Source organism: Hippopotamus amphibius, chromosome 2 (genome assembly GCF_030028045.1).
Source record: "Hippopotamus amphibius kiboko isolate mHipAmp2 chromosome 2, mHipAmp2.hap2, whole genome shotgun sequence".
Classification (NCBI taxonomy): Eukaryota; Metazoa; Chordata; class Mammalia; order Artiodactyla; family Hippopotamidae; genus Hippopotamus; species Hippopotamus amphibius.
Window position 1 is genome coordinate 142,885,851 of NC_080187.1, and position 72,089 is coordinate 142,957,939.

At 45.2% G+C, this 72,089-nt stretch overlaps 3 pseudogenes; 1 reads left to right on the forward strand and 2 right to left on the reverse strand.

Annotated features, from left to right (window-relative positions):
- Positions 1-12,747: 12,747 nt before the first annotated feature.
- LOC130844524 (aggrecan core protein-like) lies at positions 12,748-23,207 on the reverse strand (annotated as a pseudogene).
- A 172-nt stretch (positions 23,208-23,379) lies between these two features.
- LOC130844525 (tubulin polyglutamylase TTLL13-like) lies at positions 23,380-43,814 on the reverse strand (annotated as a pseudogene).
- A 15,659-nt stretch (positions 43,815-59,473) lies between these two features.
- LOC130843988 (sorting nexin-3-like) lies at positions 59,474-59,960 on the forward strand (annotated as a pseudogene).
- Positions 59,961-72,089: the final 12,129 nt, after the last annotated feature.

Genomic DNA, 72,089 nt, shown 5'->3' on the forward strand with positions numbered 1-72,089 from the left:
CAATCAGTCATCAGTGGAGACAAACTGACTTCTTTCCCTGCACTGTGACGTGTGGAGGAGGTGAGGCACAGACTGTTGATGAATATTTAGAGCTCAGAGTTAGAAAGGACGCATTTGCCTGTTTGCAGCTGGCTTTAAAATTAGTGTGGTGAATAGAGATGTGTAACCACACGGCACCTAACTCAGCGGCCTGGAATGCAGTGGTGATAATGAACGTGCACGTGCTTTCTTCTTGAAGACAGGTGACAGCTGGATGTGGAGAACACCCTCTACTTTGAGCAGAGAGCTGGAAACATGTTTGTATGTCTCTCATGCACCCCAAGATAAAAGCAGAAAGATAGGGGGCTTTTTAATTCTTACCCATCAGAAAAACAAATCTCTCTTTAATTTATTCCCTAGCTCTTGCACGCAGTTAGACGTTCTCATTTGGGTACCTAAGTTAAAAGAGAAGCTTTCCATTCTGGGAGGGACATTTATAATGGGACTCAGCTTCGTTCAGTTGGTTCAATTCTCGGGAGGAGGATAGATGGTTCTGATATCTGGGTGCGCAAGGAGAGACACGATCAGTCCTGCCGGAACCTTCAGTATAAGCACCTGGCCGTGAGACACCATCAGTAGAAGCACCTGGCTGTGAGACCATCCACCAAAGGTAGCGTTGGCTGTTAGGACAGAAAGAACACTTTGGTTCCTTTTGGGGCGTCCCCCAACATCCCACCAGTTTTTGAACACCGGGAGAATTTCAGTACATTTGTTCATAATGTAGGAAGGCGATCTGCCTCATTTCTTTCCCTTTACAGACATTCACCAATTATCTTTTATGTCAAATTATTATGCAATACATTATCTTCTCTGCATACCAGTAAATATATCTCTTAGCAATTGCTGTATGCTATATTAGATTATAGCAATATATTCACCATATGCATTGTCTTAAAAATTTGTCCCTTGTATAGCATTTTACGTGCTCACTGCTTAAAAAATTGAAGGAACACTGTTCCTGATCTCGCTACTGGACTGACCTATATAGATCATAGTATACTGATAACATACACTTTACTTACCCATGAAACTGATGAGAGTGATATTTAAAGAAAAAGTATGTATTCAGTTATTACCTATTTAAAGGATAAATCATTATTTTTATTGTGGATGGCATCACTCTTACAAAAGGGTTTTATATTAGGACATATGCATTCAGTTATATCACATAACAGTATCTCATATGGTTGCTGTGAAAATTAAATGACTTATTATGTATTTGAAGTGCTTACAACAGTTTATGGGACAGAGTAAGTACTTCAAAAGTCGTCGGCCCTCCCTCTGTTTGTGCAGATGTGGAACCCATGGATGCGCAGGGCTGACACCATTTTGTACAAGGGACGTGACCATGCACGGAGTGTGGTATCCCTGGGGAGGTCCTGGACCCTGTCCCCTGCAGATACTGAGAAACCACCGTATTATTATTTTCCCCTTGTGGGTTTGCTGCTCTCAGCCCTTCCTCACTGACGGCTTCAAGTTTGACACGCGAAGCTACATCCTGATCACATCCTGTGACCCTCTTCGGATCTTCACGTATGAGGAGGGCCTGGCCCACTTTGCCACCATGCCCTACGTGGAGCCCAGGCACAACCACCTGTAGGAGGCCAGCTGGGGGACTTCCCTGGAGGTTGAGTGCTGAAGACTTTGCCTTCCAATGCAGCGGGTGCGCGTTCAATCCCTGGTCAAGGACCTGAGATCCCACATGCCTCATGGTCAAAAAATCAAAATATAAAAGAGAAGCAATTTCTTAACAAATTCAATAAAGACTTTATAAAAAACGGTCCACATCAAAACAATCTTAACAAACAACATCCTTAAAAAAAAAAAACGAGGGCAGCCAGCAGCCCTACGGTGCAGGGCAGCACCCTCTTCCACTGCCACGAGTACTGAGGTTCTGTGGAGAAACCGGGTACAGGGGCTTGTCATGCAGCTAGCTTGTCACCCATGAACAAGGAGTGAAACCTGGAGTGCCTGGGCACCTGGCTAGGAGGAGTAGGAGGAGAGCACGTGGTGGGGGCGGGGCGGGGGGTTGACTGCAGAAAAGCCACACCTGCAGGAAGGACACCGCCCCTCCCTGGGAGCCTACAGAACAGTCCTCCCTGAAGAGGGAGAGGAGAGGAGTCACCCTGGGGAGGGGTGGGTCATCAAAAGGCAACGCAGGGCTGGAGGGAAGAACTATGTGGAAGCAGCCAGAGGCCACAGGGCCACTCTCTTCCCAGGATGACGTCTGCATGCACCTGACCAACTATGCTACCAACAGACACAGTGAGCATATGGTCCGGGAGGATGCTGTGGGCAGTGAAAGGTATGCTCTACTCTGCTTTCTCCTCTTTCTCTGCCCTTTAGCCCCACGGTCTCAGCAGCCCATGAAACTGAGCTGGCCCTTGGGAGGTTGAGCTGGCTTAACCTTCGCAGACCCCTGTCCTGTGCCTGACTACCAAGTGCAGCCCCAAACCCCACCCTATAATTAAGCCCTGCTCCAAGCTGGTAGCAACCCCTTAAAGCGCAAGGAACCTAGGCATGGAATTACGGTTAGTGTTAGGGAGCCTCCTGCCTGCAGCCCGGCTCCGCTGGTCTTCCTTTGACCCCTGGGCCTCACAGGAAGCTGTCAACACTCAACGCCTGGCTGCGAGAGCACAGCTACGACCCCCGAGAGCGGAGGGGAGACATCGAGGACATCATCATCAAAACCAGCATCTCGGCACATTCTGTTCTTCGCCACAACTGCCGAACCTGTTTTCCCTAATATCTGAGTGGAGGTACATGTGCCTGATTTGAGATCCTTGGTTTTGACATCTTGCTGGACCACACACTGAAGCCCTGGCTGCTGGAGGTGAGGATCATCTCCCAGGCTTTGCAAAACCAAGGTCTGCCCCTGAACAGGACACCTGGGATAGGAGTGTACTCAGCTGGTGGAACATGGAATGGGGGGCGCACAGGCCATAGGGTGGATAGGATGTAGCAGAAGGTGTAAGACATCGGCACTTCTGACCTGCTAAGTCCAATCTTGGTGGTCTCTGGCCTCCACCATAGGAACCCAGACCTTGGATCCCAAACGTTCCTCGTGTAAGCCTTGCCTGTAAGGACACTATAGCTATAGAGTCAGGCTGTCTGATTTGCTCTCACCAGCCTGTACACTGGAGGGATCTCTGTGGCAGAGTCCTGTGGCCTTGGAAGTGAGAACATCCAGCTTCTTTGGCTAAAGCCACTGGAGGGGGATGTCTCTCCTAGACCCTCCAGCTGGGCCTGCAAGAATCATGACCTGCTCAGGTGGTCTAGGAAGGGGATGGATAATGCCTTCTCCCGGCACGTAAACCACTCTCCGAGCTTCACCACTGACTCATGCCTTGATCGAGAAGTGAAGGATGCACTTCTCCGTGATACCATGACCCTTGTCAACCTCCGGGGCTGTGACAGAAGAAAGGTGATAGAAGAGGACAAGCGGTGAGTGAAGGAACGGCTTTTCCAGTGCCACCAAGAGCCATGAGAAACCAGGTGCCCCAGGTGTTTGATGTGTGCTTAGTTGTGTAACTTATCTTCGTTTATTATTACTTGCCTGTGAGTAAGAGTCCTTCTCTAGATGGAGAAGGCAGTCTGGGGCTGAGTAGCTATTAAAAACAATTTTTTGCATCGATAATACACCACATATCATAGATAAGTGATGTATTATGTATGTAAATTCAAAAGACACAGTGAATAGTCTCTCTCCTACCCTCCTCCTCCAGCTACTCAGTTTTCTTCCCTGGAGCCGATCAGTGTTCCCTGGGTCATGTGTACACGTTCACAAAACTTTAACGCACATATATACGTGTATTTATATAAATTGTTTTTCTCCTTTTACCCAGACAATAGCATAACTTTCACACTCTCTGTACCCTACTTACCACTGTATTTTAGAACTATTTCGTATTAGCACATAAGGAACTTTATGGGGTTTGTTCTGGGTTTTTTTTTTTTCCCTTCTGTTTTTATTTTTTTTTTTCCTTTTTTTTTTGTTTATTATTTTTTGGGGGTACACCAAGTTCAATCATCTGTTTTTGTTTTTTTTTTTTTTGCACACGGGCTTAGTTGCTCCGCGGCACGTGGGATCTTCCTGGAGCTGGGATCGAGCCCGTGACCGCCGCATTGGCAGGCGGATTCTTAAGCACTGCACCACCTAGGAAGCCCTAATCATCTGTTTTTATACACATATCCCTGTATTCCCTCCCTTCCTTGACTCCCCCCCCACCGCGAGTCCCCCCCACCCTCCCCGTCCCAGTCCTCTAAGGCATCTCCCATCCTCGAGTTGAACTCCCTTTGTTATACAACAACTTCCCACTGACTATCTATTTTACAGTTGGTAATATATATATGTCTGTGCTACTCTCTCGCTTCGTCTCAGCTTCCCCTTCATCCCCCGCCCCCTCCCAAAACTCGAGTTCTCCAGTCCATTCTCTGTATCTGCGTCCTTGTTCTTGTCACTGAGTTCATCAGTACCATTTTTAGATTCCATATATGTGAGTTAGCATACAATATTTGTCTTTCTCTTTCTGACTTACTTCACTCTGTATGACAGACTGTAGTTCTATCCACCTCATGACATATAGCTCCATCTCATCCCTTTTTAGAGCTGAGTAATATTCCATTGTGTATATATGCCACATCTTCTGTATCCATTCATTTGTTGATGGGCATTTAGGTTGCTTCCATGTCCTGGCTATTGTAAATAGTGCTGCAATAAACATTATGGTACAAGTTTCTTTTGGGATTATGGTTTTCTTTGGGTATATGCCCAGGAGTGGGATGACTGGATCATATGGTAGTTCTATGTGTAGTTTTTTAAGGAACCTCCAAATTGTTTTCCATAGTGGCTGTACCAACTTACAGTCCCACCAACAGTGCAGGAGAGTTCCCTTTTCTCCACACCCTCTCCAACATTTGTGGTTTCCAGATTTTGTGATGATGGCCATTCTGATTGGTGTGAGGTGATACCTCATTGTGGCTTTGACTTGCATTTCTCTGATGATGAGTGATGTTGAGCATCTTTTCATGTGTTTGTTGGCCATCTGTATGTCTTCCTTGAAGAAATGTCTATTTAGGTCTTCTGCCCATTTGTGGATTGGGTTATTTGCTTTTTTGGTATGAAGCTGCATGAGCTGCTTGTATATTTTGGAGGTTAATCCTTTGTCCATTGTTTCATAGGCAATTATTTTTTCCCATTCTGAGGGTTGCCTTTTAGTCTTGTTTATGGTTTCTTTTGCTGTGCAAAAGCTTTTAAGTTTCATGAGGTCCCATTTGTTTATTCTTGATTTTATTTCCATGATTCTAGGAGGTGGGTCAAAAAGGATGTTGCTTTGACGTATGTCATAGAGTGTTCTGCCTATGTGTTCCTCTGGGAGTTTTATAGTGTCTGGCCTTACATGTAGGTGGCAGGTGGGAGGTGGACTAGGGCTCAGGTCTCCAACAAGGGGCCTGTGGTCCAGATGCAGTCCTGAAGATGTTCCCATGGGCCAGCATTTCTGCACAGCCAAGGTCAGCTGGGCTGAGTGGCAACTCCCCAGTGCAGCCGGGCCTGCACTCCCGGTTCTGACAGACATCAGGCCGGGGTCACTCACGTGTTCCTGGACGGGCCCCTTAGGCATTTGGGGTGTGAGCCTGGGAGCAGAGGCCCTGACCACACTCCTCACCTCCCCCTCCCTAGGCTCACCCGCAGGCCCACCTGGGGCAGGAGGGGAGGTGGCAGGACCTTCCCACGGGCTCAGGTGAGAGCACAGGGCAGGAGTACCCAGTCATGACTGCGAAGCCAGATGGACCATACCTGGCAAGAAACCCCCCACTGCCCATTCCTCCTCCCCCTCCTCACACTGCCATCTTGCCAGGGTCTATCATGGTCTCAGGAACTGGTTCTCACCACCCAGGACAGCAGAGTCACTCACGGGGCCTCCTGCCCTGGAGCAGAGACAGTCCCCAGGGTGCTGGGAGCCTAGGAAGGGCACCAGGGCAGGTGATCTGTGAGCTGAGATGAGGTACAATTGAGGACATGCACCCTGTCCCTGGCCCAGGAGGACGGCCCAGGGCAGAACGCTGGCAGCAGTGGGGCAGAGGGAGACTGGGGGGTGGATCAGGGGACAAAGGGGGCTGGACACTCCCCTGGGGAAGCACAGTGAGGCAGCTAAAGGGCTTGGGAAGAAGAGACCAAAAGGCGAGGTGGTGCTGAGAAGCCCAACTCTCCCTTGTCCCTGTTGCCTGGGGTGGACCCTGACCTGCACTTTTCAGGAATGAAGGCAGAAGCCCAGCAGGGTGTGACCTCCGTGGAGAGGAGATTCCAGCTGATGCCTGAACAGGTTGGGGCAGATTTCACTGTGGCCGCATGTGTCCCCATGACAGCTCCGGGGGTTGGGACTCCTGTAAAATATCCCCATTTTACAGAAGAAGAGACTGAGGCAGAAGTTGCCGAGGGATGAGTAGAGCCACAAGGTAAGAGCAGGGCTCCTGGCTATGTCCTAGGTCTGCTCTCTGAGGAGCTGCTCTGGGCCACCAGGAGCGGGTCTGCTTGAGCTAAGGAGTCAGGCTTCGTTCCTAACTGGTAAGATGGGACATAAACCAGCCCCCGGCAGGGTCCCCGGAGAAGAGTGTAAGATGACATGTGTGAAGCACAGAGCCCAGAACTACTCACACAGCAGCCGCTCAACAAACAGCACCTTCCCTGCCTCCGTCCTTCACAACATCGGTACCTAAACCCATCATTTGCAGGCATCAGCCCCAGGTGTGTGGGGACCCGGGTAGGTCAGGCATCTAGAGGGGCAGCAGGAGCAGCTCTTCCTTTCATCGGGGTCAGGGGTGACGGTGCTGCTTATGGGTCCCCACCACCCCCAGCCTGGTGCTGGGCCCCCTGCCTGTGGGGTCTCAGCCCCCTTCTCAGCCCCTCTGATGGACGGGGACCCTGAGCTCACAGAGGGAGACACTCCAGCCAGGTGGGCTGACGGACGCTGGGGTCTCTCGAGAGCATCAACCCCTGTGCTTCCCACCTGACTGCCTCCCCCCACTGAGAAGCTGGCTGTGCAGGAGGCAGGGAGCCCGGGAGAGGGGCGGGGCCACAGCACACGCTGCCCTCTGGGACCTGACCCTCACCTCGGGGCCCACCTGGGAGGTAGGGTGGGTGCCTCCCCAGCTTTTCTCACCCCTGGGGCATCCAAACCCCAGAACCAGAAGCAGGAAGTCAGCTTAGAGATTTCCTTTGGGAAAGCTTTTCCTCTGGGAATCCTGCTTCCTATTCTTTCAAGGAAGCTTGAAGCCCTGGAAGGAACTTCCAGGAGTCTGGGAGTCAGAGCTTGGGGTCACCTTCCAGGCCAGGCTGCACCACTGCCCCGGCTCCCTCTGAGCCTCAGCTCAGTGGCTGAGTGAGGACAGCCTAGAGGGTCCCTGGAGCAGCCCCCAACCATGTTAAAGACCCAGCCCCTCACACCTCCTGCCAGAGTGTCCCTCAGGCTGGTTCTGCCTGCAAGGCTGCCTGGGGGAGAGATGGCCCAAGGGCTCCACCGGGTGGCCTGTCACAGCCAGACATGCAGCTGCACCCAGCAGCTTCCGAGGTTCATAACAATCATAACAGCAGAGGTCAGGACCCTGACACTGAGGAGACAGGGAAGGAGAGAACCCTGAGAGGTCAGGCTGTTCCTCCCCACCCTCTCACACCAGGTTCCCAGGTGTCAGCGGCACAAACGGGAGGCACCGCCATTGTAAAGCCGTCTGAATGAAGAGCAGTGGATGTAGGGTCGGGTCGGCCTTTATTTGAATCCCTTGAGTTCTTTTTTTATATGTATATACATTTATTTATTTATTTATTTATTATTTTATTGGCTGTGTTGGGTCTTTTTTTGCTGTGCGTGGGTTTTCTTCTTAGTTGCGGTGAGTGGGGGCTACTCTTTGTTGCGGTGCGCGGGCTCCTCATTGCCGTGGCTTCTCTTGTTGCGCAGCATGGGCTCTAGGCGCGTGGGCTTCAGTAGTTGCAGCACATGAGCTCAATAATTGTGGCTCACGGGCTCTAAAGCGCAGGCTCAGTAGTTGTGGCGCATGGGCTTAGTTGCTCCGCAGCATGTGGGATCTTCATGGAACAGGGATCGAACCCATGTCCCCTGCATTGGCAGGCAGATTCTCAACCACTGTGCCACCTAGGAAGCCCTGAATCCCTTGAGTTCTTAATCTCACTTTGTGTCCCTCATCCATGCAGTGGGCTGTTTAGGACACATCCTGCAGCGCTTTGCCCTCTCTCTGCATGAACAGGCAGCCAAAGGAGATGGGGGGATGGGGGGAGGGGTGGCAAGGCTGGACAGTGACAGGAGCCCCCTGGAGGTGCTCAGCCCTTAAGTCATGGCTCATCCGTGGCTGCACATCACAGTCACCTGATGCTCGGGCAGTGCTTCTCAAAGCAGGGTCCCCGGACCAGCAGCAGAACCTCAACGGGGAACTTGCTGGGAATGCAGATTCCTGGGCTCCACCCCAGTCCTGCTGAATCAGAAACTCTGGGATGGGGCCTGGCAGCCCCCAGGTGGTGCTGACCCTGGTCCTGTGCGAGAACATGGTGCTTAGGTACCAGGCTGCTAAAAAGCTCCTGAGGTGATTCCAGTGTCTTAGGCATCAGAGTCACCTCTGGAGGTGACAATACTAACAGGCACCTGCCAATCCCCGCTCCCCACCCCCATCCCACCAGGGATTCTGGTTCAGTGGCGCTGAGATAGGATCCAGACATGGATTAAAAAAACAACTGTGCAACCGATTGAGCAGTCACTGCTCTGGTTTGGACTCTTCTCCACATGCCCTGCACACACCCTTCCTTCTCAGGGCCGGGCCCTGCAGCAGAGGACAGCTGGTCAGCTACAGCAGCAGGTGGTGGAGAGAATAATCACCAGTTATTGACATTTGGTGCCTGCTTGAGCTGCAACAGGCCTGGTGCTGGGGGCTTTGAATTAACATCTCACAAGAACCCTATGAATTGTTAGAATTCCCTGCTTTACAGATGGAGAAACTGAGGCACAGAGAGGTTGAGTAACTCGCCCTAGCTCACACACCTAATAAAGGGCAGAACCCGGATTTCAACTTCGTTCCTACAGACTCCAGAGTCCACTACTTTTACTTGCTCGTTTTACAAGTAAGAGGAAGGGATGATTTGCTGAAGGTCACCAGGGGTGGTACCCATCCCACCCCCATTACCTTTGCCTCAAAGTTCACCAGTGCCCCGGCACCAATTTTAAGATGTGATGAATGACCTCTGAGCAGGGTGCCACCCCCAGGAAATAATGCCACCCTTCTGGGCATTAACGCAGCTGGAAAAGGGAGGCAGAGACCAGGGATATTAAGTCACATGGACTTGTTCCTGGACCCACAGGAGTCAGGATGTTAAGGAAATTGACACTTGCCCCGAGCCCAGGTCACGTGTTCCTTGTCCTCTGAGTGCTGGGTGGTGTCCACCGACACCTGGCTCAGAGAGAAGAAAGAAAAAGACAGGAGGAGGATCCGAGGGAGTAGAGAAAATATACAGCCACTTTATTGCTAAAAATGCGTTTTTCAAAAGTAAGAGAGTCGTTCTGAAGAGACGGAGGGTCTCGTCTTTGGGGAGGGGGCTGAACACCAGCAGGCGGGCAGCCCTCACTGGTCTCGAATTCTCCTGGAGACTCGGTAGAGCTCCATGGTTGCCCTGGCGTCTTCCACCGAGTTGTGTCCCCACACGCTGTCCTGCAGGCACAGGTGCAGAGTGGGGACTTGGGGCCGAATCCAGGTGCCCTGTGTGACCCGGGCCTTCCCTGCTCACACCCTGACTTCCAGGGCTGAAGTGGGGCAGTGGGTGTGTCTCCCCAGGCCCCTGCCACCCTGGACTCAGCAGGTGGCTGCAGCAGGCCTGGCTCCCACATTAGCAGGAGCCCCAGGCCCCGGCCAGGCCCAGAATCCAGCATCCTGAGGGCCAGGCTGTGCCCTCCAGGGGCTTCCAACCCGCTGGGTGGGGGCGGGGCCCTGCAGACTTGGCCCCCGACCCAGAGGGGCTGAAGCAGTTCTCACAGGGAGCCCCGGGGCCCCAGGGAATGTGGACACAGATGCTTCTAAAGCGCTCCTTGCTCAGCACGGTGAGAACAGGGCTCTTCAGGGAGTTGAGGTGCTGACACGCTGTCCTCGGTCCCCGGTACCACCAGCCCTTCTGAGGGGCCCAATCTCAGGCCCACCCCCTGCCTCCCACATGTTCCTGCCCCCCCAGCCAAGCTGCCCCCACTCCTCAGGCTGGGGCTCGCGCTCTCCCCTCCCTGGGCCACCTCTCCCGCCTCCTCCACGAAGATGCCCCCTTCAACCCCCACTCAGACCCGGTGTCCTGCCTGCCCCCCATCCTCCGTCCCTGCTCCAGGACACCTGCCCTCCCCGCTGTGGACACGCCCCGCAGGTGTGCTGATGGGCAGGTCATGGGCCACCCTCCCTTCAACCAGGGTCTCTCAAGGATGGGCCGGGCCTTGCTCAGGTGGGTCCTCAGGCTCTGGTCCCGCCTGGCCCAGAGCAGGCGCTTCTTAAACATCCGTTGAGCTGGAAGGGCCCACGTGTGGCCGCAGCCCCTCCTGTGCAGCCCGCCTCCCCTGGGCCCTTCCGCCTGGGGCTCCGGGGTCCCTGCTCACCTGTGGCTGCACGTGCTGAGGAATAAGAGCCCCGGGAGCAGCGTCGGCTCCTGCCTGATGGGAGCTGTGTGTAGACAGTGCAGCTCCCGGGACCCACCTGCGCTCTGCGCTCCACACCCTTTCCCAGAGCTGGGCGGGGGCAGGAAGCTTCAGGTACCCACAGGGAACCCGGTGTGATTTTGAAAACAAACAAAGACGCCTTGACTGGGTGCCTTCCCTGCCCTGCTCTTCCTCCTCCCTCTACCAGGCTTCCTGGGTCAGCTCTCAGGTAAACCCTGCTCTCCTTCTGGGGAAACCCCACCCCTCCCTCACAGCACACAGCCTCTCAGGGCTACAGGGGAGACAAATCTTTGGGACCAAATATTTGCTCTGGAGCCACTGGTGGACTTTACAGTCCTGGAGGGAAGGCCAGGCCCCTGGGCTCACTCACAGGATTGATCCCTCGAAGGCAGGTCTGTCTGTCCTGCTGTGCAGCCCAGCCCTCAGCAGCCGCGCTCAGGGAGCAATGGGCCATGGAGCTTACTTTACGTATGTTTTGCCTCATTAAAAGCAAACAGAACTCTGCCTCTAAAAAATGTCAGAAAGAGAGGGTTCCGTAAGACAGCAAAGAAGAAGTCTGTTGAGTCAGCAGGTGTGGAAAAAGAAGTAAAGCGGTTGCTGAGCACGGATGCTGAAGCTGTCAGTACCCGTTGGGAGATAATTGCTGAAAACAAAACAAAAGAAACGGAAAATCAAGGCCTTGATATGTCTTCCCCAGGAATGTCTGGCCACAGGCAGGGCCATGACTCATTAGAACATGATGAGCTTCGGGAGGTATTCAATGACCTCAGCAGCAGCAAAGATGAAGATGAGACACAGCATCAAGACGAAGAAGATAGAAACATCATTGACACTGAGGAAGATCTGGAAAGGCAGCTACAGGACAAGCTAAATGAATCAGATGAACAGCACCAAGAAAACGAGGGAACCAATCAGCTGGTTATGGGAATTCAGAAACAGACTGATAACATGAAAGGCACGCTCCAAGAGATCCAGGACAGGGCAAAGCCACAGGAGGATCTCATCATGAAAGTGGAAAACCTGGCTCTTAAGAACAGATTTCAGGCTGTGCTGGATGAACTGAAACAAAAGGAGGACCGAGAAAAGGAGCAGCTCAGCTCCTTGCAAGAAGAGCTGGAATCACTCCTAGAGAAGTGAGGAGGGTTTTGATACTTAATTTCATTCCTGAGAGCCGTCAGCACTGAAAGAAAAATTTTGTTTCCATCACCTGGACTAGATAGTAAAACTTTGCAGTAGTTCCCAGTTTCCTCAGCTGCCTTCTATTGGATTTGTCTTACAGACAAATATAACTGAATTTCTACCTCATTTGTCTTTTGGAACCACTTTGCTAGGTGTTTGTCCTGTAGGAAGTAGGAGTGTATAGACAGACAGATGTAGGGAAGTTGTAGGATTAGTGAAGTGAACAATTCAGCTTAGTAATTCATCACAGCTTCACTGTAGGACGTTGCTGCTGTTTCTCCATTTACCAGAGGCTGCCATTGCTACTCTGATGTCATCTGAGATAAATAAGTAGAGTCTACTCTGGAGGCAGTGAAGGTTGTTTGCATATGTTTTCCCATGCTCTAGCTATTCCCAGCTATTCAAAGCAGTTTTCCACATTTTGAATTGCAAATCATTTCATACAGTTGTTTTCACAATAAATAAAAGCAACTAATTTTCACCTTAAAAAAAAAAAGCAAACAGAATGTAAAGTTATTCACAAAATACGTAACCCCCAAAGTTTAAGAAAGAAGTAAGTGAAGAAATAGTGGCAAAGAGAAAAATGAGTAGGAAGAATAATGATGTGTAATTTTCAGGGAGAAAATGTTCCTGTAGGGCAGTGTTGCTAGTGGTTACTCACTCCACGGCAGGACAGAGGACCAAGGATTTGGGACAGGTCATCGGGGCCTGACCTAGAACTGGTTAAGGTGTCCCTCCAGCCCCAGCCGAGGTTGGCCTCAGTGTCAGGCTGGCATCAGCTCAGCGCTGGTCAATGTTCCAACCCATCGTGCCCACACTCTGATGGTGGCCTGGGGCTCGCTCACCTGACAGTCTGGTCGTCCGGCCAGCTGGTGTTGCACTGGTGGAAGCTGGCCTTGCAGGCGGCCTGCAGCTGCTCGGGCGTGGTGAGGATGGCGCTGTTCTGCAGGCAGGCCCGCTGTGTCCTGTTGAAGTCCAGGGTGTAGTGCATGGAGATGGCTCTCTAATGGAACACGATGCCTGCAAGACACACACAAGGGCGAGAGAGCAGCTCAGGCACAGCCTCCCATCACCCAGGCTTTTGCAGAGTTAGGGTAAGAGTCAAGGGGACTTAGTCAAGGGGACTGGGCTGTGCCTCTAGCTGGTGGGTGGATCCTGTCTCTACATTTGCACCTGGTCCTTCTGCCTTTGCTGGAGCAGCTCCAGTAACAGGGAGCTCACTACTTCACAAGGCATCTTCTTGGAAACCTGTGATAATTCTGATAATTGGAAAGTTCTTTGACTTGAACTAAAATCTGCCTCCTTATAATTTTTTCTTGTCACTCCAGGACCCCATATTTGCTTTGCAGAAAGAGACACTCACAGCTCCATGCACCCTCAGCGCAGCGGCATCCTGGGGGGAGTCCTGTTTCAGGCACAGGCAGGAGTGGCCCATCATTGGCAGAGTCTCCCAACAGAAAAAAATCTGGTGCTGACTGAAGTCCTAAAGCCAACCAAGGACACAACCAAATTCTTTGGTCCATCGAGAGAAAAGGAACTGGGGAGTCCTCATCCCTTTCTTTGGCTTCTGGAACTGGAGGTGAGGGCAGGAAAAGACACCTGGGTGGAGAGTCAGGAGACTGCTCTGGTTCACCTCCAGAGAAACCTCAGGCAAGTCACTTAACCTCAGTTTGCTTGTCTATAAAATGGGGATGATCACAGGGCAACCAAATCACAGGATTTGTTGGAAGAACAGACTGTCATTTACACGTGACTGTAGCCCCAGAGTATTTAATTCACTTAAATTCCACAAAGAGTGGACTTATCCTCTCTGTTTTGCAGAGGAAGCAACTGAAAGTTAAGTAATTTGACTGAGGTAAACCTTCACGGGGAGGAGCTGGGATTTGAAAGCCAGCCAGCCTGGGTGCACACCCGTGAGGATGCCATTCCGGTTCTTCTTGCAGGTGAAGCAGGGTCCCTGTGGGAGGCTCTCACCTTTCACCACCACCTCCAGGGTGGCCTTGCTGTCCTTGATGCTGTGTATCACCTCGCAGCGATAGATCCCAGAGTCCTTGGAGCACAGGTTCTGGATTTCCAGGGTGGGGTCGCTGGGGATGACCGGGTAGTTGGGCAGCGTGGCCTTGTCTTTGTAGGCACTGTTGACCCGCACCCACCCTTCAGTGGCCACCAGCAGCACCACCTCCTTCTCCTTGGAAATGTGGCTCCACTTGATTCTGGGGTGGAGGGGGCGGTGGTCTCAGGGTGCATGGGGCCGATGAAGTCGCAGGGCGTGGTGAGGGGTCTCCCAGGAGGACCCGCAGCGGGGACGGTTCAGGGATGCTGACACTCAGCGAGTTGTCAGGGTCTGTGCGGGAGACATGGGGGTGGGAGTCAGACCTGTTAGTGCCCAGAGAGGACCACCCAGCCTCCCTGTCAGTCCTCCTGGAAATGACAATGTCTACGCTGGGGGAGCCTCCTGTGCCACATGGAATTCCCTTTCCAGAGCAGCTTCCTCCAGATCCTTGGTCTCTGCACCTCAAGTCAGGAACTTGGAACCAGAAAGGTTTGCAGAGGAGGGCAGGGGGAACTTCAGAGAGGAGACCACCTCTCTGCCTCTCAAACTGGGGTACCCTAGGGCATGCCAAGCCATAGGATATACAGGAATGATCTTCCCAGAGTGACAGCTTGACTCAAAGATTGGGGAAAAATTATTTTTCCATAGAATAAATTATTATTTTTTTATTATATTATTATTTTTTTAAGAACTTTTATTGAGATACAGTTAACAGACAATAAAGAGCATATATTTAGAGTGTACAATTTGGTATCCCAATCTCCCAATTCATTCCCCCCCAACCCTCCCTGCTTTCCCCACTTGGTATCCATATCTTTGTTCTCTACATCTGTATCTTTCTTTCTGCCTTGCATTTCCTCTTTCATAGTAGTTCACATTTGCCTTAGGTATTGAGGTGCTCCTATACTGGGTGTATGTATATTTATAATTATTATCTCCTCTTCTTGGATGGATCCCTTGATCTTTATGTAACGTCCTTTCTTGTCTCTTGTAACATTTTTTATTTTAAAGTCTATTTTATCTGATATGAGTATTGCTACTCCAGCTTTCTTTCTTTCTTTCTTTTTAAACATTAATTAATTTATTTATTATTTATTGGCTGCGTTGGGTCTTCATTGCTGCGTGCGGGCTTTCTCTAGTTGCAGAGAGCGGGGGCTACTCTTTGTTGGGGAGCACAGACTCTAGGCGTGCAGGCTTCAGTATTTGTGGCACGTGGGCTCAGTAGTTGTGGCTCCCCGGCTCTAAAGCACAGGCTCAGTAGTTGTGGCATGCGGGCTTCGTCGCTCCACGGTATGTGGGATCTTCCCGGACCAGGGCTCGAACCCATGTCCCCTGCATTGGCAGGTAGATTCTTACCCTCTGTGCCATCAGGGAAGTCCCTCCAGCTTTCTTTTGATTTTCATTCCCATAGAATATCTTTTTCCATCCCCTCACTTTCAGTCTGTATGTGTCCCTAGGTCTGAAGTGGGTCTCTTGTAGACAGCATATATGTGGCTCTTGTTTTTGTATCCATTCAGCCAGTCTGTGTCTTTTGGTTGGTGCATTTCGTCCATTTACATTCAAGGTGATTATCGATATGTATGTTCCTATTACCATTTTCTTAATTGTTTTGGGTTTGTTTTTGTCGATCGTTTTTTTCTCTTGTGTTTCCCACTTAGAGAAGTTTCTTTAGCATTTGTTGTAAGGCTGGTTTGGTGATGTTGAATTCTCTTAGCTGTTGCTTGTCTGTAAACCTTTTGATTTCTCCCTCGAATCTGAATGAGATCCCTGCTGGGTAGAGTATTCTTGGTGGTAGGTTCTTCCCTTTCTTCACTTTAAATATATCATGCCACTCCCTTCTGGCTTGCAGAGTTTCTGCTGAGAAATCAGCTGTTAATCTGATGGGAGTTCCCTTGTATGTTATTTGTTGTTTTTCCCTTGTTGCTTTCAATAACTTTTCTCTGTCTTTAATCAGTTTGTCAGTAGTCAGTTTGACTACTATATGTCTTGGCGTGTTTCTCCTTGGGTTTATCCTGCCTGGGACTCTCTGTGCTTCTTGCACTTGGGTAGCTATTTCCTTTCCCATGTTAGGGAAGTTTTCAACTATAATCTCTTCCAATATTTTCTCGGGTCCTTTCTCTCTCTTCTCCTTCTGGGACCCCTATAATGCGAATGTTGGTGCATTTAACATTGTCGCAGAGGTCTCTTAGTCCGTCTTCAGTTCTTTTCATTCTTTTTTCTTTATTCTTTTCCGCATCAGTGGTTATCACCTTTCTGCCTTCCAGGTCACTTATTTGCCCTTTTGCCTCAATTAATCTGCTATTGGTTCCTTCTAGTGTATTCTTCATTGCAGTTATTGTGTTGCACATCTCTGTTTGTTTGCTCGTTAATTCTGCAGAGGGTCAGACTGGGCTGAGGTGGGATATAATTAGACTCCACATTAAACCATGGAAGGTATCAACAGGGAAGATGCAGCATTGCCAAATCCTGTTAGAAGGCAAAGATCTTCCTGGAATGAGGAAGAGACACTTTCACAAAATAGCACCTTTTATGGTGAGTCATACACTGAAGGGATCCTTTTATCCAGGAGAGCCTACAGGTTGAAAAGAAAACTGTTTCAGATATTTGTTGGTGGCAGATACATAACAAAGCAAGGAAGGAGGAGCAGGAATGTTTGGGGTCCAGCTCTAGCCTTTTGATGTCTTTGGCCGTCACCACCAGGTTCTTCACAGAAATCTCCCTCTGCTGCTCAGCCCTGGCACAGGACACAGCATGGTTTTAGTGGGGACAGCTGGAAGTGACAGCAGTGCCGGCTCTGCAGTTCTGTTTTGTTTTGCTTCACTTTTTATAAATTTATTTATTTATTTATTTATTGGCTGCGTTTGGTCTTCGTTGCTGTACATGGGCTTTCTCTAGTTGCGGCGCACAGGGGCTACTCTTCATTGTGGTTCATGGGCTCCTCATTGTAGCTTCTCTCGTGGAGCACGGGCTCTAGGCACGTGGGCTTCAGTATTTGTGGCACAGGGGCTCAATAGTTGTGGCTCACAGGCTCTAGAGCACAGGCTCAATAGTTGTGGTGCACGGGCTTAGTTGCTCCATGGCATGTGGTCTCTTCCCGGAGCAGGAATTGCACCCCTGTCCCCTGCATTGGTAGGCAGATTCTTAACCACTGCACCACCTAGGAAGTCCGCGTGCAGTTTTAAAATCTCTCAACCAACCATTATGAACTGGTTGGCCTTTTGTGGGGAAACCTCCCCAGGGTACTGCCAGGGGCTGGATACTGTGGGTCCCAGAGCAAGAGCACGAATGGAGACGCACAGACCATTTGTCTAAATATTTGAAAGTCCACGTGTTGTTTCAATTAGACCTGCCGCTCTGGGTACAATTACTGTAAAATGGGTGAGCGAGGGGGAGGAAGTGATGTCATTGGAGACCCCAGGTAAAAGCCTGGTGACAGGTCGACAGTCACCGGCTGAGCCCTCACTTGTGTGGTTGGTGATGGAGGAAGGAGTGGGGCTGCTGCTTCTACAGCAGCTGGTTCTAGGTGGCAGCTACTGGTCATCAGGGGTCACTATGGGAGAGGCACCTGAGTGCCAGGGCTCAGGCAGAGGTGGGAGCTTCTGTCTCCACCAAGCTGGGTACCAGACGCAAGGGCGCTGCCTACTGGCTGAGGAGATCAAGGGGCTCTCTGTTTGCATCCACTGTGGGCAAAGAAAGTGTAGCTCAATGTGCTGGGCTGCTTCTCCAGGGGTCTGACCTGTTTGAAGAGGAGCCTTTTCTCCAGCTGCGTCCCCAGCACCCTGCCCCTCCACCAACCTCAGCTCATCCACCTGTTGCATCTTGCAGGCGAACTAGGCTCCCCCACACCCACCAGGTGTCACAGGGGAGGGGCTCCAATTCCCTGGGCCTTGGGCTCTCTATGAACTCACAGGAGACCCTGCCTGCATGGGTTCCTCTTGTGTGAGAGTGTGTGTGTGTGTGGTGTGTTTGAGGGAAGGGAGGGTGGAATGAGGGAGGTTGTGCTGTGCTGACAATGCAGGTCTGTTCTGAAGCCCAGAGGAAAAAATTATTACAAAGTAAAAGAAAGAAAATTTTGGCATTTCCAAGAATGCTTAAATAATTGTTGCTCTTCTGGCCCTCAGATTGTCAGTGTGTTTAAGAGCTCTGGGCTGAGTCCTTTTCACCACCCTGTGTCCTGAGGGCAGGCTAGTGCCGTCCTGTCTGTAAGGATTTCCCCAGGGTGTGTGGTGCCCTGGGGGACTCCACAGCGAGGCAGCAGAGAGGTACATTGGGCTTCAAGGAGAGATGGTGAGGATGCCATGTCGCTGCTCAGGGACACGTCCACAGGCTCACAACTCACAGCATTTCAGACACATGGAGGCTTCCAGGGGGCCTCCCTGAGGGCTGAATTCTCTACCACACAAATGCCTGATTATCTTATTGCCCAGTCAGATCCCAGGGCACATGAAGAGGGGACCAACGTCCTTCTTATTTGGGGGCCACTCTCATCTTAATCAAATCGCGCTGGGCTGAGCCGGATGCGGAGTGTTTGCAGGATCCCTGGGCATCTGTCTGCCCTTGTTATCTGCCCAGGGGTTGAGGGCGCTTTGTCTTTGCGTGTGTGTTGAGCTGTGATGCTGCTTTAGCCATGATTGGCTCAGGTGCCTCTTCCCGACGGATGCAGGACATCACTCCCTGGGAGCAGGTGGGTCTTTTCTGGGGCTCCCAGAGGTGCAAGAGGAGGAGGAGCAGTGGGCTGGTTGTTGGAGGCCCAGGTTCTGCTCCCAGCTCTGCCCTTAAGTGACTGTGTGCTCCTGAGCAAGGCACCTAATCCTGCCGAAAAGGGCGCGGGCAGGACTCAGCCTGAGTCTTCACACCCCACAGGTTGTGCCCAGTGAGGTGCGGGTCATGAGATCGTTTGGGCAGAGTGAATACAAGCGGCCCTTCTCTGGCTGGGAATCGCTCCTCCCGTCCCTTCCCTTCCCTTCCCTGGGGACTCTCACACTGTCCTGACCCTGAGGAACCAGATTATTTCCTGGGGACCCTGCATGCCCTCTGTATACACACATCACAGATGTCAAAGGGCAGCCATGGTAACTTCCTCTGTGGTTAGAACAGACACACAAACACACCCTCATGTCCCCTGCCTTGGTCACAGTGGAGGTAAATGGGTAACTCCTTCTCTGGTTGTCCCTATATGACCTGTTACAGTAAGTGTAAGTTTGAGTGCAGCGTCCCTCTTTCACGTTTTGGAACCCCCTTCGCTGCACATCGGCCGCGTTCCTATTCTGGGGGGACATCCCACAGGCTTCCCTGTAAGTGGATGTTAGTCCCCTGTTTACACCTCAGTCATGGCTTCCCACGGAGTCCCAAATGCTTAATGTGGTACCCAAGGCTGTGAATGGCTTTTCCTTGCCAGATTCCGCATCTCTCTCTCTCTCTCTCTCTCTCTCTCTCTCTCTCGTCCATAAACGTTGCTCAGTGCTCGTGCTCCTGGCCTCTCCTCCTCACTGTGAGAAGTGCCCCACCCCCAGCAGAGCCCTGGTTCAGGAGCCCCTCATTTCCTCAGGATGCACACGCCACACCACAGTCAACTGTCTGAAAGGGGTTTAATCCAACTATTGGAGGATACAGCAGCAATCCACCTCCCCAAAGGTTTCAGTAGTCACCATCTTCGAGTCATGTGATGGGGTTCCCAGGACTCCCTGAGTCACATGAGGAAAAGGGGACCATGATGATGAGTGTGGGTGTCATTGTCATGAGTGACTCCTTGTCCTGCCTCTAGAGGACGCTCTTGTGTATCCAGGGACCTCTGGCACGTGGGGGGCACCACAGTGGGGAGCCCTGAGTGTGAGCCCAGGAATCTGCTCACCCACACATGAGGGGAAGGTAGTGCAGGACTCACCTGACGTATTCCTGCAAGGCCAGCTTCCTACCCTGAGCCCGCAGGTCTGCTGAGTGTCCTGGGGTGGATGACAGGAGGTCTATAGGAGCCCTGTAACTGGATGCAACATTTTGAGTTTACGTGCATGTGTATTTCTGGCATCGTCATTCTCAGTGGAATGTGTGTACCTAAAAAGGTAAAGAGTTTCCAAGGGGCTCTCTTCCGTATCCCAAAGAAGTGGGGTTTCCTAATACTGCTGAACCAAACAGAGTCAGTGAGGGAGCATGGATGTGAGATTCTCTCTGGCTTGGTCCCTGGGGCAGTGACCTCCTTGGCGTCAGGAGAAGCACATTCAGAAATGCTTGGCAGCCTCTCTGAGCGTTTAATTCCCCCAGATCATCTCCTTCTCAAACTGCAGAATCAGAGCATGCTGGGTGGAGGGACCTCTTTGGACCTTTGGCTCAGCTCCTCCCTCCTCCCCAGCCCCGGGCTCATCCTCACTTCCCAAGAGAGCTCTGGGCAGTGCTGCTCACAGGGTGGTCTGCGGATTAGCGCTGGTGGCAGCTGTGCCTGGTCCTCAATGAGATTAAGCACAGAGAGTGAGAGGGAGCGTTGAGAAATTTTCATAGCACCTTGACATTGTCCAAAGATCCCACAGTATGATCAGAGTCCGCCAGTGTGGCCTGGATAGGAGTGTGTTCTGATGGCACAGCTGCAGAGACAGGAAAAGTCATGACCCACATGAAGGAGGCTGGGCCAGTGAATCAGAGCACTGCCTCCTTCATCCAGAATGTCTTGCCAATAAATCAACAAATAAAGTTAGGAAAACTAAACAGAGGACTTAGTGAAGAGGTAAAAAGTGTGAATTACAAAAGGACTGATACGTTAAATAATTGTCTTTTGTTTTGTGATAAAGTGGGAGCTAATTGTCAACAACTGTTGCTGCAGACAAAGTACAAACGTTATTAAGGGGAAGGTCCTGTAAAAATATTTAAACTATGGAACAAATTCCTGGAGATTCTGCAAGATAAGTTTGTTCCCAACTTTAAATTACTTAATTTTATTTTCGGCTGTGTCAGGTCTCAGTGGTGGCACCTGGGATCTTTCATGGGGCACGCCGGCTTTTCATTGCAGCACACGGGCTTCTCTCTAGTTGTGGCTCATGTGCTCAATAGTTGCAGCACGTGGGCTCAGTTGCCCCATGGCTTGTGGGATCTTAGTCCCCTGACCAGAGCTCGAACCCTTGTCCCCTGCATTGGAAGACAGATTCTTAACCACTGGAACACCAAGGAAGTCCCCTGGTCCCAACCTTTTAAACATGTCAGTTGGACAATCAGATTAGCTTATTACATTATATCTTCAGTATTTTTAATGACTTTAATACTAACCTTCTACTATGCTTTTTATTAGATTTTTTCATGTTATATGATTTTAATTAAATTAGCCACTCTATGAACATGTCGGAGTACTCCTCCTGAAACTTTATTTTTAAAGTCACATCATTACCCTTCTCAAAAATCTCAAATATTTTTTTAAAGGAAAATATTAAACTTCTCTATGTGACAATTAAGATCCTTGCAACTTGGCACTGAGTCCTTTTTCCTTCCTTATTGCTCATTGCTTTTTAAAAAATGATAATTGTATATATTTCAGGTGTATAATAAAATCTCATGGGAGTTATACCTTGCATTTTCCTCACTCATAACGAGTGAGCACTTTTTCACATGTTTATCTACCACTCACATATCTGTCTTTGCAAAATATTTCAGCCTATATTTTGCAGTCAAACTATGCCATTTGAACGAATGATTTATTTCTTTTATTAACTCATTTTTCCAATTTGGCAGTAACTATTGATTGGCACAAGTTATTCACTTTTCCAAAAGCACACAGTTACTCATTAGGTCAATTTAGTGCATCGAAATCATTTGTCTCTTGCATTGATTCTCATTTGTGTAAAACAGTAGCCATTCTCATAACCCAGAACCCCTGGAACAAGACTTAAAATTGTATAGAGGGTAAAATACCAAATTAAAAATTTTAAATTACAATTCTATGATATCTAAAGATAATAAAAAATTTTCACATTTAAATCAGTAAGATACACTAGAACATTTTAGGAAGTTTGGACTATTTGTAATTGGGTTGTTTGTCTATTTATTATTAAGTTGTCGCATTTCTTTTTATATTCTAGATACCGGAAATGAAAAAGATATTCTTTGTCATATTTTTTTAAAAGTTTCCAAGAAAGCTTGCCGACCTCCTGCTCTAGAGCACGGTGGGCACATGGATCCCAGGACCCTTTGTCATAATCCTGTGGTCCCCCAGGGTCTGACACTCACAGGTGAGGATCCAAGGGTGGTCAGTCTGAATGCCCACAGAGCCGGGAGGTAAGGAGATAAGTGAAAGGGATGCAGAGGACTAAGGCCCCCTGGAGAGGAGCAGCTGCATCCGTTGGGGGTGGTAGAAAAGCAAGACACAGTGGGAATGACACGGTCTCATGTCTATAAAATCGGGAAAAAATCCACAGATACACCCTACCAACATGTGTGCATATATGTACACACATGTCTAAATATGATGTGAGAGCATGTGAAGTGTGCTGAAGGCTGTATGTGAGGTTGAGGACATGGATGCTCCCTGGATGGAGGGGTGGACGCTCCTGTGAGCAGGCAGGAAGGCTGGGCCTGCGGAAGAGGGGAAACCGGTCACATGTGAGATGATCAGAGTCCTGCTTTATGTCAATTATACATGAGAATAAGAAAAATAGAGAAAGATACAAAGATGAGAATGGAAAGCAATGTAAAGTAAAGGGCGTAGCAGCTGCAAAGTTCCAGCCATGCCCCCCTCCCTCAAGGGAACGCAGCCCAGTGACACCAGATCTCTGGGCAGGAAGCTGGGGTGCTGGGTGTCTTCCCCGCTTCGGGCAGAGGGCGTGACTTCTGGACTTCATCCGCTCCACAGCTTACCCTTGCAGGTTCTAATTGCAGAGAGGGCTTCCCTGAAACTCGGGGGCTGGAATGAGGTAGAGGACGCTCCTGCAAAAGGGCGTAAATTTTAATACAAAGACGAGTTCAGTTGCCAAGAGCCGCCCTTCTGCCCCAAGGGCTGCCCAGGCTGGCCTGTCTCCACCACAGCGGCAGGAAGGCCGTCCCCTTGGCGGTTCTCTGATGGCGACAGACCCCAGCTATGAGAACTCGGCTCCTCTGGGAAGGGGACCCCGTGTCGCCAGCATGACCTCCAGCCCCAGGCCGCACGCAGGGTGCAGACTCATCATTAGTGGTAAATCCAGGCGGAGGTTTGAAGGACGGAGATGAGCACATGGCCGGCCGTGGCTCCTCTTCATCTTTTAGTCTTTACCCGTCTGAAAATAATCGTAGGGCATTGAGGAATTCTTGGTGTCTTTGTGTTTTGCCTTATGCAAACAGGGTTCCTGGCCAGGGCTCTTCAAACAAGCTTGGTGGCAGTCTGAGGTAGCAAAGATTGAAGACTTTGCTCCTCTGGAAAGCTGAGGGGGTTCTCCAGGAGGGCTTGAGTGCTGGGCTTTCCTCCTGCATTTACGTCTCATGCCTGATTTTGAGGAGTGCAGGGGTGTGCTGCAGCAGGGGTGTAGAGGCAGGGCAGAGGGTGAGATGCCCGGCCTCGGCGGCTCTGTGTGTCGCAGAGAAAAACCTGGCCTCTGTTCACCAATGCCGAATAGGAATACAGAGACAGAGCTTTGGAGGCGTAGAAAGGAATAGCTTTATTACTTTGCCAGGCAAAGGGGGAACACAGTAGGCTCACGCCTCAAGAACTACCCCCCCCCCTCTGGGGAATAGGGAGAGGTCTTATAGTTGGGGCTGTATAAAGGGGTCAGGGGTACACAAAAAGGATCAAGGCAATGACAGTCCTGCATTCTTCTGATGGGCTGGTGGTGAGTTAAGTAGAAGTCAGCATCATCAGCCTTCAGGTCCCACTGGTCTGGGGTCTACATGCTTGTGGGCAGCATACCCTCATTAATCATTAACGTCTCACACCTGGAGGGAGTTTTGACTTCTGCAAAATAGCTCAAAGATATTGTGTGTACTGTTGCTGGGGAAACAGGACCTGCCCCAAGGCTGCTCTTGACTGCTTCTCCCAGGTCTCCTGCAACCCCTCCCTTCACTAATTAACCGCTGCTTGAATCTGCCCACTGGAACTCAGGGAAGGTCATGGAGGCTGAATGAAGGCTGTTTTCCTATAATCAAAGAAATAGGGGACACAGAAAGGCTTTGTGCCCAGGAGCCCCACGGGGCCCTGCTCCGTATCATGTGTTCAGGGTCTAGCATGGAGGGTGAGGTGCATTCAGTCCACGAGCCACTTACCACTGTTTCCCGTTGCAGAAGAGAGCCCTGGCTTGGGGTTAAAGAGGGGGGCACTGGTCCTGCCAGGGCTTGGTCTATGGCTCCTAGCCTTCTGCTGGCTTGGCCTTCTGCAGTGGAAACATGGGTCCCCCTGAGTTTGCATTCACAGAAGAGATTTGCTCACCTTTCCCAACGGTTGCCCAGTTACCAGCACAGAGGAATGGCATCCCGTGCTTCCCTCCAGCGTCTTTACCACACTGTATTGTAACTGGTGTGTTTACGTGTCCATATCCCTGTCACGTCTGTTGAATGCTGGGACTGCATTTCTGCCATGTCTATCACCAGGGTCTCGTGCATAGAAGGAGGTAAATAAATGAGTCCACTACCTCCCCCATTTCCCACGCAGCTGGAAGTGCCATATAATATTTGGGGAGCATTCCAGCTGTAATATTTGCTAGCGGGACTTTACACACGTCGGAGCGGCCAAAGCTAGTTTTGCATTCTTACGGCTAGTGAGCCTGACGCTGGCGCTGGCAAAATAGCGCCTTCCAGGTGTCTTCGCTGACAATGAGCAGGGGCCGATGGCTGCTGGATCTCTTATCCAGGCGACATGCTTGGGCTGCAGATGGCACCAGGAATGACGTGGAAGGGCAGCACTCATGCTTGGCAGTGGCCCTGAGATCCTGGGGATCGATTCATGGGGCCGAACTGGATGCAGCAAATGAGGACCCTGCTCTTTGGCGGCCTTTCTCGGGAGGACCAATGGCACCGGACTCAGAGATTGCAGTTCTTGACTGCCCAGCCCATCCTGGTGAAATCTAGGCTAGGGGAGAAGAGCAGCCCCTTACCACATTTCTTGTGAGGCTGCATGGTGTGGTGGAAGAAAGAGATAAGGAAAATCGCTTCTAGGCTGTGGCCACTAGTTAACCAGTTACTCCTCTGGGATTCAACAAAAACAGAGGACCCAACAGGTTTGCTACTAGCTCAGGGAATAGTGAATTCAGCAGCTGCTTTGTTGGCCCAAGACCGTTTCCTCATCTCCAGTGAGAGCCACGGCACTGGCAGAGCTAGGGAGAGATGACACAGAAGCCACTGAGGGTGGTGGCCTTGTTAGTTGCCAGTCATGAGTTTGGGGTGATTGCAGGGCAGGAAGATAGAGAACAAGCCTCTTGTGAGACGGCACTTGGCTGGATGTCATGAGTAGAAACAAGGGAGCCTTGGAACAGATGCCAAAGGAACCAACAGACCCTTTCCCAAGGCCCAGTGTACACGACTTTCCCAGGCTCCACTGCCAGACACCATCACGTTAGCCTCCTCGGCTGTGGCCACCACCACGTGCCGCTACAGCCCTTGTTCCGGGAGAGGCTGTGTGGGGACCCTCAGCTGATACTCATGCAGTGTATTCTGGCCCCGGTGGCTGGGGTGCAGCATGCAGGTGCGCTGCTCTGCGATACCCAGACTTTGGAAGAGATTTTCCCTTTATAGCAGGGCATCATCCGCTCCAGCTCCTCCTCTTCCACAATTGCTTGCGGCTGCATAGTGTCCAGGTGTACTGGTAGCAGCGACAAGGTACATGAGCGATGAACGCAGGATCTCCAAGGATGAGTCCCCAGCCATCAGCGAGCATGGCTGCAAGACGCCTGCCCACTCTCCCTCCGTCCCTTCCCTGAGCGTGGTGGAAGGTTCCCTTTGCTATCCGCTTTCTCACCTCCTGTTCCAAAGGGTCAGGTTCCATCTACTGAGGAGGAGCTCATCTCTCACACAAGAGGAGGAGGGGACAGCACAGACTCCCTTCTCTAGGAGTCCCAACCCGCTTTCCTGCAGAAAAGCAAGAGCTGCAAAACCCCTGACACCTCTTTCTCCTGCTTCCGGTTCCTGTAAGCCATGTGGGTGGAAAGGCCGTGGAGCCGGGCCCTGGATTGGCTCTTCTCTCCTGCTGATACACCCTGGTTCTGGTCCTTGGTTTCCTTTCGCCTCTTATTGCCTGAGGTCTCCTGCTGTTGCTGCTTAAGGCGGATCTCTTCTAGTTTCTGCCTGACAAGACACAGCAGCTTCAGATACTGGAGAAATTGAGTTCAGGAGAAAGGGGGTGCAGGAAAATGGGGACGGGGGAAGAGTAGGAAATTGATCTGTTTGAGGGACTGATGGGAGAGGAAGGAGTGGGAAGATGGGGAAACCTACTAAACGAATCATTAGGAGTCTGATAGAGGGAATTCCCTCGTGGTCAGGGGTTAGGACTTAGTGCTTTCACTGCCGCGGGCCTGGCTTCAATCCCTGGTCGGGGAAGGTCCCACAAGCCGCATGCTGCAGCCAAAAAACAAACAAAACAAACAAACAAACAAAAAACAGGTGGGAGGGAATCTCAGCTTTGTAATTCAACTATACTTCAGTAAAAATAAATTAAAAAAAAATTGTTTAAGAAAGAGTCTGATAGAATTTATAACTCCCTTCCTCTTTCCTGGAGTGTCTGGCTTCCTCTGCACTCTGTTGAGGAGCAGGTCAGCTTCAGGCTTTTCCCCCACATAGGGGGACAGAGGAGGATGTAGGGCTAAGTACCTGGCACACTCCTTTCTGGCCTTGGAGGCAGCAGTCTCCCGAAAGAGGGACACATTGTGCTTGAAGAAGGGCGCATACTTCTCGGTGTCAGGCCCAGGGTAGATGTGCCGGTGTCCCCCCAGGTGGGAGTCCTCATAGCGGTCCTGGACCAGCATTGCTGCATGGATGGACTCATTTTGTTCTTGCCTGTGGAAACTAAACTCAGGGTGAGTCAAGGAAGGACTGAGAGAACGTTCAGTAGGGAGAGGAAGGCTAGCTGAGGCTTTGAGAGCCTCCTGCCAGCTTCATGGCCTTTCAGGACCTGCCCACCTGGCCAGTCCCACCTGTGTGTAGCCATGAAAACAGGCTTGGCTTTCAGAAATATGGTTTTCATCCTAAGTGCAATGGCTTCCTCTTGTAAACTAGCACTCCAAGTTATAATCTTTTAGGTTTCTGATTACGGAGTAGTATTTAACTACTACTCTATACAGTAGTTAATTACAGAAAATTTACAAGAGCAAAAAGAAGATAAAAACCTCTAATCTTACCATGAAGCTGGCATATTGGCTATGAGGATGAACTCTAGGGCAGGCCTTACTGAGTTTGAACCCTGGCTTTGCCACACATTACCTTGTTCTTTATTCCTTCCTTTCCTTCCTTCCTTATTTTAGAGGAAAATGGGACCATACAACATTTTTAAATGGCTGCCTAGTATCCTACTGGTTCTATGATTGTACTTTTGTTTATTAAGTCCAGTAGTTTTCAACCTTTTTTCCCCATTGAAAGACATGATTCCTAACGGTCATGTGCACAGTCCAGTCTCGTGGGAGTACCTGGGGTATTTACAGTCACACTTCACCTTCATTCACACAGACATTTGAGTGCCTACTGTGCGCCAGGTCCTCAGGATGTCATGGCAAAACTCACACACACACTAACCTGCATATCACAATCTAAGTGGTGAAGAGTGATGCTATTACAGGAATAATCCTCACTCTATTCAAGCTCATTTTTATTTTATTGATTGATTGATTGGCTGGCTGGCTGTGTTGGGTCTTCATTGCTGCACACTGGCTTTCTCTAGTTGCGGTGGGCCGGAGCTACTCTTTGTTGTGGTGTGTGGGCTTCTCATTGCTGTGGCCTCTCTTGCTGCGGAGAATGGGCTCTAGGCGCATGGGCTTCAGTAGTTGCAGCACATGGACTCAATAGTTGTGGCTCACCGGCTCTAAAGCACAGGCTCAATAGTTGTGGCACACTGGCTTGGTTGCTCCACGGCATGTGGTATCTTCCTGGGGCAGGGCTCAAACCTGTGTCCCCTGCATTGGCACGTGGATTCTTAACCACTGCACCACTTAGGAAGCCCCTCAAGTTCATTTTTATTGTCATTATCAAATTATACTTTAGTATCAGCAACACATTACTATGTTTGTAACCCTTCTTACAATGGAAACAGTGGGTAAATGATGACGCCCTATTACTGAATGACTAAACTGTTTCGTGATTATAAACTTTCACAGGAAATGGTTTCTAGAGGAGCTTTATTGGAACAACTACTACAAGCAACTATATGCCAATAAATTGGATAACCTGGAAGAAATGGATACATTCTTAGAAAAATACAATCTTCCAAGACTGAACCAGGAAGAAATAGAAACCATGAACAGACCAATCACAAGTACGGAAATTGAGGCAGTGATTAAAAATCTCCCAACACACAAAAGCCCAGGGCCAGATGGGTTCACGGGCGAATTCTATCAAACATTTCGAGAAGAGCTAACACCTATCCTTCTCAAACTCTTCCAAAATATTGCAGAAGGCAGAACACTCCCAAACTCATTCTACGAGGCTACCATCACCCTGATACCAAAACCAGGCAAAGATGTCACAAAAAAAGAAAACTACAGACCGATATCACTGATGAATATAGATGCAAAAATCCTCAACAAAATACTAGCTAACAGACTGCAACAGCACATGAAAAAAATCATACACCATGATCAAGTGGGGTTTATCCCTGGGATGCAAGGATTCTTCAATATACGCAAATCAATCAATGTGATACATCATGTCAACAAATTGAAGGATAAAAACCATACGATCATCTCAATAGATGCAGAAAAAGCTTTTGACAAAGTTCAACATCCATTTATGATAAAAGCTCTCCAGAAAATGGGCATAAAAGGAAATTACCTCAACATAATAAAAGCCATATATGAAAAACCAAAAGTCAACATCATTCTAAATGGGGAAAAACTGGAAGAATTCCCTCTAAGGACAGGAACAAGACAGGGGTGTCCACTCTCACCATTATTATTCAACATAGTTTTGGAAGTGTTAGCCACAGCAATCAGAGAAGAAAAAGAAATAAAAGGAATACAAATTGGAAAAGAAGAAGTAAAATTGTCACTCTTTGCAGATGACATGATATTATACATAGAAAACCCTAAAGACTCTACCAGAAAACTGCTAGCACTAATTGATGAGTTTAGTAAAGTAGCAGGATACAAAATGAATGCACAGAAATCTCTTGCATTCCTATACACTAACAACGGAAGAGCAGAAAGAGAAATTAAGGAAACTCTCCCATTCACCATTGCAACCAAAAGAATCAAATACCTAGGAATAAACCTGCCTAAGGAGGCAAAAGATCTGTATGCAGAAAACTTTAAGACATTGATGAAAGAAATCAAAGACGACACAAAACAGATGGAGGGACATACCATGTTCCTGGATTGGAAGAATCAACATCGTAATAATGACTGTACTACCCAAAGCAATTTACAGATTCAATGCAATCCCGATCAAATTACCAATGGCATTTTTCACAGAACTAGAGCAAGAAATCTTACGATTTGTACGGAAACACAAAAGACCCTGAATAGCCAAAGCAATCTTGAGAAGGAAAAATGGAGTTGGTGGAATCAGGCTTCCTGACTTCAAACTATACTACAAGGCCATAGTGATCAAGACAGTATGGTACTGGCACAAAAATAGAAAGGATGATCAATGGAATAGAATAGAGAACTCAGAAGTAAGCCCAAACACATATGGGCACCTTATCTTTGACAAAGGAGGCACGAGTATACAAAGGAAAAAAGACAGCCTCTTCAATAAGTGGTGCTGGAAAAACTGGACAGCAACATGTAAAAGAATGAACTTAGAACACTTCCTAACACCATACACAAAAATAAACTCCAAATGGATTAAAGACCTACATGTAAGGCCAGACACTATAAAACTCCTAGAGGAACACATAGGCAGAACACTCTATGACATACGTCAAAGCAACATCCTTTTTGACCCACCTCCTAGAATCATGGAAATAAAATCAAGAATAAACAAATGGGACCTCATGAAACTTAAAAGCTTTTGCACAGCAAAAGAAACCATAAACAAGACTAGAAGGCAACCCTCAGAATGGGAAAAAATAATTGCCTATGAAACAATGGACAAAGGATTAACCTCCAAAATATACAAGCAGCTCATGCAGCTTCATACCAAAAAAGCAAATAACCCAATCCACAAATGGGCAGAAGACCTAAATAGACATTTCTTCAAAGAAGACATACAGATGGCCAACAAACACAGGAAAAGATGCTCAACATCACTCATCATCAGAGAAATGCAAGTCAAAGCCACAATGAGGTATCACCTCACACCAATCAGAATGGCCATCATCACAAAATCTGGAAACCACAAATGTTGGAGAGGGTGTGGAGAAAAGGGAACTCTCCTGCACTGTTGGTGGGACTGTAAGTTGGTACAGCCACTATGGAAAACAATTTGGAGGTTCCTTAAAAAACTACACATAGAACTACCATATGATCCAGTCATCCCACTCCTGGGCATATACCCAAAGAAAACCATAATCCCAAAAGAAACTTGTACCATAATGTTTATTGCAGCACTCTTTACAATAGCCAGGACATGGAAGCAACCTAAATGCCCATCAACAAATGAATGGTTACAGAAGATGTGGCATATATACACAATGGAATATTACTCAGCTCTAAAAAGGGATGAGATGGAGCTATATGTCATGAGGTGGATAGAACTACAGTCTGTCATACAGAGTGAAGTAAGTCAGAAAGAGAAAGACAAATATTGTATGCTAACTCACATATATGGAATCTAAAGATGGTACTGATGAACTCAGTGACAAGAACAAGGACGCAGATACAGAGAATGGACTGGAGAACTCGAGTTTTGGGAGGGGGCGGGGGGTGAAGGGGAAGCTGAGACGAAGCAAGAGAGTAGCACAGACATATATATACTACCAATTGTAAAATAGATAGTTAGTGGGAAGTTGTATAACAAAGGGAGTTCAGCTGGAGGCTGGAAGATGCCTTAGAGGACTGGGACGGGGAGGGTGGGGGGGACTCGAGGTGGGGGGGGAGTCGAGGAAGGGAGGGAATACAGGGATATGTGTATAAAAACAGATGATTAGGGCTTCCTAGGTGGTGCAGTGCTTAAGAATCCGCCTGCCAATGCAGCGGTCACGGGTTCGATCCCAGCTCCAGGAAGATCCCACATGCCGCGGAGCAACTAAGCCCGTGTGCAAAAAAAAAAAAAAAAAAAAAGATGATTGAACTTGGTGTATCCCCAAAAAAATAATAAACAAAAAAAAAAGGGAAAAAAAAATAAAAACAGAAGGAAAAAAAAAAAACCAGAACAAACCCCATAAAGTTCCTTATGTGCTAATACGAAATAGTTCTAAAATACAGTGGTAAGTAGGGTACAGAGAGTGTGAAAGTTATGCTATTGTCTGGGTAAAAGGAGAAAAACAATTTATATAAATACACGTATATATGTGCGTTAAAGTTTTGTGAACATGTACACATGACCCAGGGAACACTGATCGGCTCCAGGGAAGAAAACTGAGTAGCTGGAGGAGGAGGGTAGGAGAGAGACTATTCACTGTGTCTTTTGAATTTGCATACATAATACATCACTTATCTATGATATGTGGTGTATTATCGATGCAAAAAATTGTTTTTAATAGCTACTCAGCCCCAGACTGCCTTCTCCATCTAGAGAAGGACTCTTACTCACAGGCAAGTAATAATAAACGAAGATAAGTTACACAACTAAGCACACATCAAACACCTGGGGCACCTGGTTTCTCATGGCTCTTGGTGGCACTGGAAAAGCCGTTCCTTCACTCACCGCTTGTCCTCTTCCATCACTTTTCTTTTGTCACAGCCCCGGAGGTTGACAAGGGTCACGGTATCACAGAGAAGTGCATCCTTCACTTCTCGATCAAGGCATGAGTCAGTGGTGAAGCTCGGAGAGTGGTTTACCTGCCGGGAGAAGGCATTATCCATCCCCTTCCTAGACCACCTGAGCAGGTCATGATTCTTGCAGGCCCAGCTGGAGGGTCTAGGAGAGACATCCCCCTCCAGTGGCTTTAGCCAAAGAAGCTGGATGTTCTCACTTCCAAGGCCACAGGACTCTGCCACAGAGATCCCTCCAGTGTACAGGCTGCTGAGAGCAAATCAGACAGCCTGACTCTATAGCGATAGTGTCCTTACAGGCAAGGCTTACACGAGGAACGTTTGGGATCCAAGGTCTGGGTTCCTATGGTGGAGGCCAGAGACCACCAAGATTGGACTTAGCAGGTCAGAAGTGCCGATGTCTTACACCTTCTGCTACATCCTATCCACCCTAAGGCCTGTGCGTCCGCCATTCCATGTTCCACCAGCTGAGTACACTCCTATCCCAGGTGTCCTGCTCAGGGGCAGACCTTGGTTTTGCAAAGCCTGGGAGATGATCCTCACCTCCAGCAGCCAGGGCTTCAGTGTGTGGTCCAGCAAGATGTCAAAACCAAGGATCTCAAATCAGGCACATGTACCTCCACTCAGATATTAGGGAAAACAGGTTCGGCAGTTGTGGCGAAGAACAGAATGTGCCGAGATGCTGGTTTTGATGATGATGTCCTCGATGTCTCCCCTCCGCTCTCGGGGGTCGTAGCTGTGCTCTCGCAGCCAGGCATTGAGTGTTGACAGCTTCCTGTGAGGCCCAGGGGTCAAAGGAAGACCAGCGGAGCCGGGCTGCAGGCAGGAGGCTCCCTAACACTAACCCTAATTCCATGCCTAGGTTCCTTGCTCTTTAAGGGGTTGCTACCAGCTTGGAGCAGGGCTTAATTATAGGGTGGGATTTGGGGCTGCACTTGGTAGTCAGGCACAGGACAGGGGTCTGCGAAGGTTAAGCCAGCTCAACCTCCCAAGGGCCAGCTCAGTTTCATGGGCTGCTGAGACCGTGGGGCTAAAGGGCAGAGAAAGAGGAGAAAGCAGAGTAGAGCATACCTTTCACTGCCCACAGCATCCTCCCGGACAATATGCTCCCTGTGTTTGTGGGTAGCATAGTTGGTCAGGTGCATGCAGACGTCATCCTGGGAAGAGAGTGGCCCTGTGGCCTCTGGCTGCTTCCACATAGTTCTTCCCTCCAGCCCTGCGTTGCCTTTTGATGACCCACCCCTCCCCAGGGTGACTCCTCTCCTCTCCCTCTTCAGGGAGGACTGTTCTGTAGGCTCCCAGGGAGGGGCGGTGTCCTTCCTGCAGGTGTGGCTTTTCTGCAGTCAACCCCCCGCCCCGCCCCCACCACATGCTCTCCTCCTACTCCTCCTAGCCAGGTGCCCAGGCACTCCAGGTTTCACTCCTTGTTCATGGGTGACAAGCTAGCTGCATGACAAGCCCCTGTACCCGGTTTCTCCACAGAACCTCAGTACTCGTGGCAGTGGAAGAGGGTGCTGCCCTGCACCGTAGGGCTGCTGGCTGCCCTCGTTTTTTTTTTTTAAGGATGTTGTTTGTTAAGATTGTTTTGATGTGGACCGTTTTTTATAAAGTCTTTATTGAATTTGTTACAATATTGCTTCTCTTTTATATTTTGGTTTTTTGACCATGAGGCATGTGGGATCTCAGGTCCTTGACCAGGGATTGAACGTGCACCCCCTGCATTGGAAGGCAAAGTCTTCAGCACTCAACCTCCAGGGAAGTCCCCCAGCTGGCCTCCTACAGGTGGTTGTGCCTGGGCTCCACGTAGGGCATGGTGGCAAAGCGGGCCAGGCCCTCCTCATACGTGAAGATCCGAAGAGGGTCACAGGATGTGATCAGGATGTAGCTTCGCGTGTCAAACTTGAAGCCGTCAGTGAGGAAGGGCTGAGAGCAGCAAACCCACAAGGGGAAAATAATAATACGGTGGTTTCTCAGTATCTGCAGGGGACTGGGTCCAGGACCTCCCCAGGGATACCACACTCCGCGCATGGTCACGTCCCTTGTACAAAATGGTGTCAGCTCTGCGCATCCACGGGTTCCACATCTGCACAAACAGAGGGAGGGCCGACGACTTTTGAAGTACTTACTCTGTCCCATAAACTGTTGTAAGCACTTCAAATACATAATAAGTCATTTAATTTTCACAGCAACCATATGAGATACTGTTATGTGATATAACTGAATGCATATGTCCTAATATAAAACCCTTTTGTAAGAGTGATGCCATCCACAATAAAAATAATGATTTATCCTTTAAATAGGTAATAACTGAATACATACTTTTTCTTTAAATATCACTCTCATCAGTTTCATGGGTAAGTAAAGTGTATGTTATCAGTATACTATGATCTATATAGGTCAGTCCAGTAGCGAGATCAGGAACAGTGTTCCTTCAATTTTTTTAGCTGTGAGCATGTAAAATGCTATACAAGGGACAAATTTTTAAGACAATGCATATGGTGAATAGACTGCTATAATCTAATATAGCATACAGCAATTGCTAAGAGATATATTTACTGGTATGCAGAGAAGATAATGTATTGCATAATAATTTGACATAAAAGATAATTGGTGAATGTCTGTAAAGGGAAAGAAATGAGGCAGATCGCCTTCCTACATTATGAACAAATGTACTGAAATTCTCCCGGTGTTCAAAAACTGGTGGGATGTTGGGGGACGCCCCAAAAGGAACCAAAGTGTTCTTTCTGTCCTAACAGCCAACGCTACCTTTGGTGGATGGTCTCACAGCCAGGTGCTTCTACTGATGGTGTCTCACGGCCAGGTGCTTATACTGAAGGTTCCGGCAGGACTGATCGTGTCTCTCCTTGCGCACCCAGATATCAGAACCATCTATCCTCCTCCCAAGAATTGAACCAACTGAACGAAGCTGAGTCCCATTATATAAATGTCCCTCCCAGAATGGAAAGCTTCTCTTTTAACTTAGGTACCCAAATGAGAACGTCTAACTGCGTGCGAGAGCTAGGGAATAAATTAAAGAGAGATTTGTTTTTCTGATGGGTAAGAATTACAAAGCCCCCTATCTTTCTGCTTTTATCTTGGGGTGCATGAGAGACATACAAACATGTTTCCAGCTCTCTGCTCAAAGTAGAGGGTGTTCTCCACATCCAGCTGTCACCTGTCTTCAAGAAGAAAGCACGTGCACGTTCATTATCACCACTGCATTCCAGGCCGCTGAGTTAGGTGCCGTGTGGTTACACATCTCTATTCACCACACTAATTTTAAAGCCAGCTGCAAACAGGCAAATGCGTCCTTTCTAACTCTGAGCTCTAAATATTCATCAACAGTCTGCGCCTCACCTCCTCCACACGTCACAGTGCAGGGAAAGAAGTCAGTTTGTCTCCACTGATGACTGATTGGCTGGTAAAAGAAGAACTGGATCTTGCTGTCCCTGGCCCCAGTGTACCTGGTCTGGATGGAGAGAACTGTGATCACATATTTGCATACAATGAGCTAGTGCCTTCCACACCTTTCAGTATGAGGGGAACTCAAGTCACCTACGTAGACAAGCATGTCGATCACTACAAAATCTGGTACATGAAGTTTCCCAGAATTTTATTATGTGATAGCATTTCAATTAGATTTGTCATCAACAGGATCTCAGAAGGTCTTCAAACAATCTCCCTGGAGTCATTTTCCCAGGTAATTTCATGCCTGGGAATGAGTTCACAAACATGTAGGCGGGCATTTTTTGTTTATTTGTTTCACTTTTCTTTCTTTCTGATACTTTTGAATTTAATTTCCATGAGAACAGGAACGGAGACAATCTGGGTTTGCTTACACCATGGCACGTAATTGGGACCCAAATTTATGGTAACAACATCTTTAAGCATCTTTAAGCAGACCCTTCTGAAAAATCCCTCTGAAAGCACAACTACAGAAACTCAAATGTACACAAAGCCATGGCATTTGCATATGAGCCTTCCAGTATCTAATTAAAATAGAGGAGGGGCAATGCTGAACGTGAGCAGGCAGCTATAGACGGAGGTACGTTTACTTTCAGGTTATTTTACTTGGGCAGCATTGTCCTCTCCCTACTTTTTTTTTCTTCCATCCTGATTGAACAAATCAGTGAATTGAGGAAACGTCTCAGAACGCAACACAAAGAGAAAAAGAGAGGGAAAACAAAGGTTAAATTTGTGGGGGATAGATCCAGAAGTGCCAGCATCACATGGAGTTCAAGAGAAAGAACAGAGGGCTTCCCCGCTGGCACAGTGGTTAAGAATCTGCCTGCCAATACAAGTGACACGGGTTTTATCCCTGGACTGGGAAAATCCCACATGCCACAGAGCAACTAAGCCCATCTGCCACAACTATTGAAGCCCGTGCGCCTAGAGCCCGTGCTCCACAAGCAGAGAAGCCACCGCAATAAGAAGCCAGTGCACTGCAATGAACAGTAGCCTCTGCTCTCCACAACTACAGAAAGCCTGTGCACAGCAACAAAGACCTGATGCAGCCAATAAATAAAAAATAAAATAAACAAATTTCTTGAAAGAATAGAAAAAATAACGAAGAGGCTCTATACTTGATTACATAATTGCTGACAGTTTCCTAGACCTTAAGGAAGACAGAAGTTCTCAGTCTAAAAATATTCATCAAGTTCTGAACAGACACTGTAAAAAACACAACAAGGATAAAGAGAAATTCTGCAAGTTATCATAAAGAGAAAAGTGATTCTCTATAAAGGAGTGAGAGTCAGAATGGCATCAGATTTCTGGTAGGCAATAATGGATGCAAGAAAACAAAAGCATTCAAAGTGATGAGGGACAATAGGTTTTACATCTAGAATTCTACAACCAAATTATTCATTGCTAATCAATAATCAATTGTCAACTTATAAACAATTTATGATCAAATTATCAATCAGTAATCAGTGAGATAAAGTTTTTCTTAGACGCAAAAAGACAGACACTTTACCACTCAGAGACTCTCACTAGGAAAAAACAACTACTAAAGGATATACTGAAAAAGAACTAATATAAATGCACAACAAAGTAGTGAGATGCAAGAAGCAGTCATGGTGAAATAAATCAGTAAAGCTTATTGGTAAATCTAAATAAGGGTTGACTGACAAAGGAATGTATTTAATTATAAAACAGTAAAAAAACGTAGCATTATAAACTGGTGAAAAATTCCAGACATGAGATGTGTGTGTGGTGGGGGGGTGGGGGGGCAGGGTTACAGTGATGGGATGAGGTGAGCACAGAAAAGGCTTCCAGGGAGTTTTGCTTCTGGCTAGGGAAGAATGGCTTGTTTCAGATGAATCCTCCCAGTGAGAATAAGTAAAAGTGCTGCATAAAATACTGTTTAATACATTTGAAGGCATCAGAGAATGACCACAGTAGTGAGGATTTGCAGGGCCAATATCCCAGACACAAAGGAAACCCAGAAAGGTGAGTACAATACTTGGCACCACCTTTGGTATCATCATCTCTGCTCAAGACATTTTCCATTTTACAAGTGGTGACTGAGCATCTGAGAAGCTGAACAGACCTGTCATCAGACTCAAGTGGCCGGAGACCAAACCTGGAGCTCCAGGCCCCCCAAGGGGAGGAGCGTTCACACAGCATGCAGAACTTCCCTGACCAGGGATAGAACCTGTGCCCCCTGCAGTGGAAGGCTAAAATCTTAAGCACTGGCCCACCAGGGAAGCCCTTGTTGCTATTCTTGTAAAGAAGAAACCAACATCCACAGGGTTAAATTGGTAATGTCATGTAACTAATATGCCAATAAATCTGGGGTTGATTCTAGATTTATCTGGCCCTAAAGTTCATACTGATTTCAGGAGACTGAACCTAGAAGTGGACACCTTGAAGATACTGAGTGCTCTGTCACTCAAGATGTTCAAGCTGCTGCCAGGATACTGCACTCAGATACTGATCTGAGCCCCAAGGGAACCATGGACTTGGATGGGAAAAGGATTACATCTTCATTGTCACGAAGCTCTAACAGATAAACATGTAGGTCCCAACATATAGTAGTATTAGCGGTACCTGTGATTTTGTTACCATAGAAATCATAGCTGTTTTCACATGGCATGAACATTGCGGCAGGCATCTCAAAACACGCAACTATATTCACCACCATTTCAAAATCAATCGTACCAGTACATCCTATTATAGTGTGTTAAAAGAGAAGCAACTCTACTACTATATGACATGTCCATGCTTTTTATTATTTTTCAAAGGTTTGCTATTTATTTGGGGTATTTTTTTGGCTGCATTGAGTCTTCATTGCTGCTCAGTTGCAGTGAGTAGGGGCTACTCTTCATTTCAGTGCACGGGCGTCTCACTGCAGTGACTTCTGTTGTTGTGGAGCATGGGGTCCAGGGCTGCGGGCTTCCATAGTTGCAGCACTCGGGCTCAGGAGTTGTGGCTCATGGGCTCTAGAGCGCAGGCTCTTAGTTGTGGCCCAGGGGCTTAGCTGCTCAGTGGCATGTGGGATCTTTCTGGACTAGGGTCTGAACCCATGTCTCCTGAATTAGCAGGCAGATCCTTCATCACTGCACCACCAGGGAAGTCCCTATATCACACATTTAAAATTATTTCAGTAACTATTTCAATATAATTGGTTTCCAATTATACAATACATTGGAACTATGTTTTTTATATTGCCGACCTGTAATCCAATATATTTTATTTCTTCCTAGTCATGGAGTACCTCTGTGGGCGGCATACGTGAAACCATTTGGAGGACCACAGCTGCATGACAGAGGCAGAGGCCCGAGGCCCATTCTGGCAGCTGGTCTCCACCCTGTGGCACTGTCACCAGAGGGGCATCATACACCGGGAACTGAAGCCAGGGAACCTCCTCGTGGATGCCCACATAAATCTGAACATTAGTGACTTCGGCCTGGGCAACACAGGTGAGGAGGGAGGAAAGCTTGATACATTCTGTGGCAGCCTCGCTTACACTGCCCCAGAAATGTTCCCGGGGGAGAGCTACTGTGGCCCTGCAGTGGATGTGTGGAGCCTGGGAGTTGGCTGGTACACCACGGTGATCAGCTCTCTGCGCTTTGGGGGATGATGGTTTTGGGCCTGCGGCAGCAAATCCTAAGAGACCAATCGGAAACCTGTTTACAAAAGACTGCCGTCACTCCAGTGAAAGCAGCGATGCAACGGACCTCATGAGTCATCGACTGGTGAACATGGGCCAGGAGGAGCCACTGGAAGAAAAAAGTGGGGTGGGCGGGTGAAGCAATGCTTCTGATGGCCGTGGAGGTGCTGGATTTGAATTCCATGCAGAGAACACTCACCGTTCCCTGTACCAGGTCCCATGGAGCGTGGCAGCCGGAGCTTCTTCAGTCATCTGTGGGGCGTAGAGAACACTCCCATCATCCAGTGGACCAGCCCCAGAGAGCGCGGCAACCTGACCTCCTTCGGTCACCCATGGGGTTTATTCACAGGCTTCACTCTGCTGGAACGCTTCCTGCTGGGCAGCCTGCAGCAGAGGTGTGTTAAGATGCAGTTCCAGATTCTAGAAGCCACCCCCTTCTTCTGTTTCTGGCTGTGGCCAGAGGGAGTGGCTGGGGACACACTCTCAGGCTGCCCAGCGTGGGAGGAGCGTCCAGTGTTGGCCACACCCAGGGTGCATTTGCTTCCCTCTGGGGCTTCAGTCGTGCTGCCAGTGCTGCTGGTGGAGGAGGAGGCCCCAGGGCCACACTCAGTGGCTGGGCTGGGGGTGGCGGTCCTCTCCTCCGGGCTGGGTGGGGGACTGGCAGGCTTGCTGGTCATCTGTCCTGACTCCCAGTTTTCATGCAGCACCACCTTTTCTTCATGGTAGACCCACCTGGAAATCAGGGTGGACACTTCACGGCTTGCAGAAGGCTCAACGTCCCAGCTACTGAGCTCCGCTGAAGAGCAGGGCCTCACCGTGCTGACAGGGATGGCGCAGACCCCACCTTGCATAGTTGAGAGCTCTCGCTGCCTGCTCTTGAGTCCTGCTAGTGGTCCCACGTCGAGCCCAGAGTCATCACCACTGTCACCCCTGGGTTCCCTTCTCGGGCTGGCCAGAGTCGCTGTTTATTTACGTGATCGTTAATAAACTCTTTTGGATCCTCCCTGCACAGAATTGGGGCTGGGCATTTTCCAGTTAGAGAAGCGGGTGGTCATGTAGGACTTGGAGTGAATCAGAACAGCTAAATGGAAAAACGACCTAAGAGAATTAGTACATTGAGTCCCAACAGCGACAGTTGCTGCACTGCAGGGCAAGTGCAGATACAGTGTACTGCCTTCCTGCACTGCCATTCCGGAACATTGTCAGAAGCCCCGAGGGGAATGTTGATCCCTGCGGCCTGTGTTAATTATGACTGAGAGGCCCATAATAGGATAGCAAGGTCCCGTGAAGCAGCCAGTGGGCGCTGTGGTCAGGTCCCTGTGCAGCTGAGTTTCCTGCCTATCATGCAGGAGCCGGGCTCTCCCCTTCCTCCTGGGGGAGGGACTCCGATGCACATTTTTGTTCTTGTTTTTCTTGTTTTACTGTTTTTTAATGTGGGCCATTTGTAAAGCCTTTATTGGGATCTCAGCTCCCCAAACAAGGAATCGATCCCACACCCACCCGCGTTGGAAGGCGAAGTCTTCGCCCCTGGACTGCCAGGGAAGCCCCTTTCTTAATTGTTTGCTGTGTGGGTGTGACCACAGGGACTGGATGGTGATCCTGGATGCTTCTACTATCAAAACACGAGATGTGTCAGCGTCACCTGGTTCCTAGGTTCAGCGAGCCCTTGAACACACGCATGACTGGAACAGGGTCTTCTTCCCGGAGACCTGTCTTTGGGGGCACGTTCCCTCGGAGGCGTCACTTCTACAGTTCCATTGCCTCTTGTGCACTGCCCTGTCACTTGGCGACTGCAGAATCCTTCACCACAAGACACAGAGCACTCTGACCACACACCCGTGAAGCAAAGAAGAAAACGACCGCAGTTTAGTAAGGACTGGTAGGACAGACTCTACAGGGTGGGCCTTCCCAAGGAGAAATTGATCCTGACATTATGGCTGTTTCAGGGCTGTCACATGTCTCTCTGGGAATGAGCAGCAGCACAGAGAACTCCCAGCCATATTCTCAGATTTTCTTTTACTCAGAGAAGCAACAGAATCACCATGCAGAGACAACCATCACAGAGATGGGACAGCGCCGTCTTCAAGGATGTAAGAGCTGTCACTCATGTGTCTTTGTACTAGAGCCAGCAGTGTGCAGCCCTCAGCACACAGCCCTTGCTGCCAGCTGTTACCCCCTCACCCCACTACCAGGCAACGGTTACCGGGAGACCACTAATGCCACTCTACCTGTCCCGCTCAGCCATTGGTCGGCACTGCAGAGGGCCCCGCTCAGCCATTGGTCGGCACTGCAGTGGGCCCCTCCCCAAAGCGAGCAACTGTCAGTGAGCCACCGTTAGTGGGGACCATTTTTTCCAGTCACGGGTGGGTGGAGTGTGGTCATCAGGTGGAGAGTGAGGTAAGAGGCGGATCCCCGCCATCTCCTCCGGGGGCCCAGGGCACAGGCTGGGGGTGGGTCCTTCAGGGCTCCAGAGCCCTGGCCAAGACTGTCCACTGTCTGCACCCTCCCCTCCCCGACCCTCATGGCAGTGGCAGTTTGCATGGGACACAGTCTGGGGGACCTGACCCCCACTGTTTGGGCGGCCTGAGGAGAATGAGGGCCAGCTGGGTCCTGGGCGCTGGGAAGGGGTGGTTACCCCGGCCCAGAGCACCCGCCCAGCACCCACTCTGGGTCCCCCCCCAGTGCCCAGGCCTGGCTGAGGAGGCGGGTCTCTGGCGCTGGTCCTTACTCACCTCCTGTAGTTTCTGCTCTTAGGGGGTGCACAGGCGCGTGCACCGAGTGCTCTGTGTCCTGTGGTGAAGGACTCTGCAGTCGCCACGTGACAGGTCAGCACACAGGAGCCAATGGAATGTGCAGGTGACGCGTCCGAGAGCTCGTGACCCAAAGCCAGGCCTCTGGGAAGAAGACCCTGTTCCAGTCACGTGTGTGTTCAACAGCTCGCTGAACCAGGGAACCAGGTGACGCTGACACATCTCGTGTTTTGATGGTAGAAGCATCCAGGATCACCATCCAGTCCCTGTGGTCACACCCACACAGCAAACAATTAAGAAAGGGGCTTCCCTGGCAGTCCGGGGTGAAGATTTCACCTTCCAACACGGGTGGGTGTGGGATCGATACCTTGTTTGGGGGGCTGAGATCCCTATAAAGACTTTACAAATGGTCCACATTAAAAAAAAACACACACACAACAAAACAAGAACAAAAACATGCATCGCAGTCCCTCCCCAAGGGGGAAGGGGAGAGCCCGGCTCCTGCATGATAGGCAGGAAACTCAGCTGCACAGGGACCTGACCACAGCGCCCACTGGCTGCTTCACGGGACCTTGTTATCCTGTCATGGACCTCTCACTCATAAATAAGAAAGGCTGCAGGGACCACATTCCCCTCGGGGCTTCTGGCAATATTCAGGAATGTCCCACCTGGAAATTCAGGAATGGCCCACCTGGAAATCAGGGTGGACACCTTAGCGCTTGCAGAAGGTTCAGCGTCACAGCTACTGAGCTCAGTTGAAGACCAGCGCTCACAGTGATGACAGTGCTGGCCACGCCTGGGGGGCAGTTGCTTCCCTCTGGGTCTTCAGTCATGCTGCCAGTGCTGCTGGTGGAGAAGGAGGCCCCAAGGCCATACTGAGTGGCTGGACTGGGGGTGGTGGTCCTCTCCTCTGGGGTGGGTGGGGGAAGAGGTGGGGGAGCGAAAGGCTCGCCTGTCTCCTGCCCTAATTCCTGGTCTTCGTGCAGCAGCACCTTTTCTGCATGGTAGAACCACTTGGGTATCAGAGCGGACACCTCAGGGCTTGGGGAAGACTCAAGGTCACAGGTACTGAGCTCAGTTGAAGACGAGGTCCACACAGTGCTGACAGCGATGGTGCAGCCCCCCACTCAGGTCCTTCAGAGCTCTCGCTGCCTGTTCTTGACTCCTGCATCTCATCTCACCGTGAGCCCGGAGTCATCGCCACTGTCACGCCTGGGTTCTCTTCACAGGCTCCTCCTGGCCCATGTTCACCCATGGATTATGCAGAAGGTGGGTTGTGTTGCTTCTGTCACTGGGGTTGACAACAGTCATTTTCTTGAACAGATTTCTGATTGCTCGTGAGAGATCAAGTGGCATGCGGTTTCGCCCTTGTAGGATTTGTGGCTGCAGGTCCGAAAAGTGTAGTCCCCAAAAGGGCAGGGACCCGGGCACCATGGTGTACAGGACGACTCCCAGGCTCCACACGTCCATCGGTGGGCCATAGTAGCTCTCGTCCAGGAACATTTCCAGGGCAGCGTAAGCAGGACTACCACAGAATGGATCCAGCTCCCTCCCCTCCTCACACGTGTTGGTGAGGCCAAAGTCACATGGGCATCCAACAAGAGGTTCCCTGGCTTCAGGTCCCAGTGTGTGACGCCCCTCTGGTGACGCTGCTGCAGGGCAGAGACCAGCTGCTGGAACGGCCTCGGGCCTCTGCCTCTGTCATGTAGCCATGGTGCTCCAACTGGCTGCACATGTTCCCCCACAGAGGTACTCCATCACTAGGCACAACGTCTCCTCGGTGTCAGTCACCTCCAGGAGTTTAACCATATGCACGTGATCTAGAGCCTTCATGCTCTCAACTTCACAGGAAGGTTCCTGCGGCCCGGAGGAGCTCGGATCCTTTCTCTTAATGACCTTGAGAGCCACCTCTGTCCCAGTCCGAATGTGCCAGGTCAACTTCACTTTGGAGAACCTACCTTCGCCAATGGTGTGGAGGATCTCGTAGTTCTCAACACAAGCCTCCTTATCAGCAGAGGTGGCCGTGAGGCCGTGCATCATGGGGAACTGCTAACTACACTGACTCCACTAACTAGCAATGCTAACTACAGGGGACTCAAGACCTCCAGGATCAAGAGCCTCCCTGATTGATCTCACATTGCTTTTATTGAGCTCTCAGCATAGCCTAAGGGTCTAACACTCCCAGTTTCATCCCACAATCAAGGTTACCTTTGAAGTAAACAAAGGCCTCACATGACTGGGGGCAATGATCTTTGTTTGCCTCCTGGGTCCCAATTTGAGCTGGGCGTGGATTTGAGCTGGGCGTGGATTTGAGCTGGGTGTGGAGAGCAAAGCATCCCTGGGGGCAGGAGACCTCGCTCAAAAGGATTAAGGGTCTGTGCCGCACCCCTGTTGGCCCCTCTGCGACTGTACCTGTCTTAGGTTGTTCCTCCCCTGAGGAATCTTACCCTTCTCTGGCTAACCAGCCATCCTCTGGGGCCAAACAGGGTGATATGAGGTGTGCAAGTGAGAAAGGGGCTGTGCCCCCAGAGAGGGTCAATTTTCTGTTTCCACGGTAGCCTATGCCCCCGTGGCCTCCACGCCCAGCACCCTTAGTTCCTCCCCTGCTCAAGCAGGACATCCTACACCCAGTTGCTCTGCCCACATACTTTAATTACTTTTAGTAACATTTTCAAGGTTTCAGAAAGACTTTTGAATGCTTTCCCACACTAACTATACTAATACTAGCAATACTAACTAAAAAAACACTAAGATAAAATGAGAAAAAGAATAAAGGGAAAAAAGACAAAAGAAAAACAGGAAAAAATTGAGAAGAAAAAATTAAAAATTAAAGAAAATGATAAAAAGACAAAAGTAAAGAAAAGTGAGAAAAAGGCATAAAAAAGTAAAAATGAGAAGAATACAAAGGAGTAGAGAAAAAAGGAAAAAATCAACAAAATGGCAAGAACAAGGCAAAAACACATTAGATGGGGGTCCACGGCTGTCAGGTCACCAAAAGCAGCTTCCTGGGCTCCAAGCACAAAATACCTGGGCCCAGCTGGGGTCTTGTATATGGTTTTTGTTAAACTTCATCACAGTGGTGCCCTGCGAGCAAGGGCAAGAAACACACCAGTCAGGGCTGGGGGAAAGCCACAGAGGTTTTCTCACTTTTTGAAAGTCTTCTGTTTTCTTCCTCCTTCAAAATTGTTTTTATTATCTTTGCATTTCCATAAGACTCTTGAAATTATGCTTAATTTAAATATTAATTTAGGGGAACCTGGCATGTTTTTAATATTGAGAATTCCTAATTGTGAACATATATCTCCATTTATTTAGGTGAGCTTTTAAATATTTCATAAAGGCCTAGTACATATTTTATTGAATATTTTGCAAGTAGCATAATGGTGTCTTTTTGAAATTTTGCTCCCTCATTAGTTTTTCCCACTGTGTAAGCATCTATTTGTTATTTGTGCACTAATTTTCTTTCCAGTAATCTTAATGAACTCTTTTACTAGTCCTGTTATTTTATGTGGAGATACTCTTGGATATTTTCTCTACACAATCAGATAGTCTATGAATAAGGAGAGTCTTGCTTCTTCTTTTCTAATCGTTATACTTTGTATTCTTTTTCTTGCCTTACTATACTGACTACCACCTCATGTACAATAATGAATAAAAACAATGACAGCAGCGATTCTTATGTCATATCTAATGTTAAAGAAAATGCAGTAACACTCTACAGTCTAAGAGAGTGCATCTCTATTGCTAGTTTCCGAAGATTTTTCATTTCGATTATGAATGTGTTCATTTTATCAAATGCCGCTTTTACACAGATTTAGATAACTATATGACTTTTCTCCCTTAAATATGCCATACTGTGCCTGTTGGTGCTTATTCATGGCAAATATTTCCTTGTGTATTATCTATTTTAGGATTGCAAGCTTATCCTAAGCAGGGCTCTATTCATAGGAATAGGAACCCTATACAGCCTGACTTGGTGACCAGTCTTCTCCAGCTCCTTTTCTACTGCAGTAACCTCAGGGCTATCAAGGGTAACAAGAACTACTTTTCATATTAATTTCTCACTTCAAGGCTTCCACAGTCAAATGGGATATAAACATTCAACTTGGGCTTCCCAGGTAGCACAGTGGTTAAGAATCCATCTGCCAATAAAGGGGACATGGGTTCGATCCCTGCTCTGGGAATATCCCACATGCCATGGAGCAACAAAACCTGTGTGCCACAACTATTGAGTCTGTGCTCTACAGCTCACAGGCCACAACTACTGAGCCCATACTCCGCAACTACTGAAGCCCCCAGGCCTAGAACCTGTGCTCCACAACAAGAGAAGCCACCGCAATGAGAAGCCCACGCACCACAATAAAGATAACCCCCGTTCTCTGCAACCAGAGAAAGCCTGCACACAGCAATGAAGACAACATAGCCAATAAATTTATTTTAAAAAATAAACATTCAACTCAATGTATATAACACATGTAGATTGACATACATGCACCTCAAATTCTTGGGAGAGTAGTTCCCTTGTTCCAAAGTAGAAATATTGTTTTCGTTTAGTGTTGAGACCAAGATATTTAAATTCCCTATGCTGGTGGAAGGCTTTTATTTTCTCTAGTCCACCTGCTTCGTAAGTACATAGACTTCAACAGTCCTGCCTTTAAATTAGGGCTGGGGTTCCTATAGTGTGCCTCACATACACACAAGATTTGATCTCCTGTGACCACCAAGGAATTAAAACTCAAAAGCCTGAGTTCTAGAGACCAGTAAACCCCATCTCCATCCCCAGGGTAGGCACAAAACCAGCTAGGCACTTACTGGTCTGGCCCTCAGTTTCCTCTTTGTTGTTTGGCTCTGTAGATTGCATTTAATTTCTTGTATGTTCAACTTTACTGGGTGTTTTTAAGACAATTTTTTTAGAAGTTTCAAGTTCACAGTAAAATTGAGGGGAAAGTACAAAGATTTCCCAGATATCCTCTGCCCCCACACACGCATAGCTTCCCCATTATCAACCTTCCCCACCAGAGCGGTGCCTCTGCTACAACTGATGAATCTACAGTGACACACCATAATCACCTCAAGTTCAAAGTTTACCTTAGCGTCCACTCTTGAAGTTGGGTATTCCATGGGTTTGGACAAATGTAGGACACATATCCATCATTATGCTATCATACAGAGTATTTTCTGCCCTAAATATCCTCTGTGTTCCATCTACTCATCAACCCCCCGACCCCGACCCTTTACCCTTGGCAGTCATTGATCTTTTTAATGTCTTCATAGTTTTGTCTTTTCAAGAATGTCATATAGTTGGAATCATTCAGTTTGTAGCCTTTTTAGATTGGCTTCTTTCCCTCAGTAATATGCACTTAAATTTTCTCCAAGTCTTTTTATGGCTTGACAGATCATGTCTTTTTAATGCTGAATAATATTTCAATGTCTGGATGTACATTTTGCTTATCCATTCACCTTATCGAAGGACATCTTGGTGGCATACAAGTTGGGTAATTATGAATAAAGCTGCTATAAACATCTACGTGCAGGTCTTCATATGGATATAAGTTTTTAACTACCTTGGGCAAATACCAAGGAGCATGAACAGTCACTCACAGAGTAAGAGGATACTTCGTTTTGCAGGAAATCATCTTACTGTTTTTCAGAGTAGCTCTACCATTCTGCATTCCCACTAGCAATGAATGAGAGTTCCTGTTACTGCACACCCTCACCAGCATTTGGTGTGGTCACTGTTTCAGATTTTGACCATTCCAGTAGGTGTATAGTGGTCTCTCGTTCTTTCAAGTTGCATTTTCCTGATGACAGATGATGTAGAGCATCTTTTCACGTGCCTATTTGCCATCTATATATCTTCTTTGGTGAGGTGTCCATTAAGGCCTTTGGCCAGTTTTTTTTTTTTTTTTTAATTTTATTTATTTATTTATTATTTTTTGGGGGGTACACCAAGTTCAATCAACTGTTTTTACACATATATCCCCGTATTCCCTCCCTTCCTTGACTCCCCCCACCTCAAGTCCCCCCCACTCTCCCCACCCCGTGGCCAGTTTTTAAATTGGGTTGTTTTCTTATTGTTGAGTTTTACAAGTTCTTTGTATATTTTGGACAACAGTCCTTTAACAAATATGTCTTTTGCAAATATTTTCTCCCAGTCTATGGCTTGTCTTCTCATTCTCTTGACATTATCTTTTTGCAGAATAGAAGTTTTTAATTTTAATGAAGTCCAGCTTATCAATTATTTTACTCATGGGTCGTGCCTTTGGTGTTGCATCTAAAAAGTCACTGCCATAGCCAAGGTCATCTAAGGTTTTCTCCTAGGTTATCTTCTAGGAGTTTTATACTTTTGTGTTTTGCATTTAGTTCTGTTATATATTTTGAATTAGTGTAATGTCTATGTGAGATTCAGTCTTTTGCATGTGGATGTCAGTTGTTCCAGCACCATTTGTTGAAGAGATTGTCTTTGCTCCATTGTATTACCTTTGCTCCTTTGTCAAAGATCAGTTGACTACATTTATGGAGGTCTATTTCTGGGCTCTCTATTCTGTTTCATTGGCCTATTTGTTTATTCTCTCACCAATAATACACTGTCTTGATTACTGTACCTTTATAGTAAGTCTTGAAGTCGAGTAGTTTGAGTCCTCTGATTATTCTCCTTCAATACTGTATGGCCTATGCTGGCTCTTTTGTCTCTCCACATAAACTTTAGAATCAGTTTGTTGCTATCCACAAAACATTATGCTGGGATTTTGACTGTGATTGCACTGGATCTAAAAATCACTTGGGAGAAACTGACAATATTTAGTCTTCCATGAAAATGCAATCTCTCTCCATTCAACTTTACCTAAAAAACGATTTATGTCCTACTTTACCTGGCATTTGTAGGTGGTTTTTTAAATTAATTAAATCTTTTATCTTAAAATCACTGTAAATCACGTTGATTTGTAAGATAATGAACAGAAATTCTGTGACCCTGTTTCCCCTAATGATCATCTTGCAAAATTATGGTACAATACCACAACCAAGATATTTAAATTAATACAGTCAGAATATAGAACACTGCTATTACCACAAGGATCCCTCAAGTTGCCTTTTATACTCATACCTTCTTTCCAACCACCCCCACCTCTTCCTTAATACCAGGCAATTACTGATCTGTTCTCTGCTATACTTTTTGCCATTTCAGGTTTATTACTTAAATAGGATCATATGGTATGTAACCTTTGGAGGGTGGCTTTTTTTTTTTTTTTTTTTAATTTTTTTGGGGGTACACCAGGTTCAATCAACTGTTTTTATACACATATCCCCATATTCCCTCCCTTCCTTGACGCCCCCCCCTCGAGTCTCCCCCACTGGAGGGTGGCTTTTTGTAACTCAGCATAATTCTCAGAGATAGGTCATTGCATGTATCAGTGGTTTCTTTCTGTTACTGTTGTGTAGTACTCCATGGTATGGATATTGTATAGTTTGTTTAACTATTCACCCACTAAAGGGCACCGGGTTGTTTCCATTTGGGGGATATTATGACGAAAACTGCTAAAAACATTCAGCTTTTCATGTGAAAACAAGTCTTCATTCTCTGTGATAAAAGGCCACGAGTACAACTGCTGGATTGTACGGCAGCTGCACGTTTATTTTTGCCTGTGGCTATACTATTTGACATTCTCATGACCCGTGTATGAGTGATTCAGTTTCTCTTCATTCTTGCCATCATTTCATGTTGTCACTTGGGAAAAAAAAAAAAAAAAGATAGGTAGGTATGTAATAGTGTCTAGTGTGGCTTTAATTTACATTTCCCTAACACTAGTGATATTAAACACACTTTCATGTACTTATTTGCCATCTGTGTATCCTCTTTGGGGAAATATCTGTGCAGGTCTTTTGTTCATTTTCTAATTGGAGTTTTTGGTTTTTGTAATTGTTGATTTTTTTAAGTGCTTAATATAGATCTTAGTCCTTTATCAGATATGTAGTTTGCAAATATTTTCTCCCATTGATCTAGGTGCCAACACCACAGTTTTGATGACTGAAGCTATATAAGTCTTGATATCAGGTAGACTGACTCCTACTCTATTTCTTTTTTCAGAATTGTTTTAGGTATTCTGTAACTTATGTCTTTCCATATAAATTTGAGAGTAATCTTGTTTAAGTTAAAAAAAACAAAAAGCAAAAAAAAAACCCTTCCTGGAATTTTGAGTAAAATAAACCTATAAATCAATTTGGGCCCAGCTTTCTGCCCACTTGGTTCCTAGAATATTGGAATCAGAAGATCCTTGTCTGAGAAATCAGAGCAGCCAAAAAAAAATACCTAAAAACATCATCAGGCAATGAGATAGACCAGCCACATCTCCTTAAATTAAGCTAACAATTCTTTTCCTTAAATATAAACAACAACAACAACAACAACAACAGGATCACCAGGAATCTTAGAAAAGTCTGTAAGATGAAATATAGTGACAAAAACAAAGTGAAAACAGTAATTTAGAAGGAATTGAGACTATTCAGGGAGAAGAACCCCCCCCCCCCAAAAAAAAGGCCCTTTGTATGCTCAGAGATAAAAGAGAAGATACTGCATCTGAGAATCGGGGACAGACTGCTTTAAAAAAAATAATAATTGAAGGAACAAAAAATATCTCAGAAAAAAATAGAGAAAGAGGGAAAAAAAAAGAGAGAAAAAATACTTAGAGAATTAGAGAGTAACTTTAGGTAAATCTCCCAGAAAGTAGGGCAAATGGGCAAAGAGAGGAAAATAAGAAGTCTAATATCTTATACATCGTTTTAGAAATAATAAACAAAAATTAAAACAAAAAAAAAACTCTTTGTCAAAAGTCTATATTCCCCAACATAGCTGTCAATATTCTTCACAAAATTACCCATCCTTACCTATCCCACAGACCCATACTACAGTCAGCAGGCTTTTTTTAATCAGTCCTGGGATTTATTAACTCACTCACCTATTTAGAGAATAAAATATACTAAACTTCCACTGTACGTCAGTAGTAATGTTGGACACAGTATAAAGAGAGGAAAGACACCATCTATGCCACCTAAAATTTTGTTTCAATTGTGGAAATAGAAAAATAAAAAACAACACAATTAAATAAACACTCTGATAAAAGTATATTCACAAGATTCTACAGAAACACAGAAGTACTGTACCTAACCTAGTAAATTGTAGGAATTGCCAACAAATGCTTTAAGGAAGAAATGGAGATTCAAAGCAGTTTCCAAGGTCAATAATGTGTTAACAACCAAAAGGAGAAAAAGGATGCTTTAGGCAGAAAGAGAAGCATTGACAAAAGATGTGAAGTGATAGGTGAGCACACATTCACTTATTTACTCATTCATTTAACAATGTTTGGGTCTGAATCATATGTTAGATGTTAGACCTTAGAGTGGTGAAGTCAGTGTCCTTTCCCTAAAAGGAGTCCTATCTTGCCAATAATAACAAACAAAAAAGAGGATCATGAAAGTTAGATCAAGAAGTAGTTTTCCTAAATGAGGATGCCCTTGAAGAAGAAGTAAGAATTAGCCAGATATCACATTAAAAAAAAAAGACACAATAGTATATATGATAAGATGCAGATGAGTAAGACAACAGATGCATAAAGAAGGGCCAGGTTTAAAATGTAGGAAAGAATTTAAGGTAGCCCTAGCAGCATTTTGGAACGTCATTAGAAAATAAATCAGGAAAAAATTCAAGTGGCAAGGATCTTGAAAATCACTCTCAAATATACAGGGAAAAAAAAAAAAAACCCAGATGAAAGTGATTAGAGTAAAAGTAGAAGACAAATAGAAATAACTAGTGTTCATGAAGAAGAGGACAGAACAAAAACACAAGAACCAACAGTAAATGATATAATAGAAGAAAAGTTTTTTTTACAATAAAGAAGGATCTAAATCTGTACCACAGAAGTGGCTACCATGTGTCAAGGAAACATAAATGAAAAGAGCCTGATAGCTAGACACAACACTGTAAAACTCCTGATGGAAAAATAAAGCCTTTTGTAGGCATCCAGGCAGAACAAATAGGTTATCTATCAAAGAAGACAAAAACAATCCAGCCAGCCTGAGAGGTCTATGACCAATACTGTATACCAAACTTTATGGAAAAAGAACTTCTGAGTCTGGAGAGGGAAAATTTGTGTCTGAGGAATTTTATACCCAAATAAGCCATTCACTATTTACGTGTGAAGTCAAGACAAAGACATTTTCAGATATACAAGAACTCATAAAGTATAAGGTCCACAACTTTTTCCTGAAATTAAGATGGCTATAAAGTCTTGCTGCTGGAAGTGTGGTCCATGGACAAGCAGCATTGACATCACCTGGGAATTCATTAGAAACAAAAGCTCTTGGGCCCCACTCCAGACCTACTGAATCAAAGTTTATATTTTAATAAGATCCCTAGGTGATTCACATGTGCATTAAAATTCCAGAAGCACAGCTCAAAACATATCCCTGCCACCAAAGTGGTGATTGAGAATGAAGAACTGAAAATACCGACAATGAACACTGAAACAATGTATGCACACAAACACACAAGTTTCAAATGGTTTGAAATATGATTATGAAGGAAAAGATATAAACGGGATAAACAGTGCCAAGAAATGAGTATAAGATCGCAAATTATAATAACAAAACCCCAACTAGTGGGAATGGAGAAGAAAAGTATAAAATATGCACCAGCTTACAAACAGAAATCAAAAGAAACTAGCATTTTATTATTGGCATTGACAGTTATAAACCAATTATTAAAGTATGGTTTTCAAACATCTTAACTTTAATCATCAGTAATATAAAAACAGGATACATATATATAATTTCCAAATTACCAGAGGTGAAATTTCAGCAAAAAAAAAAAAAAAGAAAAAAGAAAAAAGAAAAAATATGGAACAGAAATGAAAGAATGAAAGATTTCAAATAGAGATGGTAATCCAAGCACATATAGTGAACACTTTCCCCCTTATAAATGCCTAGTGATGTGACCAACAAAGTATATTAGTAGGTCAACATCTCGACATCATAGCTGGAAATTCATAGAGGTTATACACAAGCCAGAAACTTCAATATAGATGTGAACAAGACTGAATTAAAGGATGGTACACAAACATATTATTCACTGTACACAAAAGTAAGTGGAACAGATCCACAGGAGAACCTATCAATACTCACTAAATCAAAGTGACAGATAATGTAGCCAGAACTCCTGGCAATCAGTGCCATGGGCGTGGTTAAAGACAAAAATGTAGAGACATGTAAGATCTCACTGGTTAGGGGTCCCTGTGAAACTCTCAGTACCTGTAATGGGCTGGGATACTCAGAAGGGTTAATAAGGGAAGTATAGGTACTGCAAGGACTATCTCCAAATAAAGGGAAGCCGCAAAAATCATAGAAAAGAAATTCATTAGCAGAAAGGCAGTGTTCCTTCCCATGAATGCCTTCAACTGCAGCTTCTATTCATCCTCTCTACTGATACAAACCTGTAAGAGATCTAAAGCAGCGATTCTTTTTTTTCACATAAATTTATTTATTTATTTTACTTTTTATTTATTGGCTGCATTGGGTCTATTGCTCTGAGTGGGCTTTCTGTAGATGAGGAGAGCGGGGGCTACTCTTCATTGTGGTGCACAGGCTTCTCATTGTGGTGGCTTCTCTTGTTGCGGAGCACGGACTCTAGGCGTGCAGGCTTCAGTAGTGGTGACACATGGGCTCAGTAGTTGTGGCACATGGACTTAGTTGCTCTGTGGCATGTGGGATCTTCCTGGCCCAGGGCTCAAACCTGTGTCCTTGCATTAGCAGGCAGATTCTTAACCACTGCGCCACCAGGAAGCCCCTAAAGCAATGATGCTTATCCAAGCAGGAGAAAGGCATTTTTCTCATGGATAGTGAGAAATGAATTAGCAAGGCACTTGATAAAACTCTAATTCTAATCTAGATCCCTAATATTTGGAGATAAAACACACACACACACACATGCACACACATACATACACGTAAGTATACCTACAAACAGATTTGTAGATTTTTTAACAAATTGCTCTTATTTCTTTAATAATGATCCTCTAGGATCATTTTCCTTCTAAGTGGGTAACTCCCTTTAGTACTTCTTTTAGCACAAGCCGCATAGTAAAGAATTATCTCAGTGTTTGTTTGCCTCAAAATGTCTTTATTTCACCTTTACACTCAAAAGATATTTTTGCAAGATAGAGGATTCTATTGTAATAGTTATTTGCTTTCAAGATGTTAGGTAATTTCATTATCTTCTAATGAGAAGTTAGCAGTCAACATTATCTTTGCTCCTTTGAAGCTAATGTGTCTTTTCTCTCTGGCTTCAAGATTTTACCATAGTGTGTTTATGCATATTTATTCTGTTTGGGGTGTGTAGAATTTCTGGAATTTGTGGTTTGATATCTTTATGGCAATAACTTTTGGAAATCTGGGGAAATTCCTGGTTTACTATCTCTTCAGATAGTGCCTCTACGCTATTCTCTCTCGCTTTCCCTTTTCAGACTCCAAGTATACATGGTTTAGACTTTTTCATCCTGTTCCATACATCCCTTATTCTATGTGCTGTATTCCACCCCCCATAATTTAGCCTGGATATTTCTACAAATCTATGCTCTCTTCGGCTGTTTCTAATCTGCTATTATGGGCATCTATTTAGTTCCTAATTTCAGTTATCACTTGCTTTTATTCTCAAATTCCCATATGATTCAATTTTATGGATTCCACTTCTCTGGTGAAATTCTCTACTCTGTCATCTATTCTTACAAATATTTATTACAGGGTTTTTGTTTTCTTTTTTAACACACAGGTCCAATAACTCTAGTACTTGTTTCTATTGTCTGTTTTACCTCTTGCTCTTGTATCATGGTAAGATGAGTAATGTTTTATTGAATTATTGGCACGAGCTATAAAAACTTGCATAATCTCTGGCTGGTGTCATCTTCCTCCAGGGTGGGTTTTTTTTAAGCTTCTTGGAGGCAGTTGGAATAGCAACAAATTGTATTACTCAGATTAGGGTTGAGCTAATTCAAGACTAGGTTTCAGTCTTTGTAATATCTAGTCTGTTTAGGATTAGTTTCTCCCTTTCTCCTGGGGTATAGTCCATGGGTGATACAAACTGATCACCTGAGGTGTTTACCAGGGCTTTGAACTATAATTTTTACATCCCAGGACTATGAAACTGCCAATAAATCTGCTTAGTTTCTCAGCCTCTTAGCAGCCTCTTTCTGCTTGGCTTCTCTGCCTCTTACAGCTTAAAAACTGGTGACTGCTAGGATGAAAAAACATGGTTCAGATAAAGTCATTTTTCTGCATATCGCTTCCTTCAGGGATCTTGCAGCCTCCAGTTCTAAGTCCCTTATTATGCTTTCCTTCCCAATTTCTGGTTCCCAACGACGCATCATTAGGTTGTTAACCTCTGTGGCAGTTTTTATTACATCCGAAGTATGGTCCAAAGTGAAGCGAGACAAATAAGGGCAAAAAGGTGATTTTTATAAAGCTACATGAATTCAACTTAAAGGCAGGTCTTTCAATCTAAGATCATGTCCTACTTTTTACTGTTAGAATGAAACGATTCTGACTGTAATTCTTTCCTGAAAAGTCTGTGAGGGGAGACCATAGTTGAGTTTTTTGTTTGTTTGCCTTTACGTTTCTCTTTATTTGACAAAAAACTGACAACCTATATCAGTTCCAAATATGCTTTTTTGGGACAATTTACTAGTATTTGAAATCCAAAATCTAAGAATCAGATTCTTTTCCACGGCCTACAAATCTCCCTTCTTCTTCAACATTGGCCCATTCTGCTGGCTCCCTTGTCTGTTGTTTTGCAGGCATAGAAGCCTCTTTTCATTTCCTGCTGCAGCACCTTCACATATGCTGGCCCCACTATCTGGTTTCTATGTCCCAAAACCCTCCACCCTTCATATAACTGACTTCCTCTCAGCAGTCGGGTCTCAGCAAGAGACCCTCAGCACAGAGGACTTCCCTGGATGGGTGTTATCTACCCCCTTGACACAAATTTTAATTACATACAATTTGATTACACACTTTACTGTTTGTCCCCCTAGATTATAAGAACCATGACGGCAGCCTCTGTGTTACCTTAATTCACAACTGTTAAACTCCTCCGCCACACCAACGTATAAAAAGCACCTTGGAGCTGGAGACTTAGACACTATAAGGATTTCTGAAAATTTCTTTGCGAAATCTATGCTATGATCCTACCCCTCACTCTGTTCCAACAGAATGAGAGGCGTTGAGGGCTTCAATCTGCTAACACCCAGTCGCGAGGAAGACATTTGAGGGACACCAGCTGAAGAGTTTGATACATGCCTCTTGCAGGTCGTTGGGGTCTAATTCACACCTGAGAAATTTAAGGGCTGAGAACTCAGCTGAAGTGGTCTGTGTAAGCAGAGCAGGTGCTGCTGCATTGGCTCCTATAACTGGTGACTTTGTTTGGCAAAGTGCACAGGATGGTTTTCAGGGAACCAGATGTGGGCCACATGCAACAGAGCCAGCATGGGGTTGTCTTAGGGATGAATGCACCGAGACAGCCTCTGAGGAGTTGAGTAGACATAAACAGGGAGAAGCTGGGAGTATGCCTCGGTGTCCAAAATTAGGAAAGAGCAGTATCACCAAGTCAGAGGACTGCATATACCACATGTCAAGCGAACTGCAGGCAAGGGATCCCAAGAGATTAGGGGGAAGCAGGAGATAGTATCTCAAAGAAATCCATCAAAGTGCTCACAATAGATGAAGCTAGCTTTAAACACCTACTAAACCAGAGAGCATCAACACCCGCTCACCAAAGTGAAGGCAGAACTCTCCTCCCCCTCCTTCTCCTCTCCTCTTGCCCAAATCTCCTTTTCTGAATAAGTGCAGAGAAGGTAGAAGAGGCTGAGCAGTGCCCTTCCTACCCCGAAGCCTTTCCAGTAGCAGCTGACCACAGCTGAGAGAGAGAAGACACAAATGTACACTCACATCGAGATAGCTCACTTGGCAAAATCATATTCTAAGCAAAATCGAAGTAATGTTTTAAATTAGTAAAATAACAAACCATGGAAGCATTTTGGTTGTATGACAAAAGGTGAAATTGGCCATTCATGGTCCTTAATATTGATATATCCTGTTAATTCTTTTTTTTTTTTTTTTTTTTTTGGCGCACGGGCTTAGTTGCTCCGTGGCATGTGGGATCTTCCTGGAGCAGGGATTGAACCCGTGTCCTCTGCATTGGCAGGCGGATTCTCAACCACTGCGCCACCTAGGAAGCCCCTGTTAATTCTTTTTAACAAATACAAGTATATACCATTTTAATTTTCATTTTTATTTAATTTTGCCTTTATGTCTTTTGCCAGTGCATAAGTAGAATTTATGGAAGTTTTGGTGTTTAACTGATCCCCGATGCTGAATTAGGACCATCTATGCCAGTGATTCAAATAGAAACTTGACTGAGCTCAGAAGGCTGAGGTGAAGTAGTCTCACCCCTTCTATTATTCCTAACAATTGCCTTTCCGTTTACCACAGGATATGCATGTTTATATTTCGAGGTCAGGGCATGGGGGATGAATGTCAAGGAATCATAAAATGCTCTAACAGGAGGGGTGGCTTTTATGTTTAGTTGTTGGCAATTGGGGAGGTACATACCACTTTTACAAAGAAAAGACAAACACACAGAAACCCCACTCTTTCCCCATCTGAACCCTACCATTCACTGCAAATTACTCAGATCCTGCAGATTTGGATTGAGCTGCCAACATCTCACCTTCCCTGTGCCAGTCTCCATGCTGGCAACCTCTCCCTCAAGTGACTGACCTGTGGTGGGAAAGAACTTGTTCCCCACATAAGAAGACCCTCCCTGACCCTTGCCCACAGGAGTACAGCCCTCCTATTACAAGCCTCACCGGGGTAAACACATCCCAATACAACACAATATCCACATAGTGTGATACACTTAGAGGGCCTTTACTTCTTCCCCAAGGTCACAGCGTGGGGGAAGCAGCTATACCACTTTGTCATTGCAAGACTAATCCCTGGACTCAGTTCTGCAGCCATTTACTTAGGGTTCAAAGCTCTGAGTCAGAACTTGCCCTAAGACAATGACACCAACACTACCTCCAGCAGCCTTCCCATCCCGTCCTGCAGTGGACTCAGAGTCCTCCTTCTCAAAGGCCGTGTCTACAATCTCCTGTCTGCCCTGCTCTGTGCTGTCTCAAGGAAATGAGAATGTACGTGGTTACTCTTTGATATGCCGTAAGACAGCGACCTTGATGGAATCCAGAGCATTTCTGCTCTATACCTTACACCTTCAGGGAACGTCCATTCCCTCTTTCACCTGACAACATCCCAAACTGAAATTGGCTGCCAAGATCTTGGAGTCTTCTTTTGTCCAGAACCAGCACATCTGGTTCCATCCATCTGGAGCTCTGTCTTACCTGAGAGCTCAGGTACAAATCCTTGGCTGGGACGGAAATCACCTCAAACTGTCTCAAGAGCAATGATAGCTGCGGGCTTCTTACAACGTATGTTTATTTTCTAAGAAGCTGATCTTACATTTTAACAAATGTTACTTAACATAAACATTTCTAAGATGGGAGCACAGAACTTGCATTACCTTCTTAATCAATGGGTTGCTCAGAGAAAGTGAACAGAAAATGATTAAAACTGGAACAGCTCAAGGGTGGAACACAGAAAACTTGACCTCTTACTCAAAGTCTCAACAACTTTGGGCCGGTGACTTCACAAGCCAGCCTTGCCTCCCTTAAAGCCCCAGATGTGTGGCGCCCCTGCTGCTGTGAGCTGCGAGTCTCATGTGGAGGGGTATGGCCAGTCATGACAAGGCGGCCATTATGATTTAAATATGGTAACTAGAAGTTGACTAATATTCAGACATAGCAGATGTTACACCACCATGGTGGTACCTTCCGCAACCAAGAAGCCAAGTTGTCTACCCAACTCCACCCATCCGAAGGCCCTGACACCCCAGAGAGAAGAACAGGTAAAGCCACCACTTACCTGCCAGCCAAACATCTCTGCAGAGACTAGGATGCTCCTCCCCCGCAAGTCCGGGGCAGTCACACCAGTCGCCCCAAGCATCCCAGGTGTTATCTTTGTCTTCCATCCAAACGAGTGTTTCTTGAGGTCTGGAAAGTGAAAAGACCCAACAAATTATAGACAGAATGCTAGAAATATCCCAAAAGCTTTCCCAGTTTCTCCAGAGTCTTATTCTAAGCTATTCACAAAGACCTAAGTTGCCTAAAAATGCTTTGCTTTGCAATGGCTACATCAACACACACCGAAACTAGTACCACATGAGTACCTTTCCACCTTAGGAGGATTTTATCCAGATGGCTTCCAAGCTCAGTTTTAAATCTGAAATTTTATCATTTCAAAATTTAAATACATTGGCTAAATATAAATAATATTTATGATTATTATTTTGTTTTATAACTTACATAGCAGGGTCCCAGCTTCTATCTAAGAAATTCTCTGTCATACAGACTGGTGCTTATTCCAAGGAAATCTTTTCGCATGAGGATTTATGGGACCTCCTGAGAGAGGCTCCATCCCAAGTAAACAAAACAGATAAAGCTTCAGGGCGAGCCCGGTGTCCCCGCGGCGGGCGGCCGGGTCGGTGGAACACGGAGCGGGTGGAGGGAGCCCGCGGCGGCGCCGGTGGCTGCAGCAGCGAAATGGCAAAGACCATGGCGGACATCCGGCGGCTGATCACCAAGCCGCAGAACCTGAATGATGCCTACGGGCCTCCAGCAACTTCCTCGAGATCCATGTGAGCAATCCGCAGACAGTGGGGGTCGGCCGGGGCCGCTTCACCACCTCCGAAATCAGGGTCAGGACAAATCTGCCTGTTTTCAAGCTGAAGGAATCTACTGTTAGAAGAAGATACAGTGACTTTGAATGGCTGCGGAGTGAATTAGAAAGAGAGAGCAAGGTTGTAGTCCCCCCCTCCCTGGAAAAGCATTTTTGCCTAAACTTCCTTTTAGAGGAGATGATGGAATATTTGACTACATTTTTATTGAAGAAAGGAAGCAAGGGCTGGAGCAGTTGATAAACAAAGTCGCTGGTCATCCTCTGGCACAGAATGAATGTTGTCTTCATATGTTTTTACAGGATGAAATTTTAGATAAAAGCTATACTCCATCTAAAATAGGACATGCCTGAAATTTGGCAAGAAGGGGAAAAAAAACTTTCCATGACTATGAATGATTCATATGCACCAGTGAAGAAGTTCTGACTAACTTAGCATGCTGCACAAAACCTGGTATGATATGCCTTCAGTATACCAACACTGACATGCTCTGTTCTGTTTTGTTTTGGCAGTTGACAAGAAGTTCATTTGCTTTAGTGAAAAAATCCCTCATTCCGGCCTTTCTATATAAATAGCTCTTTCTTGCTGTTTTAATGTGGTGCACACTCTAGCTTCACAAACCTGTTACCCCAGTATAACCTGCAGTGTCCTAACTAAAGTTACTCACTTGGTCTTACCTGCAGTTTTTGTGTCATGTTTGCTTCTTGAGTCTGATTAACAGAATATTTCTCTTATCCCCTTTTTAATATGTGGTGTCCCTTGACCTAATTTATGTGTGGAAAGCACTACACATTGGTTTCCAGTACCAGACATGTAAGATACACACTCGTATGCAGAAAGTATCTCCCTTCAGGCTTGTAATACCCTTCACATAGAAGATCAATGAGGGAAATCTTTATATTCTGTATAAAAACAAAGTCAAATTTATATACTAAAATCATTTGTCTAAAAATTTAAGTTGTTTTCAAATAAAAATGCATTTCTGATATGCCAAAAAAAAGGATCCAAGAAAATAGAGAAAGCTCAATTATGATTACTGTTTGGTTTAATTTCTCTTCTGGACTTGCCAGCATTGACTTATATCAAGATACTCTAAACAAAAGGGAACAGGTGGAGTTAAAAACTTTTAAATATACAGAGAGATATAGATATGCAAAGAAATGTTGTGTATTACTTAAATAAAACTACAAAACTTTACGAAGAGGCCTAAAGTAGACTTGAATAAATGGAGAAGATACCATAGTCCCAAACAGCTGAACTCAATACTGTAAAATGTTCTCTCCAAATTAATCTATACATTTACAACAACTCCAATCAAAATCTCAAAGGGGACTTTTTTGGACCCTAAGAAAATAACTCTAAAGTTCATCTGGTGGAGTAAATATCTGCAAGAGCAAAGAAAAAACAGTGAAAGGAGAAATTAGAGGGACATTGCCTCAATCAAAACAGTATAGAATTGGCATAGTAATAAGCATTTGGATCTATTAAGTTTAAAAAAAGAAGAGTCTAGAAACAGACCCAAGTATAAGGACATCATATAGAACCACAAGTCGGTGTGATGAATGGTTTAAAATAACAGACAACTTCTCCACAAAAGACACCAAAATGAATTCAGGTATATCCCAGAAATTAATATTTTAAATGCTGAAACCATAAAATACTAAAAAAAAGTTATAGATTTAAAAGTTATACAGATGATATAGCAAAGACTGTCCTAGATATGTCAACAAAGGTAGAAACTCTAAAGGAAAAGACTGATAATTTTAATTACATTAAAAGAAGAACACATAGCATTTTCTATCTCTTCACCAATAGATAAAGGAATAAGTATATGAATATCCACACAAAAATGCAGTAGTAAAAGTACAAGTATATGGGCTGGAAGAAAACCTACCAAATTGCCTCAAAGGATGGAGGGAGCGGGTCTAGGAGTGAACTGGGGGAAAGACACAAAAGGATTGCTAATGGAACGTTTTATTCTCCTCCCAGCCCTCCCATAAAAGATCTGAAGCAAATATGACAAAGCATTCAATTTGATGAGGCCAGGTGGTGCTATAATGGATGTGAATTTTATCTAAATTTTCATGAATATAGAAATTTCTTTTAAAAATTATTTGGGGAGTAAAAGGCAATCATTAGAGAAGAATGTAAGCCTATATCATGTTTAATACAGGTAAACGTGTACCTGCCTAGGGAAAGGAGTAAGAGGTTAATTAAAATATGAGCAGTGGCTACTTCCAGGAGCTGGGCAATATAAACTTCTGTTTTTGTTTCTCTGCATTTTGTAAAGTTTTTTTTAAACCCAACGCTTTAATATTTTCATTGAAAACAAGCACACAAACGAAACCACATCCTGCTGACATACAGAAAAGCTCAAGTCAGACAGGACTGAATAGGTGAGTTCTAAGTTGGAGACCAGGAAAGTTAATGAAGGAAACCCTGACACTAATAAACGGAAGCGGGGGGCTCAGCTTGATATTGCACAGACTTTCGTACGCCCTTAGGCCAAGTTACCTTATCCAACCAAAAAAAAAAAAAAAGTTAAGAGAGGGATCTATAGAAAGGACCTTCAAATGCGAAATGAAGAAATAACGGTGGAAGCAAGGAGGAGGTCTTCCAATAATTTTCACCCACGTCTCACCGGGCAGTGGGTTTCCTGGCTTCTTACCAAGCTACCTATTTATAGCACAGTAAGCAGCTCTACTAGAGGCAATATTTCAGCAACAGTCAAGGGTAAGGAAAGAATAAATACCTGGCAGCTGATCAAGTCTGTCATCGGGAATAAGGGCTAATTAAACCCATACTGTTCACTGTTCTAATTAGACCACTGTTCGGTTCCATTTTCTATAGTAAACGTCACCAAACAGAACTGTGTCCTGTCTATAACTTAATATAAAATAAAGTTCTAATTCATAAAAAATACAATAAGCACTTTAATACATTCATCTGGGCTTTGAGGTGGGTGAGTCCAAATCATTTAGGTAAAGGGTTAAAACAGACACAGCTGAAATTGATTTTTTATTTTGTCATTTGATATACTGATAGGTTGATATACTGATGTGAAAAGCTGAAAAACATCATCTGTATTTTAAAATGAAAGTTGAGAGTTCTTTGCAATATTGTTTCGATTTGTTTCTTTTCACACTATCCCATCTGTTCAGTTTTTAGAGTCAGGTTTTTTTCCATAACTTCTCCACCTTTACTTTAAAAAGAAAAAAGAAAAACAAAAAAGAATCTTGATACTAAAATAACTAAAATAGGCAAGTTATACATGCAGGCATTTGCTTTCTCTGGCTGAATCAGTAAGATATTTTTCCCCTAAAATAACAGGGAGAAAACGACACCTCAAGAGGGGTCCTCAAGTTTTTCTCCTCTCCTTGGCCATAAAGATGGTCAGATTTTGCTTTGAAACTCACTGCTGTTTCCCACCAGCCAGTCCTCCTGCTGGTCTCATCACTCCTCGTTTTCCAAAGAGCAGCAGTAACATCCCCAATGTCCACCGAGTTCTCATCTCTTCCCTTTGATGCCAGCAGCATGAGGATAACACAGACATTCAGAGAAAAGAAAAACAAAAAACCTCCACTGGAGCTGAACACAGTGCCCCCAGGGTCATTTCTGAACATTTGGATTGCGCTGGCAAAAAAGATCGTTTGGGTTTTCTGTAACATCTTATGAAAAACCCCAAAGAACTTTTTGGCCAACCCAATACTTGTGTATTCTTCCTTGTAGTGACACAGAACCTGCTTCCCTGGAACTTACATCCTCTAGAGCAGTGGATGATGTGTGCCCATCCTCTTTTACAGAAGACCCCTTCTCAAGCTTTCTCAAATAATTTGGTACCTTCAATTGTTCCAGCTCTCTCACAAATATTTCCTCTCTCTGCCCACTCTGCACTCTGCACATTTTTTTATTTTGAAATGTAGCATCCGGAACATAACACTGTATCTGAGAATAATACAGACCACATAGTGCCTCTATTATCCAGGTTTCTTTGGATGAAATCTAAGTTTCTATCTCTCCTTCTTCCCTTCCCTCTTCTCCCTCCCTCCCTGCCTTCCTAACTTTTCCAGTCACACTATTTATTGGATCTCATTAGGGAGGAAGTATCACATAATGGTTAAAAGTTGTGTGACTCTGGTTGCATCCACGTTGCTGCAAATGGCATTATCTCGTTTTTACTGCTGAGTAGTATTCCATTCTATATAGGTATCACATCTTCTTTATCCATTCATCTGCTGACGGATATTTAGGTTGTTTCCATGTTTTGGCTATTGTGAAGAGTGCTGCTATGAATTTAGGGGTGCATGTATCTTTTTGAATCACGGTTTTGTCTGGGTATATTCCCAGGTTATAATTAATGGGATTGCTGGATTATATGGTAATTAAAATATGGCACCAATGAACCTATCTACAAAAGAGAAACAGACTTATAGATATACAGAAAAGACTTGTGGTTGCCAAGGGGGAAGAGGGTGGGGAAGGGATGAACTGGGAATTTGGGGTTGGTAAATGCAAACGACTACATTGAGAATGGATGAACAACAAAGTCCTAATGTATAGCACAGGGAATTATATTCAATATCCTGTGATAAACCATAATGGAAAAGAATATAAAAATGCATATATATGTGTATGACTTTGAGTCATTTTGCTGTATAGCAGAGATTGGCACAACACTGTTAATCAACTATACTTCAATAAAAACTTTTTTTTAAAGCTGTGTGACTCTAGATAAGTTTCTTAACCTTTCTAAAAGGTTTTTTACAGAGGTGATAATTTTACCCCAATAGGATTTAAATAAAATACCATCTATCGAATGAATCACACAGCATCACAGTAAATATAATAAATGTCTCCGTAAGTGTAAGCTTTTGTTCTTCAAAATAATGTCTTTTTCCAAACAAGGACAGGAGAGCCAGCTCTCTCCCATTTTTACTTAGGCAAGACTTAACATGAATCACTACTGAACTTCCTCTTGTTGGTTTTGGCCCGGAATACCAGCCTGCTGTGTGAATCCTGATCTGGTCACCCCAGCTACAAGCCACTCTGCTCAGTTTCGCAGCTTCCATGCTCCACCCAAGTCGCTGATAGACATGCTGGACACAGCTCCCTAATCTTACAGAATTCCACGTGCACAATTCTGCTTTTTTAAAATAGTAAGCGGACCCTAATGTCAAGTAACCAGCCAACTTAATCAGACTTGCAATCTGTGAACACAGTTTAATGTTACAACAAAAATATGAAATAAAACCCAATCACCATCATCAAGAGTTGGGACACAGAAAGAGTGATGGGGAGGGAAGGAACCAGCATTAGGAGGAACTGGATCAGGGACGACGGGGTGGGGGTCTATACTCCTGGGCTGCGTGGTGGTGGTGAGTCTTCTGAGAGAAGACGTATTGTATTCAGCAGCCCCACTTTGGCAGCCCCAGCTCTAAAATCTAGACAGTAAAATACGGTTGACTGATATCAGCTCCATGCTTGACCTGATGGTCACCCTGCAGAGGCAACTTCTATGTTTTGTAAGGTAGGTACCCCTATTCCCAATTCCTTCTTTTCAGACATCCCCATAAGATGGGTTCAAAGTAATTATTTAAATTCCATGTTACTAATATTTTATAAGGTAAGTTGTTATCTGAACCCTATGTATAGGCTTTCTCCCCCAAGTCTGAGTCAACTAACATCACGTCACTCAGTGACCGTCTTCTGGGCCAGACTCCGAAGTGGGCCTGGAGAAGGAGCGGAAGCATCTGGCCCTGCACAGAGCAGCCACCATGTATGCACACAGTGAGCACCCTTGCCAATACTTTTCCTGCCTTCTTTCTCACCTTCTCAATAAACCCTGGAGGTGGATATTACCAATCCCCATTTTATAGGTGAACAGCTGTAGCTTCCAGAACCATGTGTTCCAGGTGTGGGGGAGCCCGGGCAGCACCCCTTCCCGTCTGACCCAGACAAAGCCTGCCTTTTGCTCATGGATGCCCCTCCCCTGCCCTTGCGGACCAGGAATCCAGTCAAATGCAGCAGCCGACCTATCATCACTCACAGCTAGCATTTCCCATCTTGGGTAGAATACATCTGCTGCTATGATTCACTTGACCACAACAACCTTTCGATATCTCAATGAAGTCTTTTACTTTTTTTCCCTCTCTATATTGTACGCAGAGCTACACATCTGTTTTTCATAAGTATTTGACTTTATCTAAGTTATTGCACGAGGAATACGTGTTCTTGACTGACATTCACAGGCTGGAATGCAATTGTTAATTTCCTTGCACAAACATATACCAAAGCTTTGCAAAGTTCAAGGCTCAGGGAAGATGAGCATGGAGGGAGAAAGGAGGCACTAGGATGACTCTTGGGCGTCTGGATTAAGTGACTCATGCAAGATGTTCATCTCATTCAGCCTCACAATCATCCTCAATGCCACCTTTGAGGTCAGATGCTCAGTGACCTTGGGTACTGAATGCGAGCAGTGCCTAGGTTATAGCTAAGATAAAGGGAGCACACTGGCGGCCCCAGGAGGAAACTGGCCTGTAGGTCTGATTCTTCTAACTATAGTTGTAGAGTTTACCCCAAAAAAGGGAATTATTTGCTAATGTTTAGAAATATGGAGATTTCACATAAGCACCTAGATTTCTGACATGTCAGGAAAAGGAAAGAGGAAATCAATATAGGACCCACATCCCAACGTGGTAATAATTCAAACTAAGGGTGGCCACACAGTTTTTAAGGGGCATGTGCCCTCCAATTTGCATAATCCCCACAAAGCCGCTATCTGCCTGGCCCCCAAGGGTCCAACCGGGAGCTTGCTGGTGATGAATGACTGTCGATTTGAAGGTAATCAATAGACGTGTATTTGTAACTGATGTCAGACTCTTCAGTCTTGCTACAGAACATCATGTTCTAGTGAGTAAGAAACATACACACAAATAACTCAAAAATAAAGCAAAACAAAGGATGTTTTATTGTCTTCACTGGACACTGAGTTTGGCCATGTGCACACAGAAGCAGTTTAAGAAGTTATTCCATTGTGCTCAGTGTCTAAACTCTACTCCCTTTGCACCACTGGGCTTTGTCTCTGGGATACTTCAGATATAAATTATTAGTTTATTTAAGAAACTCAAATAAAAATTCCCAAAGTATAGACAAATCATATTCTAGAACACATCTATACCATCACTAATACACAGATCATTACTGTCCCTGGGGAGCCCATTCCAGGAATTACACAGGCCACCTCTCCACAGCACCCCCACATAATCCTATATTAAGGATGAGAACATCTAGGTTATTTTTTGCCATGAGTGCAATGCTCCTGGCTACTAGACAAGTTGGAAAACCACCATAACTTCCAACTGTAGCAAGAGACGTATTCAAAGTGACCCAACACAACAGGGTTTAGTTACTTTTGTTTTGACTATATTTTTTGTAAAAAAGAAATTCCCAAATACAAAACTACTTTACATGAAGAAAGATTTAACAGGATATTACCGATGGTACTTTGGTAAGTCATCATGTTTCATGTACAGCACAACATCAGGTAAGAGTGAATAGAAAGGAAAACCAAATGTTGCCAAATATAAAAGTTGATGGAGAGTGATGGTGGGCTACGTAATATGGACCAACCATCCCACTGATAACAAGAAGAAAAGCAAAAATATCCTCCATAAATGAAATAATTTTCAGACAAACAAAAATAGAAAGAATTCACCATTGGTAGACCAGTCCTAAAGGAAATATTAAAAGGTGTTTTTCAGGTTACACGAAGCTTGGGGATACAGAAAGAAATGAAGAGTGAAAATTAAAATGGTCCCAGGGAAAACCATAATTCAAAAAGACACATGCACCCCACTGATCACTGCAACACTATTTACAATAGCCAGGCCATGGAAGCAACTTAAATGTCCATCAACAGGTGAATGGATAAAGAAGATGTGGTGTGTATACACACACACACACACACACATAATGGAATATTAGCCGTAAAAAGGAATCAAATTGGGACATTTGTAGAGACATGGATAGACCTAGAGACTGTCATACAGAGTGAAGTGAGTCAGAAAGAGAAAAATGAATATCGTATATTAACACATATGCAGAATATAGAAAAATGGTACAGATCAACCAGTTTGCAAGGCAGAAACAGAGACGCAGATGTAGAGAACAAACATATGGATACCAACTGGGGAAAGCAGGGGGGGTGGCGGTGAGAAAAATTGGGAGATTGGAATTGCCATATATACATTACTAATAAGAAAAAAGATATCAAATTGTACACTTTAAATATATGCAGTTTACTGCATGTCAATTATATCTCAATAAAAGTTCTAAAAAAATTAAATTGTTAAAGAAGAAAGTGTGTAATTCTAAATAAAGAGCAACTACATAAAACAGCAAGTATTGAGGCTTATGGCATTGAAAATATATGGCATTAATATAAATGGCATATGAATCAGAAGAGTGATAAATGACATTAAAGTACCCTAAGATCCTTCCTTGCATCACCTAGGAAGAGGATAAAATGACCAATTAATATTTGACTTTGATAAGTCAAGAATATATGTTTTGCCAAAAATACAATTACCATATGATCCAGCAATTCCACTTCTGGGCATATATCTGGACAAAACGATAATCAAAAAATATACATGCACCCCTATGTTCATGGCAGCACTCTTCACAATAGCCAAAACATGAAAACAACCTAAACGTCCATCAACAGAAGAATGGATAAAGAAGACGTGGTACATATATACACAATGGAATACTACTCAGCCATAAAAAAGAACAAAATAATGCCATTTACAGCAACATGGATGGACCTAGAGATTATCACATTAAGTGAAGTAAGTCAGAAAGAGAAAGACAAATACCATATTGTATCACTTAAATGTGGAATCTAAAACAGGGCACAAATGAACCTATCTACAAAACAGAAACAGACTCGCAGACATAGAGAACAGACTTATGGTTGCCAAGGGGGGAGGAGAGGAGGGGAGGGAAGGACTGGGAGTTTGGGATTAGCAGATGTAAACTATTACATACAGGATGGATAAACAACGAGGTCCTACTGTATAGCACAGGGAACTATATTCAATATTCTCTGATAAAACACAGTGGAAAAGAATATTAAGAAAATAATGTGTGTGTATAACTGAATCACTGTGCTGTGCAGCCAGAGATTGGCACACTATAACAAGTAAACTATACTTCAATAAAAAAAATTTTTTTAAAGCATACATGTTTTGATGTCTAGTACTACCATTAAAAGAACAGAAAAGAGTGTATACTTCCAAATGAATAGGTGGAAAAAGATACAATAAGGGCACATATGCAGTCAATCCAACAGAAAGCAAAAATGAAGAGGAAAAAAAGAACATATAAAAGATGGAGACATTTCACTTTACATAATGAAATGAAAGATTTAAATGCAAATATATTAATAATTGCATTAAACCCAAATACAGTAAATGCACCTATTAAAAGACAAAGATTATCAGGATGAAAATTCAATTATATTCTGTTTAAAAGAGACGTTTCTTAAATATAAAGACCACAAAGTTTGAAAATGAAAAATTGAGAAGAGACACCATAAAACCACTAACCAAAATAAATTTAGTTTAGTTACACTAAAGTAGACTTCAAGATGAAGAGAAAAATAGAGATGCTTTATGATGTTGGAAATTTGAATTCACCAGGATGGAACAAAAATTCTAGAAGTGGATGTACCTTACAACATCACCTCAAAATATATAAAGCAAAAATTGACAGAACTATAAGAAGGAATATAAAATTTCATAATCATGGTGGGAGGTTTTAACACAACTCTCACATTAACTTAGCAAAGAGATGAAAAATCAGTAAGCGTATAGGGTACTGAAACAATTCAATTACAAACAGAATGAACATGCATGTATAGAAAGCTATAACCAACCACTACAGAATATACATTCTTTGTATTTACAAAATATATATAAAAACCTATCATAAACTGAGTTATACAGTGAATCTTAAGAGTTCAAGGATTAAACTCATACAAGTATTTTCTTTGCCCACAAATCAAATAAGCTAAACATCAATAAAAAATAAATTTCCAAATAATCAGAAACTAGGAGATACTCTTTTTTATTATTTTTAAAGAGCTTTATTGACACATAACTATATATCATAAAGTTCACCTAAAGTGCACAGTTCAGTGGTTTTTGGTATACAGTCATGCAGCCAAACCATTTGCTGAAAAGACCATCCTTTCTGATGTAATTGTTTTGATACCCTTATCAAAAATCAACCGACCATAACATGAGGGCTTATTTCTGAGCTCTCAATCCTATTTCATTGATCTATATGTTCATCCTCATGCCACTGTTTTCAATACTATAGCTTTGCAGTAAGTTTTTTTTTTCTTTTTGATTTTTTAAAAAAGATTTTATTGGAGTACAGTTGCTTTACAATGTTGTGTTAGTTTCTGCTGTACAGCAAAGTAAATCAGTTATATATATATATACATATATCCACTCTTTCAGATTCTTTTCCCATATAGGTCATTGGACAGTATTGCGAAGAACACCCTGTGCTATACAGTAGTTACTTATTAGTTATCTATTTTACTTTCTGATTCTATTTTTTAATTTCATATTTTAAGCTCTTTATTGGAGTATAATTGCCTTACACTGTTGTGCCAGTTTCTGCCGCACAACACAGTGAATCAGCTGTATTCACACACATATACCCATATGCCCTCCTCCCTCCTGGAACTCCCTCCCATTCTCCTATCCCAGCCCTCTAAGTCATCACCCATCATCAAGCTGATCTCCCTGTGTTATGCAGCAGCTTCCCACCAGCTATCCATTTTACACTTGGTAGTGTATACATGTCAATGCTACTCTCTCACCTCGGCCCAGCTTCCCCCTTGCAGTAAGTTTTGAAATCTGGAAATGAGTCCTTCAACTTTGTTCTGCCTTTTCAAGAATGTTTTGGCTATTCTAGGTCCCTTGTATTTCCAGATGAATGTTAGGATCAGCTTGTCAATTTCTGCAAAAAACCCAGCTGGGTTTTTTTTTGAGTTGTAATTAACATACAACATTAATGTAGTTTCAGGTATACAACACAGCAATTCAATATTTTCATACATTATGAAATGACCACTGCAACAAGACCAGGTACCATCCATCCTGGTACAAAGTTGTTCACACTATTATTGATTTTGTTCCCTGTGCATACATTACATCCCCATAACTTATTTATCTTATAGCTGGAAGCTTGTACCTCTTAATCCCCTTCACCTATTTCATCAGTCCCTTCCCCTCTCCCCTCTGGTAACAACCAGTTTGTTCTCTGTGTCTATGACTCTGTTTCTGTTTTGTTTTGTTTGTTCGTTTGTTTTGTTTTTTAGTGTCCACATATAAGTGAAATAAATCATACAGTATTTATCTTTCTCCATCTGATTTATTTCACTTAGCATAATACCCTCCGGGCCCACCCATGTTTTTGCAATGGTAAGATTTCATTCTTTTTATGGCTGAATAATAATCCATTGCCTATATATACCACATCTTCTTTTTCTAGTCATCTACTGATACACACTTAAGTTGCTTCCAGATCTTAGCTATTGCAGATTGCACCGCAATGAACAAAGGAGTACTTATAACTTTTCAAAGTAGTGTTTTCATTTTCTTCGAAAAAAATATTTAGAAGCGGAATTGCTGGATCGTATGGTAGTTATATTAAGTTTTTTGAGGAATCTCCATGCTGTTTTTTCATAATTTGCTGCACCAACGTACATTTCCACCAACAATGCACAAAGGATCCCTTTTTCTCCACATCTTTGTCAATACTTGTTGTTTCTTGTCTTTTTTATAGCAGCCATCTGACAGGTGTGAGGTGATTATCTTATGGTGGTTTTCATGTTCATTTCCCGGATGATTACTGATGTTGAGCATCTTTTCATGTACCTGTTGACCATCTGTATGTCTTCTTTAGAAAAATGTCTATTCGAGTCCTCTGCCCATTTTTAATTGGGTTGTTTATTTTTTAATATCAAGTTGTGTGAGTTCTTTATATATTTTGGATATATTATCAGATGTATGATTTGCAAATATCTTCTCCCATTCGGGAGGTTGCCATTAAGACAGTTTCTTTTAAACAATCTATGAATCAAAAAAGTAATCATCATAAAGATTAGAAAATACTCTTAACAAAAGAACGTGAATATATTACATATCAAAGAGTAGAGAAAGCAGTTAAAGCAGTGCTTAAAAAAGAAAGTTCTAGTTTTAAATGTACACATATTTGAAAAGAAGAGATCTGAAAAAAAAATCAATGACCTCAGTTATTTCAAGACATTAGAAATATGGCAGCAGCTTTTCCAGCGCCATCTGCTCGCGCCGCCACCTCCTGCTCCTCCCGTGGCTGCCCTGAGTCACTGCCTGCACAGTGCCGGCCGCCTGGCTCCCTGTGCTAGCCACCAATATTTGGCGTTC